This window comes from Serinus canaria, chromosome 2 (genome assembly GCF_022539315.1).
Source record: "Serinus canaria isolate serCan28SL12 chromosome 2, serCan2020, whole genome shotgun sequence".
NCBI classification, from domain to species: Eukaryota; Metazoa; Chordata; class Aves; order Passeriformes; family Fringillidae; genus Serinus; species Serinus canaria.
In genome coordinates, this window is record NC_066315.1 from 16,375,108 (window position 1) to 16,439,270 (window position 64,163).

Sequence of the window (64,163 nt, forward strand, 5' to 3'; positions counted from 1 at the left end):
AGAAAGAGACAACTGTCTCAATATTTCCATTAACAATAGAGTAGAAGAACTCTTTATTTTCAGGAACAAGATTGAGCAAAGGACTTTTACCCTCTATTTATGTTTTCCTAGCAACTTAGGAAATATTTATTTACCCCAAATCAGGTACCCCCAGTGGCTTTTTCTGTAATGGCGTTTTAGGGGTCTTTTCACCATGGGCTACAATTAACAGAAAGAAAAACAGAAAGAGCAGGAGCTTAAGGGATGTTCTGGGACCTGCTTCCTTCAAGCAACAGCAGTGCCAGGCAGGGCTGCCTGGGCTGGCTTTCCAGTGGGGCAGCACATGGAGCAGCCAAGAGCCAGCCTGCATGCTGCCCTGGCACTGGGCTCCTGCAGCCTGCCAGCAGAGCAACACTTGTCACCTCACCCAGGGAGCAGGAGCACTGGGAGGACAGAGGGGAGCAGGCTCAGCTTCTCATGGCTGCTCCACTGCAGCTGGAAACTGTGGTACAAGGCCTCCACTGAAGGGTAAAGCAGTTCCTCAGAGGGAAGCTGCAGGGGCCTGAAGTTCCTTCAGCCCTCTACTTCATCTTCTTCACCTGCAGTCCCAGACACAGCACACTGAAGCATGTGGTTCTTCACAGTATGGCAACAACTCTGACATTTCTGTACCTGGCTGTGTTGAAATCCCTGGAGGCAGCTGAGAGAGGATGTGGGCTACTTCACCACACTTGGCACTTGTCACAGGATCCCTCCATTTCCCTCTCAGTGACAGCTGGCATCTGGTACCTACTGTAGTGCCCTACTAGTCATGGCCCTTGGTGTGCACAGTCTTCAGCTTCTGTGAAGGACAGTGAATACTGTAACAAGATCCTTGTAGACTTATCAATTTATCTCCTAGGTCTGTTCAAATGCCCTAAATTATAAAGGCTGACTGACAGCCAGCGGATCAGTGGTATCTTCTGTGCTGCTGCTACGAAACCACTTTCTTCTTCTACCTAGTCACCATGAAATCTGCTGACATTTGCTGAAGGTGTGTTTAGGTACTAAAATATACTTCCTTTTTTTTAAGTGTTTGGGTATTTTTTCACCAAAACTTATCTAAAGCTGTGGTGGATTCTTTATGACTTTATTATTTTAAAATCTAAAGCCAAGGAAGATTTAAATAGTTAAGTCTAAAACTGATTATCTTGAAAATGGTCCCTTATTAAAGAGACCCTCATTGTGCCTAAGTCTCCTCTTCAGCCCCAGTTTTGGTCTTTTTGGTACCCTAAGGAAATAACTTAAGTCAGTCCTGACTTACACCTAAAACTATTTGGGACCCTGGGCTTGACTGTCTTCTTTTTCTTAGTCCCCAGAGGATTCTATTTGCTCTCCTATATGCATACCAGATAATGCCTCAGCACAAAATCATGGGAATGTCTTTCCTTAAAACACATCCAGCAATATGACTCCTGATACTTCCACCTAGTCCAGTGGTTAGAACATTTTGCTGGGAACTGGAGGACCAGGTTTCAGGGCTGGTGCATTCCCTCCTGTGAGTATACAGGACCACCACGAGCACTGTGTGGTCACCCTGCTGGAATGTGCTCACCCAGATTTCCTTCTGCTGAAATGCAGCATTTCTTGTGAGAGGAAGGTACAGAGGGTGTCTGTGAAGGAGAGATGCAGAAAGGTAGAAGGGAATGGGAGCACAAGACAGTGAGCAGCTCTGGGACTAGAAAGGTCAGGTCCAGTCCCTGGAAGTTCCTTTAAGGGAAGCCCATGTGCCCTTCTCCCATCAAAATGTCCCAACCAGTGTTGGCAGCTTGCACCTTCCCTGTGGGACAACAAATGCCTCAAAGACTATGTGCCAGATGCAGAGCTCCATGCCTGGAGTGTCTGACAGCCTCTTCAGAGCTCCCCACACCAATGGGAAGCTGCTTACTGCAGCTGCCTTATGCAGTTATTCACTTTATCATTCATGCCTTGTGTACATTCCTTGTGTTTTAACTATGGAAGCAGAACAAATTGAGCATGCCAACATTCCCTCCAACCTGTCATCCAGTTTGCTTCTACAGGTTTGCTCCCCACTCCTGAAGGCTGCTATAGCATGTTAACAGATTTGGCTTCAAGTGTTTCCATTTACATCTCCTTTTTCCCCAGTTACACACTCAGCAATCCATAGGGGAAGCATCCAGCATGCCCCAAAGCATGTGGACAGTATTGCTTCTGTGACCAGCTCGTGTGCAGGCACAGATCTGCTTGGTCTGAAATCATCAACACTGACTGCACCCAGCACACACAAGTGACCCCACACCTCTGCTGCCTATGCCTGCAAAAATCCAGGGGTATCCGTCTCAGACTTGGTGTTGCTCTCCTGCGCCTCCTGTCTCCCTTTGCTCTGCTCTGGAGAGTCCCTCAGCATGAACTAATGGACTTTCCTTTCTTGGTATGTTCCTTTTTTCCATCTGCCAATGCCACATTTTGAGATTACAATTTCTGAAAAGCTTTCAAGAGCCTGAAACTGAGCAGATCAAATGGAGAACACTGAACTCTAATGTGCCTATCAGATCAAAGAGCACCTTTTTTTCACCAGTCTCTTATCTCTCCTAAAATATGTTTTTACAAATGAGCCCCTACAAGCATGTGTGGGTGCAAAGGCAGCAATGCAGTCTGAGAACAAACAGCTCCTCTGGTCCCCAGCTTGGCTGCCCCTTCCTTTGGTTGCCCTTGCACTGCCTCGTTGTGATCCTGTTAGGCTCAGGCAGGTCTGAAAATGCTGTCCTTTTTTTTTTTTTTTTTTTTTTTTTTTCACCAAATCCACTGCTAAAGTCCAGCAATCACTGACATCCAGCGGCAGCAGAGGATAATTACAAATGTTTATTTTCTGAGAGGCTTGTTTGCTACCTGGGGAAGACCCAGTTACACTAAAGGTTTCTTTTTGAGCTCTACAAATCTACTGAAGTAAAATGCTATTTTTGTTAGGCAGGAGAGGGCAGGTACATGAAAACCAGTATTGAAAATCATCTTTATGCTTCCCACATGAAGGGTCTCCAAGTCTAAATCTGCTGCTTGGGAGTAACCCCAGATGGCAAATTCAGTCCTGCCTTTTGCAAAGTGCAGTGAGACCAGGCCTGAAGTTTCCCGCCCCAAGCAATTTTGTGTGGAATAAAATTAAGCCTTGAGCAACAGTGACACCACTATGTTGGTCTAATAAAAAAACCTGTGGAGCAGGGTGCCCTTCAGCCTCTACCCCAGTAAGGCTCAAATATCAATTAAATCCTCTGGTGGGTGATCCTGCCTGAAGAAAACAACATCAAAATTACAGGTTTTACTTAATTTCGTTTAACACAGATAATTAACCATTTCTTCATGCTTGAAGTGGGGTGGGAGGGCATCATGTATGGTTTTTATTACAATGCAAACACAACTTGCCCCTAAATGCTTGTTTACTCAGATTTCTTTTTTTGTATAAAACTGTGTGGGCTATGAGACAACTGCTGAGAGAGTTACCTAGCTCTTTGTTTTGGGTTTTTTTTTCCTTTGCAGACACTCTCTGCAGTGTCTGACAGCATTTAGGGAATGCTTAGAAGTCACTGTAAGGAAAAAAGGTCAGATTGCCATAGAAAGCATGGAGGTAAATCTTTGAATGGCACAGCAAGGCTAATTACTACAGGAAAAGTAGTTTCATCAGTGAAAGCATAATTGTGAGACTGACTTCTGTGCAGGACCTCTTTGTTGCTTTTTTCTCGTTTTTTTGGTGGTGGTGGGGAGTAGGGTATTAAAATGAAAAGAATAAAGTAATCTCACTTTTATTTTTATGCCTATAAATCTTTCAAGTATATTAGAGCAGAAGGTAAATTTTGACAGGCATAAAATACTTCCAGTGCAGCAAACTTTAATGGTTGCTGACATCACTATAACTTGAACTTTAGGCCTTTGTAAACAGTTTGCACAGAATGCCTTGTAAGCAATCTGAGCTCATTGCAAAGGCTCCAGCACTTTCTGAATGCACAATTCATCTGTCTCTTCCCCTTCAGCATTCAGTCCTTTTTTTTACTGTTTCCAGCAATTCTAATACCTCTTGCAGAGAGAATATCCTTACAAGTTTTTTGGCAGCCACCACAGACCCCTTCTCACTGGCGTGCTACAGCAGTATCTCTTGGAGCTTTGGCCACAAACAAAACACCATCGCAGGGCAATGGCCACGTAACAGATGCTCCCTGCAGCAAGGGGGTCAGAGGTGGAGGATGCACACAAACAGGGGACCCATAGCCCATTGCTGGGACTTGAGGCCACTTTCCCTTGTGTGTCCTGCTCCAGGTGAGAGGCTGCCCTGAGGGGCAGCAGGGAAAGCAGGGAGAGGGCAGGAAGAAGCAGCAGCTCGTCTAAAGCGGCAGGTTTGAACGTAACGAAAAAGAGGAATTTCACTTTCTTCCCTTGCGTCTGATAGATTTGCTTTTATGTCCTCTGCCCATGTGGGTAGGGAAAGTTTTCTGTTTTGCTCTGTATGGAGGGCCAAAGTGAAGAGCCATGGCTGAAAAAGTGGGAAAAAGGAGTGACAACACCTTCCTTGCAATGAGCCCACCCTCCTTGGACCATCTCGACTGACAGCGCTGGGATGAGAGCAAGGCCACTCCTCTCCCTCTGTCTCACCAACAGTGAGGGCCATGACATGCTCATGGAGAGCATGAAGAGAAAGCTGCAATGATCAGGGATGTGCTCAAGGAGCTGAAGGAGCTGAGTTTGCTCCGAGGCTGGTACAAATCTCCACACAGCGTCACTGATGAAGGATCGCTCTGCCCGTGTTTGGGGAGAAAGCCAGAATCTCTTTTCTGATACTGAAATAAAGCAGTCCCCTTTCAGACAAGTCAGGAAAGGAATTGTTCATTCCTCAGGTTGAGCTGCACATATGTGATCTCTTTGTTAAGTAGCTCTCTCAGTTTTTGCTCCTTGGCTCCTGTGGCTGCAGCCTGTGCGTGATTGCCAGTCCCGAGCGCCGGCCAGGAAAGCCCAGCCCCAGCGCAGGAGGGGTGAAGGCAGCACAGCTCTCCCAGCACAGACACAGCTATAAATGGGCTGCTGCTCACTGCCACTGGAGAGGTGGGGGGGAAACCCACACTTCCCAAATACAGCTTCTAAAATTCAGTACAGGTCCTCTGCTTATAAAGCATGTAGAGACCTTACTTCTAAGAGAAGAGCATTGTGTGGAAAAGGAAGGGAAGCCTTGGTGGCTACTGCTGGCAAAAGCAAAGGTGAGAGGGACAAGCAGAAAACCACTTTTTCCTGCAAAATAACTATCAGCCTCAATGTCATCACACTTTAGGTAAATATGCAGGAGGTCCATCAGTGCAAAAGAACAGGGTAACTAGTGCAGATAGAAGGGAATTAAATTTGTGGCAGACCCAAACCAAAGCCAGATCTGTTTGCGGTATTGAGATAACTTTGCTACTGCCTCGACCACCCTTCAGAGTGGAGGGGTGGGAATGTGATGTGGGGGAGACTGGATAACAGATGTCTTACAGATACCTGTCCCTCTCCTGCATGGTCAGGTCTGCAAAGTGGCAGTCTGTTTGTAGGATCTGGAAGTGTTGTTTAGGTAACCAAAACTCTCATTCCCATCTAACTTACACCTTGCAAAGTCACCATATATCTGTGTAGTTTTGGTATAAAACACCACCATGACAGCAAAATAATATTTTATACTGGTTTGTACAGGCATGAAGGCCTCATGGACAGACTGAGAAGAAATGAAGGGTGAGAAGCCCTTCTCCCATATCATTATCTGTGCATTGAGAGCTCTGGACTGGAGGAAAGAAACAGCATTGCTCAATTCATTTCCATTAGAAATTGAATGGGCTTCCACATTCCTGGACAGCACATGACAGGAGGTATTGGCTCATAAGGAGCTATTTTGCAATTTAACCATGACTGGCTGAAGGACTTGGAAATAAGAAGTGTTTTTCCGCATGGACGCTATTGAAACGTGAGCCTGAAAGCTTGTCCAGCCAACAGCTGGGACTCACGCCTCTCTTTCTGTACCTTTATTTCTTGGTCTTGCCAAGGGTGGGTATTATCTGTCTGTTTGATAGGTTTAAGACTGGAGAAGGCCTTGGATGAGCTGAGGAAATCTGAAAGCAAATCATAATATCAGGGTTAAGAAACAGGCAACTTTTGTTGCTGGCGCTGTGTTCCGCAAAGTGTCTCTCTGTTGTGTGCTGAGCACCCCAGGCCAGTGGCTTAGGTACCAGGCTGCTACACATCACATCAAGGTGTGGCAGAAGGGGCCAAAAATACATTTTTTGCATGACTCTTCTTCTTATATAAAGTGTGACTGCTTCCAGTTTTCTGTGACCACAAAAAGTCCTGCTCAGGTTCCCAGCATCTGTTACTGTAGGGAGATCTAAAAATGTCTTTCTCTGGAGGAATAGATGGTTATTTCACATTTTCTGTAGAAACAGAAAAAATGAGCCTGCAAGATCTCTCATCCAGAGCACCAGTTTTGAGGCTGTTTACCTACTTTGAAGAAGAGACATATTGAAGTCCCTGTTCTTTGTCAAATGAAGGGTTTGGAAGTCTTTGCCTCTGTCTACTGAGCTAGAGAATAGTTGTTTGCTGGCTAGTGCCTCTTGTGAACAGCTCCACAGACAGACACTCAGCTTGCAGCTTAGCAGCTCAGTTTTAATCTTTACTCTGGCTAATCCTTACACAGACCAGAACAGCTTAAATTGCAGATGATGAGCACGTGAGAGAGAGAGCGAACCCCAGCATTTCTGGCAGCCAAGTTTGGGATTTGCCACACAGATGAGCAATTTGAATTTTCCTCCTCCATATGTTTAACGACTATTATGGTCTGCTGGGCTTTTCTGTAATAGAGCTGCCTGCCTCTGATCAGAAATTCTGTCATGGCTCTGAGAAGATACCCCATGCAGTCAATATTTTCCTCTTGCTTTGTCCCAGGGCTGCTGCTCTGGGTGAGCGCTGTTATCACATCAGGACTCGGTAGTGGAGAACATTCCATTCCTGCTGTGCTCATCAGGACCACAAAACTGGACTGTTAATTTAAAAAAATTGCTTTGGCTTAGACCTGGAACCTCAATAATTCTTGAATTTTCAGCAAACAAGAACCCTGCACTGATTGAATAGGTCACCTTGTTTCCGTGTGTGTTTTTAAAACAGCGCCACTGAGCCCTAGCAATAGCAATGGCAATGCAGATCCATGCACCCTTCACAGCAGGTGGGATGGCCTCTCCCCTGCACCAGCCTCCAGAGTTGAAGCCAGGAGATTTGTGCGGGGAGGGGAGGTGGGATTTTGCATCAGGATGCCTAAGGCAGAACAATGTTTCCAACCAAAGCAGGTCTGTGTGCAGCACACCCTAGCCATGTCCCACAGGATCCACAGGGGTAGAGCACTTCCAGAATCCCCTCTCCCTGCATTTGACATATCATTACTTACCTGTTGGAGGAGGAAGAAGTTGGCTTTGCCATTCCCATGCTCTTCAGTTGCTGTTTGGTGGGACAAAGCAGCACAGCAGCTGACACACCTCTGATGTTCTCAGTTCCCTCTGCATGAAATTTACATCGGAAAGGTTCACAACTATCTCACCACTTCATATTGCTAATTCTTTTGGTTGACAAAAATTGCTGTGCTGCTATTTCTCTCTGGATTTTTTCCTCTTTTGGGTAAATAAATGAGATGTGGAATGGGAAATCTCTCAGCCTGCTACTTATAACTCTACATGCAAGGCCGGGGTAAAATTTGGAGGACAAACAATGGGAAAGACCATCTCCAGTGACACACATTAATGGAAGAATGGATACATGGGACAGGAGGCAGGTTTTCTGTTTGGTTATTTCCTTTCTGAGCCTTCTCAGTGCAACTATACTTCTGAGGCTTATACTAAGCCATGCTTGAGGAGCTGGAAATAAAACCAAAGGATCCTCCATCTCCTCAAGGTTGGGAGGAAGCTTGGGTTTTCTGTAGGGTGACTGGGGCAGCATTCTAAAGGTCTTGTGGGCTTTGCATGCTCAACTTGTTCAGCATACTAACTTGCATCCACTGGCTAGTCTTTATGAAGCATTTAATTCTGTCGTTTTAGAGCTGTTGAAAAAGCAAAGGGAAGATTTATAACAACATTTGCTAACTCTAGGCCAACTGGTTTGGCACAGGAAAGAACTATGTTTTTCAGAACAGCTTTTCAACATTCCACTGTTAGCTAAAATGTATGAAAATTACAGTTTTTAAATGACCAGATGTTTTTGCTGAGAAAGAAATAGATTGCCTGAAAGGGGAAGATGGGGCCTGAACTCAGGCTTCTATGCTACTACTGTCAGCTTTTCAGCTAATGGATGACCTACTACCATCTAAAACTACTAAATTTGTGTGATTAATGCTGCTAAATTGCAGCCACAGTATATTTATAATTTTCTCTGTCAGCTTGATACCATTTGTGCTGCATCACTATAAAAGGTGAAGGAGAGAAAAGGCGATTAATCTGTTGTCCTTGTACAGAACAATATGGCATAGCTCTCCTCAAAGCAGAAGCTTTCAAGTGAATTAAATTAATGGTTTCATCTGTTTCATTTCCAGCTCTATTTTTTTTTACATCGAGAGCAGCAGATCCTTTCCATGTTGTCTGCTTCTCTAGACAGAAACTGAGACTAGAAATGTTCTTGCTTTTGGCTTCAAATTGCTCAGCACAGCATGATCATCCAGTACTTTATTCATGTGACTTATCAAGAGCATGGGGATCTTATTTTGGCCACCCATAATAGACTAATTGGACTGGCCTGTGTTAAAAATCTGTGCTGGATTGATGGGATTCTTCAAATGCTTTTCTTATTGCTCTGTTGAGCAGTTACCAGTCATACAAGATTAAGAACAAAGAGATGTGATGATCTTGGGTTGCAATCCTCCTCCTTACTTTACAGCCATTGTTTAAGGTGTCCAAAAGAAATCCCATAATAGAAAAGCTCTTTTTGCATCTTTTCCTTCAAAGCAGACACTTGTTAAGGGGGGAATTAAATGAAGCTGAAGATGGTGGAGGAATTACTGGAACTACAGTTACAGCTGTGCAGTGTCATTCTCCCGTGAAAAGGTGCCAGATCCTTTGCAAGGCCCAGCTGGCTGCCTCCATGCCCAAATACCAGGAGTTCTTGTGTTGCCACCATTGCCCTATAGGTGCAGGAGCACCCCAAAGCTCCCTTACCAACCCCACAAGTGCAGCTTAGCCCATGGCAGCAGAAGCCAGGGGCAGTCAGCACCATGGGGATCAGAAAGCCCCTGCTCCTGCTCCCAAAAAGGCATTATCATCTGGCTCTGCTTCTCTTCTAACAGAGTTGACAAAAAAGATACTTAAAAATCTGTTTAAAATTACGTAGTCTCTGCTTGAGGGTTTGCTAAGCTCATTATAGAAGTGGAATGAAATTCCACAGCACGTTTAGCATTTTTCTTGTTCTTATTTTCTGAGCTTTTCCAACCTAATAGAGAATGACTGATCCTACTGATGATCTGAGAAGGACACAGTGGAGGAATCGCAGCAGGCTGAGCACCATAGCAATACTGTGACTACCAGTTTGGCTACTTCATTGTGCAGGCTGATCCAAGGAGGGATTAAGAGGATTTTGTTTTCCATTTTTTAAGTTGAATGGGCTGGGATGAAAGCCTTTTACTGCATTTCTGAACAAGTCAGGATATTCAGAAAAGCAGTAACAATGGACTGCACCAGACTTGGATCTTGAGCAATATAAAATAATTTTCCATAGGAGACTGACTGTGTGAAACCACCCAGCTTCCCCATCTTTGATCCTTTAGTGGTCACTGATGACCTCTTGTCTTTCTTTGTTCCTTAAAGCCTTCTGCAAGGAGCCACCCTGCCGCTGTCTGGCAAGTAATGGGAAAAACGCAGCCCTGGAACGAATACATTCCTGATTGCCAGGATGTATTAGAGTCTGAGGGATGTGTGGTGGTTCAAATCAAACACAAATCAACCATAAGCCATGGCTTAAATTTAGGTTGACCTTCACCTTCTGACAGGTTTGAAAATGATTGATTGTTTTTCATTTGTTCCTCAGCACCCACCCCCCACCCTCCCCATGCCTGATTTCTAATTAAGGACAGAAGCCAATGGAACAACTAATTGTTATCACCAGTTTGGATTTCCAGACTAAGAAACGTCAGTTCAGGGAAATGTTGTCCAAATGTTTTGCTAAACTGACCCACAGCCAGGAATTTTCAACACTGCACTCATTGCTAATCTGTATGCACCAAATGATGCACATTTTTCTCTTTTAGCACCTACCATTTGTGCCTGAGGACTGTTCAGGTCTTGACCAAAGCTTCTGCCATAGAGGCAGGATTTATTTTTTTCCACTAGCAAAGAGAGTGCAGGCGGGGAGGGAGTAAGTCTCATGTTTAATCACCAATACCACATTGTGGATTACTGACTTTCGGTCCCTGCCACCACTGCCAGCTGCAGACTTTGTTGACACTTTTGCAAAACCAAGGCCACAGTACCTCAAATATATTAGCTTTTGTGACCCTTTGAAGGCTACTGCTATTTAGATAACTTCACCCATATATCTGCTGCTTGATATGTACTTGTTCTGTGCAATTAAGGGCTTTGCAGTTACCTCGTCTTAACTGGGCACAGTTTTATAAAAACTGTTACCAAGGCTGTACAAATGGCTAAGCAAGTGCTCAGTTCAGCAGATTGCAAAGGAAAAAAAGGGCCCCTTGATTTGAAGCAGGCAAAACAGTACAAAATTTGTGATTAAACATCTACTGCAGCTCCTGCAAATTTGCACAGTAGCATGGGCACATATGGAAGCAAAGGTTCATCAACTGGCTCTCAGAGGGGAGGAGAAGGTGGGTTTGTCTTCTTTCCCTTCCTCCCTCCCCCCCTCCCCCTGTCTGTATCCCAGCAGTTATCTCAGCTGGCTTATGTTGTAAATGACCCAACTTCAAATCTTGCCTGTCTGATTTGGAGGGCTCCAGAGGCTTACCCCAACTTTTAGCTTCTTTCACAAGGAATACCAGACATCTACACCAAGCAATTATTTTATATAGTTTCCCTTTAGGTCATCTTGCAGCAGGAGGCCCACCCTGGGAATCACTCCAGTCCTAGCACATGAGGACTCTCAACAGGCCAACACACTGAAGGACTGTTTCTGCTTTAAGCACTAGCAGCAGCAACCTGGGCCAATAAATCTTCTATCCTTCACAAATGAAAAATCAAGCAGAAAAACCTGTACAAAATCTTATCTCAAAGTAGGTCACCACTAGATTATCAGGTGTACTAAAGTCTATTTTTGTGCTTAGTTGTGCTCATCAGAAATCTACCAGATTAGAAAATAAGGGAAAGTTCTTTTTTAATACGTAGGTGGGAAAGGTGTCAGAAAGACAACAGATACTGCCAGCAATCACATGTAATAATTTGGAAGCACATTACACCTCTAAATGAAGCATGTCTGTTAGCGTTCACACACATCACAGTGTCTGAGTTTATGTTTAAAGACCATAAATAATTATGCAGCCAAATTAATAAAGCACATGCAAGCTACTAACATAGAGACTGCATGACTACATCAGTCCAAACTGTCAGGTATAGTTTACAACTTCACAAAATTTTGGAAACAACAACTGTGAAAACTGGCTATCCACATGTAGCAGAAATTTCTTCTGCTGGCTGAGATCAAGCACAGAGCTGAATCCCATATGTGTATTTTTGTAAGTATCCACACTATAGGTATATATGCACAAATACTAAGACCACCAAAGATTTTTTTTTGTTTTGACAATTTCTAAAGCTTTTTTAGATTTTTCTCTAACAGATGTAATGGATAACAAATAAAGCAATTAAAATCATTATGAGGATAATCCACTAATATTCAAAGATTTTAATAATATCCACAGTTTTAAGACACAAAGCAAAGTATGACTGATACAATTAAATTCAGCCTATTGATCAATATACCTGGAAGATAACTTTTATTTATGCTGATACCATGCAAATGAATTACAAAGGAAGACAGTGTAGTCAGATTACTCTGTGTGAATGACATTATATTTATGAAAATGCTTATATATATATATATATATATACACACATATATTTAAAATATTATGTACAAATAAATATCAACAAATTCTGTCAAAATCTTAATATTTTAAAATTTATTATTTGGAACAATACATGCAAACTTAAGCTGTGATCTTGATCTCAGCCAGTGGAAGAGATTTGTTGGTACTCTCAAGTAGACGTTTCTCACAGATCTCATTTCCAAACTTCTGCAAAGTAACAAATCATATCTGAAAATTACTACTCATTTTTTATTTACTGTATTTCAAAATTGCTTTGTTCCAAAATAAAATTAGGCTTGTGAAATGGCAGAAACTATACTTTCTAATTAGTTCAGATTGCAATTTTTGTGTAGGGCATTTCTATTTGAGTGGTTTGAGTTATCACTTGTTTTTAATTGCACATGTGATAAGTTAAATCAACCAGGTTCACAACTGACTGAGAAAGAACTGACTGTGGAAAGTTCAGGATATATCTGAGCAGACAGTGTAATGTTAATTATAAACTTAGAAGTAATTCCCTAAATTTTATTGGCTTGGTTCTGTAAAATATGCAAAAATTATGCCCATTCTCAGTATCAATTTTACCACTTTAGAATATTTCCAAATACATGTATTTCAGTTTGTTGGTATCAGTTTCCCTCATTTAGTACCTGAAGTCCTTGGCTGAGATTTTGAGGCAAAAGAGTCAATTCCCATCAGTTAGTGTGTTCTTTTTTCTAACTGAAGGACAAAATCCCCATCCTCCTCAAACCACTGAAGGTTCAGGTTCTAGGCCAGAACCTGACAAGCAATGTGTTTGATGTCAGTCACTGTCTCTTGGGTCTCCCTGTTGGTCTGTTTCTGTGGGAGACAAGGGGCCCATCACGGATCAGTTCCCAGCCTGGTGCTGTCCAAGGTGACGGTCCTGCCCCCCTCGGCTGCCCCGGGGCTGCTCCATGGCACACAGCTCAGCACAGCCAGGGACAGCATGGCATCAGCAGCACTGCTTCCATGCTCTTGGGACTCGAGTGTCAAAGTCATGGCTGGAACCTCTTCCTCACTTCTAAAGGCAAGACATCATGTACAGATCCAAGTACCAGCTTCCCAACTTCTCTGAATCTCAACAGGCCCCCTCAAAACAACTCAAACAAGCAAAGGTTAATATCTGTGCTTAAAGATCCTGTGAAATTTTGGCAAACATCTAATCACAGTAATTCAAAATGCATCACACATTATTTTAAGCTTCCTTAAACTTCCCAGAGGCATGCCTATTTGGTGTCTCAGTAATCTGGTAAAGTCAAAATTGCAAGGACACAAAAGTTGCATTTTAAACAGAGACTGCATGCAACCACAGAGATCTACTTGGCAGGAAGGGAGAAAGAGAGATCTGTCTGCATGCTTGCATTCACCTTCACTGTTTCAGGCAATGTATAATAATTTCCTTTGTGAATAGCTATAAAGTTATTGTAGCATTAAAGCTGGATAGACCTACAGTAATGGTATTTCCTGACTTTTCCAAATGTTAAAAGGTCAACAAAAACAGTACGTATGGAAACAATCTCTTGTCATTACATTCTATAGCATGAATTAAATAAACATTTCCTCTTTTTTCTCCCTTCTCCTGTCATTCAGTGTAAAAATCTGAACTATGCTATGCCACCAAAACAGCGTGAAGGCAGTAAAAGCTTTAATTAAAGAAGAATTCAATAAAAACAATCTATTCAGTTTCAGTCAGATCCACTTTTTCTTCACTTTCTAAGAGGTAATAAAATAACAGCTGTAACCACTGACTTAAACATGAATCTGTCCAGAGAAACTCCTCCTCAAAAGGAAACTTCTAGTAGGAAGAGCCACCCCTGCCTAACCAGTACAGACTGTTAACACACTGTGTTAACTGCCCTTGCTTCACACATTGTGTGAGAGCACAGGTCCCAGTGAAGCATTAATGTTCAGACACTGCCTTGTACACCCTGGCAAGCCCATCAACAGTAACTTTTTAACTGCTTTTGAAATCAGAGTAGGATCCAGCTGCTCTAGCATCAGCCTTAATCTCGATAGGTCACACATTAATAGACAGCTCAGCATTGGGATGCCAGCATAGATGGGCAATGCTCATAAAATCCTAGAATCATTTAGATGGGAAAGGACCTCCAGGATCATCAAGTCCAACCTGTCATCGAACAACATGTCAACAAAACCAAACTGCTGAGTGCCACGCCCATATTTCTTGAATACCTCTGAGAATGGTGACTCCAGCACTCCCCTGGGCAGCCCATTCCAATGCTTAACCATCCTTCCAGAGAAGAAATTCTTCCTGAAGTTTAACGTGAACTTTCCCTGGGACAACATGAAGTCGTGTTCTCTTGTCCTGTCACTGGTTGCCTGGGGGAAGAGGCTGACCCTCCCTTGGCTACACCCTCCTTTCAGGCACTTGTAGAGAGTGACAAGGTCTTCCCTGAACCTTGTTTTCTCCAGGCTAAACAACCCCAGCTCCCTCACTCTTCCTCAAATTATTCACTCTCCAGAGCCTTCACCAGCTCTGTTGCCCTTCTCTGGACATGCTCCAGCAGCCCAGTGCCTTTCTTGCAGTGAGGGGCCCAGAACAAGAGACAGGACTCAAGCTGAGGCCTCACCAGAGCTGAGCACAGAGGGAGCAATGTCACAGCCTGACTGTCTGGTCCAGGAGAGAAATGCAGCTATTTTTGCATGGTGGATCTGAGACACTAGCTCTGCACAGAGAGCAGAGGTTGCCCTTTCTTAATAGCTTCTTATATTGCCAGACAGCATGGATAATGTCTTCAGTGTGTTAAGCTGTAAATATTATTTCATGTAAAATCTTGGTGGACAAAATGATGATCTGCCAGAGCATGACTGGGCTAAAACAGCAAAACTGTGACTTATCTGACCTGATATTTTTACCAGATGACCTCAGTCATCTCTCAGTCATCTGGTAGACTGGGACAAGAACAACTAACACGACAGGTTCCATGGAGAGCTGTCAATAAACCTTGAACCAGACTGTTGGCAGCAATGCTTACTATAAAAGCCATAGCACTGTGAAGTTCCCTTAAGCTGGGTATAAACAGAACCCTGTTCCATGATGAGACTGGACTGAAAGGCCCTGAACAGAAGACCAGCACTGCATTGCAAGAGGAGTGGAGATGTGTATTGACCAGTGAGAATGAGAGACTGACTGCTGTAACACCCTGGGGGCTCTGCTGTGCTCAGAAGCATATGGCTCTAATGTACAGCAGGTGTGAAGAGCTACAATAGCAGGAAAGGGTGAGATAGAAAATACTTTCATTAAAGCCCCTCACTTTGGGCCACTGAAATAATTATTTCTTAGGTTTGCTAAAGTTCAGGGTGAAAGAGCCAGTTTTCCTCTGGATAAACTACAGAAGTCACTTAGCTTTTTAATGGACCCATGTAAAGAACTCATGTCCACCACTTCTCTGTTGTTATGGACTTCCATCACCAACCATTTAATACCCTGTTTTGGTTGTCTCTATCCCAGTTTTCCATTTCTCACTCTTGAGCGACCTCCCTTCATCTGAAAATGATGACAATATTCGGGGAAATACATCATGAACTCTTGCATTAAGTACAGATAATAAGTGCCCTGGATGAGGAATTCAGACTGGTGATTTGTGCTGCCAACAGTGGGTCAAGGCCCTGGGACCATCAATCCCATGTGTTACAATGGCACCTGATGATAACAAGCACCCAGAGACAAGGAGGCAATAATAAGTCAAAGTTCTGGCCAATGAATGTGTGCTATGAGAGCCCTGACAAAGTGTGTCTGAAGGAGCAGGCAGCTCTGTCAAAGTCAGTAAGAGAGACTTGCAAATGTCTTTTGCTGCCAATTTGTTTCATTGCTGCAGATGAGTTTCCTGTGCTTTCTCTGCATCTAAATACATAAACAAATAGATAAATAAGTTGGTCTGTACCAAGGATGTTTCTCACTTCATCACCAGTTTCTTTCTTCTGCAGAAAATAACCTGGTAAAGTACAAGTAAAAAGGAAGATTTCTAAAATGGCACCACCGTCTCTATGCTGTCCAAAATGCACCCCCTGAGGCAGTACAACCACACCAAGTTCTATTCCCCCCCAAAATAACCAGCTGTGTCTGTTGGGAAATACCAACAAAGCTGTTACTCAGCTTTGATTCTGTTGCAAGGCCAGTTTACTCTAGGCATCCTCAATGCTTTTGTTACAGCTCACCAACAGCATCTGGAGAACAGCCTGACATAGTGAAAATCTGCTTTGCTGTCATGTTTTGTGTGGGTGTGAAAATAACTTGTCTTGAGGCCCTCTGTTTTCATAATTGGTGCTGCTTCTCTTGTCCCACATCTGAAACAGGGCCTGAAAACTGTATCCCTCCTAAAGAGAAGCTATTTGCCACCCTGGCTTTGGCACTTCTTGGCCTTCTAGACCTCTGTTATCTTCAAATGATTTTCCACAGATGGAAAATGCATGAACCCATACAGTGGTTGCACTGTGCATTGTTACTTCTGTCACCCTCTCTATCCTAGGGTAAATTTTTCTTCTGGAGGAAAAATTACTTCTGCAAACATCTGGAATAAGGCATTCTTACCACTTGGACCCACTGCTTTCAGCTGCACAGGAGCACACACCTAATCTATGTGCAGAGGATGACACTTCACCTTTCACCAGACTTGTAGCCTCACATACGAAATGGAAAAAGGAGAGGGTCTGGTAAAGTAACAGTTCAGGCATAAACTGCAGGTCAGATCTTCAAACACACCCCACACCCCTCAGCTCAGAGGAAGACTCATGAGGCTCTGAGGACAGATTAGGGTCAACTTCAGGAAGTTCCATCCCAAGTTTTCTTTCCAGGACCTGGACCCAGAATGAATACGGTAGGAAAAGCCTTCCTAATAAGTCAAACTCTTTCTTCTTTCACTAAATAAACCAAACATTTTTCTAACCTGTATTGTTTCTGGCTCCACTCACTGCTCAGCCCCTTATTACAGCTTACTCCAAAATTCCTTGCTGGGTGTTTGGCAGAGTGAGTATGATCTATAGCGTGACCTTGCAATTCAGTGCTCTGCTGTCATTCTGCATAATGCACTGTAAAGTGTAGCTTTTATTGGAAATGAAGCTGCATAAATAAACACTCTTACATTAATGTGAAGTAAAACATTTTGTATTACCAATGTGCAGATATATTTTGGGAGAAATTAGTTACTAGGGAGCCAAAAAAACCAAGCAGTGATGTGCTTATATTATTTTGATCCTTTAAAAATGTAGCCAGTGTCTAATTTGTTTCAGTTTTGTAGTCTTTCATTAGGGGGAAGATTTGTCTGCATACAATGGAAAGTTGAAGGGGATTAAATCCTTCCCAGGAGCTCTTTTTGTCCATGTGAACTTCAACCCTCTGCTCCACTACAATGTCTATAGATGGACACAAATTGCATGAAGTAAGGAAAGAGCAAAGTGAATCCAGTTTTGCAAACCTGATCAAAGATGAGCTCTGCTTTAGTCACCTAAGTGCAACCTCTTTGTCTCTACCATAGTAGCTTTACTTTTCTTACTTATACTGTCTGACAGCTTGTTGAAAAACCATCTTGCTAATGTATGCACTCTAACATGCTTTAATTTTGTGTTTTTTCAGTCTATTATTAATTGACCCATCACTATTTGTTCAGAATTCAAGGCTGACTGCTTGCAGTGCACTTAAAAAACATATGGGCAAAATTCATAGGCATCAGCTTTGCATACCATAGAGCATGAGAGGTGACAGTCCCAATTATGTGTCTGGAAGGAGACGCTCCAGCCGGGCTACAGACAGTTAGCTAATATTATTCCAATGTGTCATTTTGAGAGGGAATAAACCTGCCGTGATCATCAGCTATGTAAAGTGCTGGGATCATTAGGCTAACTCTGGCAGCATCATGCTGGTTGGGTTGGTTTTTCAGTAACAATGCTCACAGTCATTCAGTCAAATACTTGTGCCAGAATTTTCACCCCCAGAAAATGCTGCTCCTCCTTTACGAGCACCTTGGTGCTTTGCTTAACAGGTTGCAGTCTCACATCTGGCCCCTGTTGGAGAGCCAGCAATAGACATTCAACCTGGTCTCTGCATCAGACCATTCTCAGAAAGGTTGTTTGCTCCAGAAAATAAACCCCAAAACAAAAATAAGCCAGAACATAATGAATAACACAGATCCAGAGGATAGGAACTACATCTGCTTTCTCCTGCCTCCATTACTTCAAGGCCATCCCTGCAATATGGGTTTCATTAATGGCTCAGAGACAACACTGCAGAATTACAAGTTCAAGATGTTATTGGAAAAGCCACCCCATGACATTTTAAATGGTTTGGGACGGGGGTGGGGAAGAGGACTTTTTAATTTTTTTTCTTTACTTTTATTAATAAAATTATTATTAGGTGCATTGCAACACTGGCAACAATTGGGCTGGAAGTAAAAATACGCCTATACACTTAACCAACAGCAAAAACTTTCTTCAGCTTTGCCCAAAATATAAAAATAAAAGGCACAAATATGAGACACAAGCTGGATTTGAGCAGCTGAGTACAACATTTGAATTTGCTCAGCTGAAAGGCCTTTGGATCAGGGTCAGTTACTTCATCTGTGCTTAGACACAGATTGATGGAGCTCCCTTCCCCTGTTCATAGTTTTCTACTAACTCACATGAACAGTTACTTCACAGTGTCATCATATTTGAAAATCAAGTAGTATAACAATAAAGCATTATGATATCAGACAGCAGGATGTTAGTGAACTATTAAAACACAGTCTTTACATTGAGAAATATCTGGATTTCACCTTAAATTTTGGGTTTCAACATGGCCAATTACCAAAGAATCAGATCTATAAAATGACTGTATGAAATCAGAGTGGAAATAAGACAGTAAAGTTCTAAAACTACTTCTAAGACACTAATTAGCATTTGAGGCTGCTGTGCAGCCAGCCCCAGCACTGGCCTTGCAGCCCAAATTAATGCTACACCCACTGCAGCCGAGCCTGGCTGTGGTGGCAGCAGGGCACAAGTGCCAGGCTCAACCCTTTGATCACCCAGCCTCAGTTGTGACTGTGTCACACCACACCCCCCATGCTCCAGGACATCCAGATCTCCACCACTCAAACAAGTGTTTTATTCATGGTTGGCAAAATAGAATAATTTTCCAAATCCTGAATTTGCTAGTCAAGAAGAACCCTTCCCAGTGTGCAGCAGGACACCATGGCCTCAGCTGGACAGAGCCTGACAAAGGCCAGCCGCTCTCAGCCTCGCTGAGGTCACCCTGCTTCTCTCACCACGTGGGAGAGCACAGTGGGGCTGCCTGCACCTAACAGCTTCCAAAAAGCTGGTCATAAAGCAATCCTACTGGATACATTCACTGTAAATGGAGAACAACATGAAATGCTTCAACTGAAGACCGTCTGCTGCAACTGACAACGCACATTCCACCTGCTGAGAGAGGAAAGGGCCTGTCCAATGAATGCAGGCTGTCTAGTCTCTTGCATGGCATCTACAAAGCTAAAAAAGCCAATTAGGAGGCCTCCATTCTAGAGTATATTTATGCATAAATATTCTTGACTAGGCAGACTTTCTATATACACTCCATATATCCTCTCTGTATACCTGCCCTAACAGGTTTCCTTGGGCATTTGTGGTGAGCTGTCCTGGTACTACTTGTTAGAGAAAACACTGGATTACTGATCTCCTTAGGTCTTCTCAAATACTACTGGTGTAAGAATATTAAACTCAACCCTCCATTCTTGCATTATGTATTCTATGCATGATTACTTTTTAATTGGTTTTGTGTGTGTGTGTGTGCACAAATCCCAAGGCAAATGTGCAAATTAGGATTTCTGTCCCATGCCAGTATGGGCACATTATTTGTTTACATGCTCGTTTAAAAATGCAAGTCTTGTCATTTCAATCTGCTACAGTAATTTAGCTCTAATGTGGAACTGGTGCCAGGAGTTTGAAGGGTTATTTTCCCCTCTGTGGACAAACTGCTGTATTGTGGTTACATTCTTACTTAGTAGCACAAAGCCACTTAAAAGAACTAACCTGCTCTATGCAAATGTTAACAATAACAATTTTCTGGTAATACCATTCTATTTAAAATAGAAAATCAACTGCTGCTCTTACAGAAATATACAGGTACTCTGGCATAATGGCAGAGAGTACTTCTTTGCTTGCATCTCTGTCACAGAAAAAAGCTTGACATGAACTCTGAAATGACTAGTTTGCTCTGGATATGTTTGCAAATAAAATGAGTGTACTGTTAGCTCAATCTAATTGTCTCTCACAGCATATCCCATTCTTTTCCATGGTGTGACAGAGAGCAACACAAGAATCCAGGGCTGTGCACCATGGTTCAAAGAGCATCAGCAGCAGACTTGGAGACAGGTAGACAGATCTGAGGCCAAAGCAGGGGCCCAAAGCAAACCAAAGGGTAAGAAAAGTGCTGGCAACTGGATGCCCTGTCTGGAAGATGTATAACTTCATCTTGCAGATGCTGAGCTGAGTGGCCAGAGCAGTTGTCTTCAATTATGGTGAAAGCCAAAGGGCGGAGAGAAACAAAGAGGGTAATGAGAACTACTGGCTGCTCTGCCAGTTCCTGAAAGACTATATGTTTGTTCATTTAGTTAGTTACCAAAACACCAAGTGTTTTCAAGAGAAATCTAAACTTTGTATATGTCTGGGTGCAATACAAGTGCAGAAAGCAATCTGCGTGCAAGACGGTAGTTAGCTACAGTGGATGGCAATGTTACTGATGTTTATTATTTGTAACATCCTCTTGGTCAAAATCCAGGATTCTGGCATATGTACTGGCATTATGAAATCCCCCAAAATTATCATCACAAGTAACTCAGAGATTATTATCTGCAGAACACCAAGAATGTGCTTTGTAGGACATGCTGTCCTTGTCTTAAATGCTTATATTCCTGTTTGAACTGTCACTTGTCAGGAGGGAGGACATTTGTCCAGGGAAAGTTTAAGGTCAGTAATGGCATGATTTATTGCAGAAACATCACTACTTTGCTCAGGAGACATTGGCAACTCTTCAGGAAATGTTGATTAAATAGTGAAAAGCTTAGCTTTCATCTTCATGGAACACTACTGTCTAACTGGGTTTTTGTACTGAAACATATTGTATGTGAAGCAAATGACAGGCAGAGAACATTGACTCAAAGAAGAGACTTAACTCATGTCCTCAGCACCTCCTGCTTTCAGCATTGCCTTAAGCCATGCAAAACATCTCTCTGAGGCACAGGCAGTACAGCCACAAATAAAAAATCAAGCCATTTTTAGCTCTGGGCCTGCCAGTCTCCACAGCTGATGTCATTCACAGCTCCCCTTTCTGCACTGCCTCGGGTTTAAGTGTAACTTACTCCCAAGGCTGTTCCTGTTCCCAGTGTTAGACCTGCTGTCCCAGGGCATCATCCCTCCCTTCCTGCTGTCCATCACTGGTTTGGGTCTGGGCACCACTGTCCACCCCCTTTCCCAGTGCAGCAGGTCCAGAAGGCTGATTGCTGCTCAAGGCACCCCGAGGAGTCTGACCAAAACCAAGCCCTACCAGCCTGCAGGATCCATCTTACCATGCAAGGGCAAGTTTCACTGCTGGCACACTGGCATCTTGTGATTAATGTTTTTCCCTTTACTGCATCAGGTCCTGTTTAAGTTGTAGATGTTAATAGTTAACACTCCCCTTTTACTTAATCTAAGCCACCTTGAAAACTCTGGGTGGCATTAAATAACAAAGTATGTGCAATAAAATAAATGGATTGTATATACTAGTAGGATAACATTCTTTAAATGGTTGGAATCTCAAATGAAGCATGAATAAGAAGCAGTCTAACACCTTTGCAGTTAGACAAATCTGAACCAGCCAGACTATGGGTACTTGGCTTTTCAGATGTAAGAAATCGGTAATTTTATTTGTCAGAACTTACAGTAGGCTTTGAGTGTTTTTCTTATTCCTTGACTAAAATAATAAATCAAAGAAATACATGGTGTCATATGCAAATGGAGACACTACCAGTTCAAAACAGAAGGAATAAAGCTTAAAGCCTGGCCCTCTGAAATCTTAACCTTTTAAATGTAAAAAAAAAAGAAAAAAGGAAGAAAAAGGACTGATATGATTAATTTTGCTACGAGTTCCAACAAAATGTGGACATTATAAATTACAGCAAAGACTGAACTATGATTCTTGTATCTGGATATCCACCCAATGCTTCAGGCAGCAGCACTACAAACTGTGCCTGTAAGACTCATTCTTCTGGTGGATTGAGTGTCTTTTGTTAAGCCTTCAAGGTTTCAAAACATGCTGTTCTGAAGTCCACAGCCTTTTGAGTCAGTGGTTTGTGAAAATAACACAACACACAATGGTTTGAGTGCCATGGTATATAACACAGTGTACTGCTGTGTCAGTCTAGCCTTAGTGTTGAGGACACTGTGAGTTCAATACAAATTGTTTGCCAAAGGAGAACATCACCTGGAAAGAAGAGAGGTTACTCAAAGTTTTTCTTCCAGATCAATGAATGCCTTACTTTTGAAGATTACTTTTACCACCAAGTTGTTCACATGTGCAGGGCTATAAAAAATTCCACCATTGGAGTTCAAGAGATATTTAAAAAATAAGAAGCAGAATCCTAGCCAAGGAAGTATTTTATCTTTGTAGACAGAACTTGTTAAACTAAGTTTCATATTTTTCAAAATCAATTTCTGCTCCTGATGGAATATGTAGATGATAAACACATCATGCTGTTCAAAAGATGGCTGTCAAAGATTCTTACTTCAAATCCAAATATATCCCCTGATTTAGCAAATAAACACATCATCTTATGTTTTTGTGGTTAATTTTTTTAACTCAAACCACAATGAAAACCTTGAACAACCAATTCATAATTTATACCTGTGCCAATGACCAATTTGATAAAACTAGAATGTTAACTAGCAAAAATATTTCTCTCTCTAGCTCCATCTTATCCTATTTACAATCTGATAATCTGGTTTAAAATAGTTTATAGATTCATAGGAGTCATATGTGGTCAAACAAAGAACACGCCCTTCAAAATATACATTTGAAGTATTGTCTCAAAATAATAAATATTGTTTATTTACCTAGAATCTGTCTACACATGCCAAGTATCAAGAGTCATTTCAAACTTAAAGATCCATAATAAAATTCTGAACAAGAAAAATAACTGCTATGAACATATGCTTACAACCACTCTATAATTATAAACAAGGCTTTCTTTATGAGCCCCTGTTTCTCTTAGTTGCTGCTTTATTTAAAACCACACAGGACCACAGAAAGGGAAACATTTCAGTTCCTGTGTAAAGTACAATCTTTTCCCTCGATGGTAAGAGGAAAATCATGCTGCATAAGAATTCTTTAATATATTTGCCTTTAGAGTTTATTGACTTTACTTTTACTGGTATTCTACCATATAGGAATAACATTTCATTACCAAAACTGAATCCTAGTGGATTTAAAAGCCCATCCATTCAACAACAGTTTTGAATGAGTTGTATTAATTTAAGCAGTATGAAGCTAGCTGGACAGAGAGCACTAGGTCAACTAACTATATTTTAAATGTTCCTTTCTTAAAAAGTGGGGGGAAATCAAGCCTAAAAACATGGACCATAAATCAGGATTCAGTGACTGAAAGGCGGAGCAAACATCCTTCTGGGAAAATAAATCAAGTTAGTACTTGAATTTGTATCATCTTAGAACATCTTTCAACTTTATTTATTAGGTAGCTGAATGATTTTATCTTATCCATGTGTAGTCATGTAGTTCTGCCTGTATCAAGCTGTTCCAGACAGCATCTCTCAGAGCAGTAGCCTATACTCTTTTGGAAAGAGGCTACCATTGATGAATATGGTTTTGATTTTGGAAAAGTGAGCTGTCTGTCTTTATCATGGATTAAGGTATCATTCGAAGGCACACAGTACACTTGGCTCAGAGTGGGGCAAGGTAGTCTCCATCCCCAGCAGCCCTCCAGCCAGGCTTCCCATCTGGTTCTCATAAGGCTCCCCAGCTACATTTCATCCTCTGAGCTGAAGAGACGATGCTAGATTAAAAGCAGGCCCAGCAGCGATAGGTTTCAGCAGTTGGGGCAGGTATTCTAATTATGTAACACATGTAGTCATTTCTGGTACATAAATTGGCTTCTCACTGGTACATATTTTATTGGTACCAGTTTCTCCAACAACAGGCACACTAAGGTAAATGGTATCAACCTGCACCAACCCATCAAGGTAAGGAAAAATCTCTGTTTGCTTTGCCTCTTTAGTCCTCTTCTATCTTTTAATTAAATACTAGAAGACTAGGAAATACAACCTGCTTAAACCCTTGCAGCCCCAAAGATGTCATTTCCCTGGGCAGGAGATGCTACAAGAGGACTCCTATTTTCTCAACCCCATGTCATCACTCCATTTTCAACACTGCAGCCTCCACTTTGCAGCAAAGTTCACCCTGGCACAGATCCTCAAGCACACACAAAGCCCCCCAGAGCTCAGTGGGATTCAAGGGCTACAGGCTTCCTAACAGGCAGATCCTATTGCAGCACTGGGGACAATTGTACCAGAGAAATGTGATTTAGAGTTGCCATAGGTACTATTTCAAGAGCAGCATACAAAGCCATGTAGCAAGCATTTACACTTGCTCAGCAATATCCTTCTGTGTATTGAGTGAAGTTACTTCCATTGTTTTTGAAATATAAATGATTTATTTAGGCCCATCTTCAGGAATGCATTCAAGTGTAATTTTAAGTATAATAACCTAGAAATAGAATAAAATAAATCATCTAAAGTACATTGAAATATCTGGCATGGAATTTTTCTGAAACCTTTTTAGTAGGTTTCTGACATAGTAAAAACAGAGCAGAATTAATGAACGTCCTAATGCAAGGAATCACATGGTTTGTCTGGCAAATAAAAGGTAAATAGCCCCTCTCAGTTGAATAGTGACACTTTAAAGCACAACCTCTCCAAAAATCAAAACAAAGTCAGTTTGCTGGAAATGGTGCAAGCCAGAGGTAATTGTGTATGCTATATCTTTGCTTTAATGGAACAAGCATCAACTCCTTATGTGTTTCCCAGATAATTGGGCTTATCAAGCAAAACACTGAATTGCAATCAGTTTTTCTGTAACAGAAACCAACACCTAGTGCTAGTGTCACGTCAGGATCTGCTCAGAGGAACAGGTATATTTGCAACAATTGTCAGCTCTGCTGTATAGCACTGCAGGCCAAGGTTTTAAACCTATTGAGCAGCTCCATGACTCTTTTGGCCACCCAGCCCATGAGCAGACAGTGAACTAGCAAACTGCTTTGATTTACAGCAGACTTGAAAACTCCCCAAAAGCTTCCTCTATCTAGTAGAGACATTTGAACAGATTTATTGGATTTCTCACTCTTACTTAAACTCTTGTGCCAATAAACAGAATACCTTCATGCTTGGTATGAACTGCACTGGAATCTTGAACATCCACCTGTCTGACATGAGAGAACCATTTCACAGAATTTACTGTTTACAGGCATTGGCATTTACTCTACTGGGTTCCCTTTTTTTCTCTTATTCCATAGGAGGTTAAGGCTTTAAGACAGTTGAAAAAGTTCAGCAGTATACACACTCTGCGTGCATTGCAGGCCTATATTTAAGAACACATTTAGTTACAATTTATCTCCATGGCCTGCTTTCTTTTTCAGCAGCCTGTGTGAATTCTTTTAGGATGACATTAAATCAATCAGCTGCACCCATTGTGTTGGATTCAATATAGAGTGGACCAAAGAACACATAAGCCCAACGCTAACCTGTCTCTTAGGAATTACATGCTTGCTTAAGGTAAATTATGGTGTATTATAATGCAAAAACTGTCATGAGTTATTTGTGGCTGAACACCAAAACCAAGTAATATGTGACAACATCTGATACTCAATTGACTTCAAGATATTTGTTCCAAGGAATTAGTTACTAACCAAAATTATTGCCATTAACTTGTTCTGTAAAAAGACTTTGCAGGAAAGAAAAGCAAAGGCACTGTACATGGCCACAAAAGCCCCATCCTTAAGCTAACACTGAACTACGTGCTGGGCCAGCCCACTGAGCCTCATTCACTCCACCTAAACTGAAGAAACCAGGCATTTTACTTTGAACTTGGTCTTCCCCATCCAGGTTCCAGCTCTGTGCTGATCTGTTCCTGTGCTCAGTGCCACAAGCCAACTCCAGACTGCTCTCATTACTTTTCATTTCACCCATTTTGTTTCCCCAAGCCCTCTGGAGTCATCCTGACCAGAGTCTCTGGATGTTATCACAAGGCAAATAATCTGAGGTGTAAAAGACCCCATTCCAAAAGTGGAAGAAAGTGGACTCTTGAAAAGAATGTGAACTTGTCTAGAATAAATACATATCAAATATTACTCAAATACTTGCTTTCATCTCTCCTTTTATTTCTTTAAAGTTAATTGGAAAGAAAGAAGTAAAGAAGTCACCAGAACACACATTCCAGGAGTCTCCTTGGTATAAATCAGGCAGCACACGTACTGTACACCAGTAACAATGAAATGACCCCTAAAAATACTGCCTTTCTTGCCAAGCATAACTTCTTTGAAGACTTTAAACTTCACTGGCCAAAATTTTTGAGTTCGAAGTCCTTCTTTTCCTAGTTCAACCTGGGGCACAGTTCAGAGAAAGGAAGAAAGGACTAAAGCAATTCATCTCAGCTGAGATTTCCAGTAGAAAAGCAGGTCCAACAGTTAGGAGAGGGATGCTCTTGGCCTCTAAACACCCAAATTCTCCTGGGACTAAAACTATCAGACTCCTGTCATTAGTACTTTGGGCACAACCCTTTCCCAGCACCTCTTTGGAAACCTCTCACACTTGCTGTGCTTGGCCCACTCAGTTCCAGACAAGATCCAGCCCTGGGGCCCTCACCAAGCCAAAGCACAAACTTGAGGACAGGGAGCATTGTTAGAACTGACTCAGCGTGGATCCCATTTGGGCTCTACTGCAACAGTACATCCACACCAGAAATCAGAATCACAGATTCTTAAATTAAAATTAATCCATTTAATTTAATATTTAACAGAAGGCAAATACCACAGTCTTGTTCCTTGAGTCTTCAAGTTTACCACTTTGCTACTGTGGCTCCTGCGCACTTGATGGATTGGATACTAATGGGCCAGAGGAAACCAAAACAGATGACTAACATTAGCCAGTAAGTGTAAGCACCAGGGAAGCAAAAACAGGCTGCTTTTCACTCCTCCCATGTTATCCAGCTACTCAGAATAAATACAAACACTGAGAAGATTATTCATAAATTGTACTTAAATAAAATCTTTTAGTGAGAAGATCACAGCAGTTTATGACTGTTAAGTACTTGGTACTAACAGGATAAGTGTCTGACGCTCCTCTGTAGAGAAAAAGTGAATGAAAGAATGGGAGACAGTCAAACTGCACAAATGTATTGCACACACCACTGTAGGTGTCACTGAAAATGTGGAAAACCTCTAGAAGGGAAAGTGAAATAGCTGAGATAGAAAATCCTTTATGTCATAAGACTTTAGAAAATAGTTCTTCCCATATGTTTTTCCTTCCACTATTTTCTGTTGGGGGGGAGGGGAAATCCCCTCTTTCCACAGTCTCCCTCTTTGAAAGAAAACGAGTGTCTTGATTCCACTGAAAACAGTTGTGTCATGAAACTGAACTCCAATTATTTGAGGAGAGAAAAATCCTGACAGTTTTTCTACCTCTTCTGTTCACAGAATTCAAGTTGTTTTGGGCAATTATTAACAAAATACTCACACAAAGAGAAACACTTATAAAATATCAATGTAGGCCAAACAACCCTGTCAATATCCCCACATCTCGCACACTGAACTCTTACAAATGCAAAAGCATCTGTGCTTGAATTCAGAAAAAAATAAAATAAAATTACCTTTGTACCAAACAACAGAAAACAGTTTTGCACATAAAATAAGGTTCACAACTGATCTATACTGGGACAATTATAAGAGATGTGTACCAAGAAAACAGAATTAAAGCCTGACTGAAAGCCTATTCTGTAGAGCTTCCAGCAGATCAGTCTCCCAGTCCAGTTGACAAAATAAACTGCTGCCATCTTATGGAAGAGAACTTGAAAAGCACTTGATGCAAAACCCATTCTGCTCTTCCTTCTTCCCTGTGCTTCTCCACCTTCCTTGGTCTACTCTGTAATAGCTTTTTTTTTTTTTTAAAGAATTTCCTTGCCTTGCAAAAATATGCTTATTGTGATGAGGTATTCTTTGGGGAAGTAACTTTTTCACCTCTGATTTTACAGTGACTTTCACAGCATCTAGGAAGTCAAACGGAGTAGTTTTCCAAGGAAGGGAACAAACCAGCCAGGCTGTTAATCCTGACACTGCCTCAGACAGAGGTTTCTTGTAAGATAAAACAAAAGCCAGCTGGAGCCATTCAGCCACTACAGGATAGAGTCATCAATTTTGCCCAGTTTTCAGGCAGTCATTTAGTATGTTCCATCTGTGGACTTCTCTACACAGCCAGCTTGAACCAGTTTAACTAAAGGTGTGACTTATAAAATGCTACAATAAATAAAAATAAGCCAGTTTAAACCTGAAGCCAGCACAAAGGTTCAATTTCTCCATCTGTAAGTCACAAAGAGATGCATTTGTTGAACACCAGAGAGATTGTTGAGAGATTTTGCTTTTGTTCTAAAAGGAAATTCTTTCCACAAGTTTCCATATTATCCTTTATAGGAAACCAAGTTTTCAGATGAAGACTTTTTGTGAGAGTGTTCAGCAAGGCCAAAATACTGCATTTGTATGAACATGGCTCATGCAAGTTCAGCTCTCATCATGACCTAGGACACAATATTCAGCTTGAACATCTAAATCATTAGATTCCAAAAATCATAAATATTTTTGGAAGGAGTATGGCCAGTATGAGAGGAGCCAAGCGTCCTCCTTGCCCCACCCCCAACCAGCTAACACTGACACTCTACCAGCAAACCTGAGCTTCCCCAGCTCTTCTGGATCTTGCACCAAGCTGTAAAATTACAGTCACTGGTCAAACACTTTATTCATTTTATCTGACCTGAGCTCTTCTTTTTCCTCTTCCTCCTCATGAAAGAGTTTTTAACCTACTAGTAACCACAAAAGATGTTAAAAAAATCTTACTGAGAATTAACAGCTACAATGCAACAATCCTACATTATTAAGCTGTACTAGTGAAATTTGGGTAGCATGCAGCCAGGGCTCCTACAACATAATAGCCATAATCCTCATTTCTTCATATGCACCTAGATGAAGTTTATATAGAGCACCTGTGAATTATTACAGGAAAGCTACAACTACTGAACTAGGGGTAGTAAGTGGTTGGCATTAAGTGGGAACCCAGGTGTGTTAGTTCAGGTTAGTGCAGGTTTCTGTGTCCGTGTAAGATTTTACACAAATAATTTGTGCCCAAATACTCAAAGGGAGTTTGCCACCTAAATGCTTCTACAGGAATCAAGACCATCTTGCACTGCCTTTGCCAGCCCCTCTCTGTGCACTGCAGAGGACTAATGATTATGGAGAGCTCAGGCTTTGGAGAGGGCCAGCTGCAGGTGCCCAAGACAAATATCTTCTCTCTCTTGTATCAGTTTGGCAAATCTCATTTAGCAGCATTTCAGTTATGTCTGAAAAGATCTTCTAATGTTCACATTGGCCTTTAAATAAAAATTCCAGCACTTTCATGACCACTTATTAACTGAGAGACATAAAATTTCAATAAGGAAAGAGACTGTGGTTTCAAGGGTCCACTTACTCTCTAATCAGAGCATAAAAGATTTTTTTAAACATATTCTATAAAAAACACACTGCCTTTTTTTCTTATACTTTTTTTACTTTTGTAACAGATTCCTCCAAACACCTTCATTTAAAACAGTCTTCCTATAGAGCCCAGTGTTTTCTTTGGCAAATTTGGAGAGCTGTGTTTTGGGATAAAAGTAAATTGCACCGTAAGACGAAAACAGATTGGGAGATTTAACAGGACTTGATAGAAATCCGCTGTGCAAAGGCAAAGGGAGAGCTTTTCAGGAGGTCATTTAAAAGAGAAAAGCTCTGGCAAAAGAGTTCTGCTTGGTGGCAAACTCATCTAACCTTGCAAAGCCTACAGTAGAGGCTGCAAGGGAGGCAGAAGTTACAGAGCATGAGAACACACACAAACTCTCTCACATCTGAAAGTTATTTTATACATGATTAGGTATCATTTTTCATACAATGCACACATGGACTTGAGTAATGGCATAGTCCAGAAAAGGGACATTTATGTACATCTGACTTGCAAGCAGTTGTGGGGTGGGAAAGGCAAAAAGGAGCAGATTCACTCTTCAACATTTAACACAGGCCATCCCAGGACCATTCAGCCCAGCTTCCTTCCAAATCCAGCTCAGGATGAAACCTGGATTTTCAACCTTGCCTTATATAAGGGATCTTGGCAAGTAACCCAGTGTGCAGGGCAGGCAGGAGCCAAGTACCACCACTTTAGCTCCTGAGGGGAGCAGCTGGAGCAGCTGGAGCAGTAAGACCCCAGTGCACACTGTAGGGCAGACCTGCCCCACAGCTTCGAGGCACATGGTGTAGACTGCCTTACAGTACAGCTTTAAACACCAGAAGGAGGGAAAAAGGAAAAAGAGCAGCTTGTTGTCATACTCCCTGCTAAGAAAGGCTATCTACTGCTGCTATTGAGTATGTTTTTCTCCTCCAAACAGCTCCTATCTCTCAGAGAGAAAGTTGCTCCAATCCCTTCTACAGTTTACACATCTTCCTATGCTTCTGCAGCTCAGTGACAGGAGAACTTCACCAGCAATGCTTTCAGCAGCACTCCAAAGCACAGCCCTGCAGAGATTAAATTTCCTAATTTTCAAAAGCAATTCAACCATTTTCAAGACAACTTTTTGCTGTATTTCTTTCATGACATGGACAACAACAAAAGGCTGGGGTACTAAAATAGTTTTGTTCTGGCAGAAAACTAGACAAACCAGGTACAGATCCACTAGCTGAACAGACCTCAGCTCCTGTCATGTACCTCAATAGTTCATACCCTTTTTTTTCCAGCAATACACAAGGGCACACAGAGCAGGAGGCTCTACCTTTTATTAGCTGACAACTGACAGTAAAAAATACATATGCCCACTAGCATTGATAACATCTTATTTCTTTGAGGTATGAAGCTTAAAAATGCAGGTTTCATCATGAAGTCATCCCTGTTCATTAAGACCTGCCCAACAGCTCTCTCACCTCTAATCCCCAGCTGCCAGCTGCACTGAGATTTCTGCAGTGTTTGATGTCTCACAATCCATGTTGTGAAGCATACCCATGTTTTGCTAAAATTGCATTAACATACAATTAATGAGCCACATAGGTTTTCAGACGTTAAAGCTAAATTTCCAGAAGCACGAAAAGCACAGTGCTGTTAACTTGGAACCACTAGCAAATTGCCTGGCATGACACAACCCCAAGACCTCCTCTCCTGAGAGGGGTAAGCAGTGAGGAACAGCTACTTCAAAAAAATCTCATCTTTGATTCCCCCCAGGGAGGTAACAGCATTTCTTGTCCCCATGTTCTGACACAGCAGCATGTCAGGTTTGCTGCAGCAGTGTGCCTGCAGTACTGCTCTACTGTTGCTCAGCTCACACAGGCACCACCAGCAGCACTCAGTGAACACAGTCAGGAATTCAGCTCCTCTGAAACTGCAGCACATTGGTCTCTGTGGCGCAATTGGAGAGCGCGTTCGGCTGTTAACTGAAAGGTTGGTGGTTCAAGCCCACCCAGGGACGGGGGAGATCTCTTTTAAGGGCCAAAAAGAACCTCGTGAAGCCCAGTAAGGGGAGGTGCCAAGTCCTGCCCAGGGAAGAAATGACCACAAGCATCAGTATATGCTGTGGCCACCCCACTTGACAGCAGTTTCACACAACTGTACCTGTCACAATGGCACTTTGCTGGCTTGGGTTTACTCGTGTCTGCCAGAACCCCCAGGTCCCTTTCCAGGGAAAGCTCAACACCTCAAATATTCTGAGTTGGAAGGCACCCAAAATGTTAATCAAAGTCCAATTCCTGCCCTGTACAGGCCCAGCCCCAAGAGTCACACCATGTACCTGAGAGTATTGTCCAAACACTTTTTGAACACCGTCAGGATTGGTGCTGTGACCACTGCCCTGGGGGCCTGTTCCAGTGTCCAGCCACACTCTGGGTGAAGATTCTTTTTCTAATGTCCAACCTAAACCTCTCCAGACAACTTTATATCAGTCCCTCAGGTTCCATCCATCTTGGTTCCATAAGCATTCTTACTCCTGTTCTTCTGGATGACACCTGCCCACAGGCTTAGCATGCATCCATCCATCTATCCATCTTCCTCATAGCTACTCTGAACTAAAGTAATTATGTCTAAAGCTGAATTTCTAATTTGCAGTAATTATATCTAATGCTGTCATCTAAAGAGATGACAGATAATCCCTGATATAAAAAGTTTATACATTTATTTATTTTATTAAATTGCATTAATAGTGCCAGCTATATTAAATACGCTTACTATACCATGAATTGTAATAGTTTCCGGTTTGTGTACAAAACATATTACACATTACTAAAACTGTCTTCACAGTTGGGGGGGCTGCTACTGCTCTTCCCTGAACCCCAGTTCACAGCATTGCTCCTAATCCTAAGTAGCTACATCTGGACCTTCTCATTACTGTTAAAGAACAAGTTCTGTGCTGTCAACAACATCTGGATAGCCACATTCCTCAGAAAGTCCAGCCTGACAAGCATTAAGAACTGGGAGCCAAGCACTCCTGTCAAAAGGATCCATGCAGACATTACCAGATGCTAGTAAACCCAGAGCTGATGATACACAGAAAACACTAGAAGGGTTTCCTTCCAATCATGATTTGACACTTCTATATTAACACTTTTCTGTTGTTTTAAGCTTCTAAAATAAAGAACTAGAGCCCAGAAGTTGACTGGGAATTTTGCTATCACCGTACATAAAGTGTGCATAGATGTTACAGAAACTGGGAGCATGAGAAAAAGAAATATTTACTCACTGTGACCATTTTAACTCTAACAGAAAGGACCAGATGTTACTCAGGCAAAAGGATAAGGACAGAACTTCCATTGCATTAAATCAATCACAGAACATATGCATACAGTAGTTTGAAAACACATCTTCACTTTGCCCATTTAACACCTCATAAATTTTTAATTAAGGTGCCACAGGTACTCGAAAACAAAGGGTATAGAAATAAAAAAAAATAAAAAATAAAAAAAAAAAAAACCAAAACCCACCAAAAAAAAACTTGGAAGTTTTAATGGAGAGCTTCTCTCTTTTTTTCTCCCACTGCTGGGCAGTGGCCAGGAAAAACACTTTATATTTTGCCCTTCAAGGCTTAACTAGGTCTGAAATGTATGTAGTGATTTGTCTGGCAACATGAAAAAGTCCTGCTCATGCTAATGTTGCTTAATGATGCTTTCATCAATAAGGCATTACTAAGGCATCAGTAAGGCATGCAGAAGGACAGCGAGACACAAACCTACCACAGGGGCTTTGGAGAGGATGGTGGCAGCACCATGACCACTTACAACAGTCCTCCAACAGCTAAAGAGCAGTAACTTGTATTAATCACAACACAGGCTGCTCAAGTATTATAAGTACTTGAAAAAATTTATCAAGCCTCAAAACATAGAATTGTTGCACCAAACTACAGGGCAAAATTAGAGGGGTTATTGTAGCTCACTATAAATCAGGTTACTGGCAAACAATGATACACAACAGAAGACCACTGTGTCCTGAAGTTCTGCCACGGCTGATGAGGCAGTCACTGTTATTGTCTGGGGACAGACTGAACTCTCATTTTCATTTAGCTAAGACTTACTTTGAGCCAGCTGTTGATCTCATTATTGCAGCAGGAGAACAGGAAAAGTGATGCTGTATTGCTAGTGGGACAAAAGCCCCACTAGCAATAAAAATCCCAGCATCTTGAAATCTCCATCAGAAGCCTGCCCCATCTCTCTTTTTAAAACAGCAGCAGAAGAAATACAAGACAAAACCATAACACTTAGCAGTATTCTCAAGTGTAAATTTAAGAAGATGCAAGTGCTGTGCCATATTCTTCCAGGCTGGAGTAAAGCCTACAAAAAGCACCTGCCAGGCCTGAGTACTAAACTGCTAATCAGCACTTTATTGACTAGAGTAAATGACCTGGAAGTAACTTTAATTTTAACTGCCTTTCACAATCACAAATGATTTTAGTTACCTCATTGTGGTTTAGTGCTTTAGTGTATAAGACTCCCTGCCATGGACATGGACTCATTCTCGTTACTTGATGAAGAGCAAACAGCTCTCTCCATTATCCTCTGCTGCCTACTGAGGTAGGCTGAAGGACCTCTTGCACATACTCCTCTGGATGCAATAGACCCACTTTTCCACAAATAGACCCACATCAGTTTGGAGCAGAGCTGATGGTACAGCTCACAGTACTTTCAGATCCACTGTTGTTGTTGTAATACAAGTGTATGTGCACTTAGAGATAACCTGACCTACAAAGGGAGAAAAACTTGGGAAGCATGGGAACAGATTTATTTGAAAGATGGCAGCTCCACAACCCACACCCACATTAAAAAAAAGGCAAGAGAAAGAATTAAAATATGTAGCACAGTAACTGTTGCTAAATTTTCTTTAACAAATACTGGAAGTGCAAGAACCCAGCCTTCCAGTGTAGGGCTTCTTGACAGAGAAAATATGAAAAGAAGTGACACTCTAGGAAAAACATTCCTCAGAGACATAACTAAACATGCTTAAAAGATGAAGACAGAAAAGCTAGTTGCAAGTCAATTAGAAAACATATACTTAAAGAAAATCACCCCTCTAACTGCTTTCAGTCTCACTAATTATGCTGTTTCAGAATACTTCTCTCCCAGAAATATTTTGCAGTTCAGTAAGGAATAAATGACTTAATTCTTTCACAGGACAATATCCACTATTCAGAGCGCCCTGCCATTCCCTCTCTTTAACAAAAGCTGTCAGATCTGGCAAAGGCAGAATAAAAGATGAATCCAGGTCCTGTGATAAAAGGACCTACTGTGAGAAACCAAAAGTTAAGTCTCTTCTAAGCATAGGGATGCACCCAAACTAGGGGGGAAACAAATATGGAAATAAATTACAAGCATCTGCCAGCATTATGATACTTGCCAACTACTGCTGACAAAATTAAGTTGTTCAGTTTTAATTCACCTACAACTTTCCTCTACTGTGAGGCTACAAAAGCCAAAATCCCATGACCTCAATGCTAACAAATAAGATTTGCTCAGCCCACATACTCTGCATGCAACAGTAATGCAAATCTAAGATTTTAATATAATGTTTATGCATGTTTAATATTAATTACATTTACATATTTAAATTATCCTACTACATTAACAATATTAGACACAATATTTAGAAAATACAACTAGCATGGTTAAGCCTTCAAATTTTGGTAGTTTTCTACCAAGTATAAAACAGAATAGAAAACAAAGTTTCCATGTGAAGAAGAAAACATATTTTAACAGAAGCAGCCAAGACCTGTTGCAAAATGCAGATCATATGCTGACATATAGGCACAACCTTGCAGTAATAAAAGATGCTGTCATTCACTATATTTAGAAGAAACTTCCTAATAGTTCATTTACTGACTGCACTATAGTGATTATGTAAAAATCCTGCACAGCATCTTTGTCTTGTCCTTTAGAAACAATTTGTACGTACGAAATGACCTTGTTTAACCACCTATGCTAGAAAATATAGAACTCTGCAATAGTAAGAAGTTAAAAAAAGTTGAATACTGTGGAAAAAAATTTATTTAAGTCTATACAAGTCTTCTGAAACAAACCATTGGCTTTGATACAGTAAATTCAAGTGAATACTCATTGCAATAGTATTTTTTCATACAGAGATCAAGAAGCCCTATAGCTTCCCATTTAGTGTCTGTGACAGAGGTTTTATTTCTGAATAAGTAGCTGCACAAAGCAGACGTGATAAGAGATCTCACAGTCACAGTGAGCTACAGTTGAGATAAACTTATATTACAAACATTTCAGAAAATTAGGAATCCATACTGAAGTGTGGCAAAATGATTCACAATGAAAGAACAATGACATCACTCAGACCCCTTGCCAATAATGAAGACTTTCTGCAGCAAGTCTAAGAGTAGACCATCATAAAAACCTAGAGTGCAAGAGTACCACAAATTTAGTATATAAATATCACAGGATTAAAACTCCAGTTAAGCCATCAACTGAAGTGATGATTAAAAGGAAAACATGGCGTCTCCCAGCTTTGCAAAGGAAGCTTTCAAAGCATCTCTTCAAGAAAGTGCTGATGCCAACTAGGGCCTGTGCCAATTTGTGTTTTAGACCGCACTGCTGAAAGACAAAATTTTAGCAGATTTGTCTAAGAACTGTATAATCCTGCTGCTTTTAATACCTTAAAAAAAAAAAAAAGCATTTACTAGAAGAGATGAAATGTAACATTTATAGCTCATACTGTTTCCAAGATCTGTGCTCACTATATAGTTGTATAATTTCAACAGAATTTAAAAATAAGACAAAGAGCAGACAATGCAGTATTTGTTAGATGGATTTGTTTAGAATAGTTACACAATTAATGTATACAGTTGTAAAATTTTTAGTGCATTTGTTCTTGCACATTATTAATGCTACTTATAAAAACCTGAAGATTGCAAATTGGGCATGCTTACCATAACATTTTCAGACTGGGAAAGCTGCAGAACATTTTTTTTCTACAAGTGTTCACGGCCATGATACAAAACAAATATGTGCAAACTGCAAGGTCCCTAAAAATAGCATTTAATGACTTTATGTACAGAAAGATGTAACTATCTGTTTAAATATGCAAAGAATAAGCTTCCCAAAGTTTATAACATAGAACAATATCCACCACAAGCTCCTCCTCCTCCATATCCTTCTTCCTTGTTTGATAACTTTACACCTCTGTTTTGGCTTTCACTTTCCCACAGTCCAGGAGTCTGAATGATTTTTTCAACAAGTTCTTCAAAGGCACACTGCACACCATCACATGTTTTTGCACTAGCCTCTGGAAAAGGGACACAAAAAGTCAAGTGTTAGCATAACTTATGGTAACTTGTTTAATATTTCTTTTTCAAATAAGTTTCAACCTACAACAGACTTAAAACATCTACAACCTATTCCTAAAAACATAGCAGTGCCAAAATTGGCAGCTATGGGGATTTGTCACCACACAGGTAACACCTCAAAATATTTTTAATAGAAGAGCTTTCAAATCAAACTTCACCAGAACATACAGAGACAGCTACAGCTTAGCTTTATTTTCCTGTGGAAAGCACTCCAGTAGGAAAAATTTGGATTCTTGTCTGAAAAACCTGTTAGCTGTTCTGTATTTCAGTTCTGTACATTAATCATAATTGCAGTACCACAGACCATATGAATCTAGGATCCGTACTGCAGGATTCTGGGGCAGTCTCCATGATAAAACTCATCTGATAAAAGCAATAACAAATCTCATTCCTTTGCAATTTGCAGAATTCTAGGTAATTTCACTTGGGATCCTTACTTTAACCAAGACTAAGAAATCTACCCACAGGTTATGTTATGAGAACAACAGACACCATCAGAAATTGTTCAAGCCCCACAAGGACTTGCCCTGTTCATCAACACAGCCATGCAGATACTTAGCATTTGTAGCATATATATATATATATATATATATATATACACACACACACACATATATGCACACTTATAGTCTAATTTTCATTTTTGTTTTCATCTGCCATGCACTTAGTAACTTGTGCCTCAATGCTGAACTTTTATTTCCATATCTGACACTGTGGCTAAAAAGACACATAGCAGGACACTAAAAAAATTTTAATCTTCAGTCAGAGAAGAAGAATGTAAGTCTAAGTACAAGAATGAATGAGTACAAATCAATGAACTGCTTTGCTACTGGAAAAATCCTGTAAAATAATCCCTTCTGATCCTTAGGTGAAACACATAATAAACATATGCATAAAGAGTCACTTCAACACCCATTTTTTAATTTAGCATTACATGGCTTTGCCTACAAGACCCATTTCATTCTGCAGCAAGATGAAACCAATATATTTGCTCCAGTCATAATTATGTCATTATTCAATCCCACCCAGCATTCATAAGTTAATTATATACCTACCTGTTTTTACATCCCAGTTCTAATACCGATCTCTCTCAGGTACCAGCCATTTTGCTATACTGAAGGCTGGCCACTAGCACCAGTTTTCCCTCTTTCATTTTGCTTCTGTTATTAATTTAGCAAGTCAGCTGGGGAAAGAAATTCCCAGCTGAGGAAAGACAAAACCTCAAACACAAAAGAGGTTTCATCACACTATGGAGAACCTGTACTCTGCCCTTCATCCTTATGAATTTCTAGATCATCAACCACAGCTAGAACAGGATTCTAGACAGGCACTATTAAAAAACAGGAATACCCATTATCTTTGTGCCCAGCGCATGTGAGAAATATCATTAATTGGACTGTACACATAAAGACTCTCAATCCTACAGAAGTGGTCCTTTTCCTTATGTAACAAAAACCAAGAAAGATCTCTGCAAGTGTCTATAACATACCTATGAACAACATGGAATGTTTTCTTGCAAATTTGAGGCCTTCGTTTCTGTCAACTTCACGGTTTTCCTATAATAAAACAAAGCATTAATATTCCTTATTAACAAAATACACCAGCAGATTACTTGCTGCAGTTGAATTTGGTTTACCTTATCAATCTTGTTTCCAACTAACATTTGCACTATGTCATTCCTTGTGCAGTAAGTTTCCAATTCATTTAACCAGTTATCCAGCTTGACAAAAGTATCTCTTCTTGTGACATCATAAACTGAAAGATATTAGTGATATTATTTCACAATATTTTTCCAAGAATTACAGCTTACATTACAAAAGTAGCAAAAATGATGGCTGTTTGAATCAGAAAACTGAAGGAGTTCTAAGGATTCAAATTTACCTTCTGTAGGAACAACTGGAAAGAAAGCAGGACATCTCACAGCTCAAATCACTGATGCAGAACAACTCCAAGCTTCAGTCACCTACAGTTCTCAGACTAATATTCCCTGATATATCCTAGCTTACAGACTAAAGACTATCATTCTCCAAGGAATTCTACACTAGTTGATCCCTCATGTGATATCTAAAATCACTACACAACAGCTATGCAAACATGATGGCACAACCTTCAGTACTGAAGCTATGAAAGTGGTTTTCTCCTTTGGTTTCACATCCCATATAGGGATGTGCAGATAGGCATAAACAGCTTCTTTCAATCAAATCTGTAACTTGGCTTGCATGAACAACCTTATGTTTTGGAAGACAGGTAACAAAGAAATAGTCGGGAGATATTGAACAAAAGGGGAGAGCAAATCTCAACAGAACCTTCTATCTCCCCAACAGTGCTTGTTTACAGCTTTCAACAGTAACTAAGTGGCAGGTTCAGTGCAATTAAGTGACTTGATACAACATGTTTTGACAGCACCCTCCTGTAACAGGAAGATAATGCAACTCACAACTTGGGAAACCTACCAGGAGGTCACATGACAGATGTTATTCCACATTAAACAATTTAACTAGACACAATAGCTTAGCAAGATTCTCTTAAGTCAGAAACAACTTCAAGAATATTAAATGGATATCCCTGCCCTTGCTTTAGTCAGCTCCTCACTCCTAGCAGTGGAGAAGCAGAACGTCAGAGCTCAGTGCCTAGCAAACATGCTTCCATACATAAAAAAAAAAAAAAAAAAAACCCACAAATGAGACTTCACCATGAAGCTGAAATATGGGTTTTGCCTGGGTTTCTCAAACACAGATTGGTGCTTTCTACGTGTCCAGCTGGTCTTTTCTAAGTGATTCTGACTGTGTAACATTCCATCAGTTGGGAAACAAATAGCAAAAAACCTCAGCCAGATTCCACATGGTTTATATTATTAATTTCATTAGGAAAAAAACAATGGGGAGAAGAAAAAGCTGTATCATACTGAGAGACTACATACAGAGAAACTACACTGAGAATTTTTTCTCTGCACTTAGTAAGCACAGGCAAAAATAAAAAGCAATAAATAAAAGACAAATTCATGACACAAGGACAACAGTTCCAAGCTATCCTTTCAGATAGCAGTAGCTTTTATTCTCCTGCAAAAATCAGAGGTTCTCAAGCTGGTCAGATTGACTACATGAGAAAGAAGTTGAATCACCAAGATGCTTTTATACGAGTTGTTCAACACAGATACAGAGATTTTAAATATCACTTCGAAACTATATAAAGGCTATATGAGTTTGTGTAACTCCATGGCATGAGAAAACCACAAACATTTGAACTAGCATGCAAAGATATACTTACCTAGGATAACACCTTGTGCACCTCTGTAGTAACTGGGGGTTAGTGTTCTGAACCGCTCCTGACCTGCAGTATCCTAATAAGCCATTCAAAAAGTTCCATTATTCAGAATTTGAGCAGAATGCAGTTTAGCTTTCCGGAATTCTACTTCTGATGAACATACAGAGTAAGATTTAAACTATATTCAAATAGCAGATTAGCTGAGTTTATTCCATCCCCTGCTGTTTTACTACACATTAACTTTGAGATTTTATGTAGTCTGTCCCAGGAAGCACCTTTGAACTACTAGATGTATATGTAACTGGATTATATAACAGTAAGATGGCCATTTCTGCAAAGGCACTTAATCTGCAGCTAGTATTGCAGCAACCAGCAAGAAAGCAGCATAGCTGCAGTACTAACATTTTCTAACAAGCATCACAGCCCATGACAACAAAACCAGTTCCTTCACTTCAATCACTTGGTCCAAATAAATTTAATTGAGTATCTGGATAAATGGACTAACATGCTATAACACAGCAGAAGCAGGAATAAGTCAGAGGTTTCTCTGGTTTTAAGCAAAGTTGGGCTTACATCCTAAAATTTAAAGGGTCAATAGCTCTGAAAAAAGCCCCAAAACCCAACAAAATTAGAACATTGTTTTCTTGCCAGAGATTAAGTTATAGTGCACACTCATTGAAGGCTTTATGCACAGAATATTTAAACAACTTTATTAATTTACCCAGGTTAGAAGTGACACATGAAACACTGTGGAATCCCTGACAAAGAACCTGGATAAGCAAACTAATCTTCAACATTCTACAAGCCACTCACAGTCAACGTGACACATCTAAAACTGGTTTTGTGTCATGATGCACTTTCACAAGCTTTTATTTTCCAGTTTACCTCAGGATTATTTCTTTCTGCTTATCAAAATGAAAGAAAAAAACCCTAACTTATCATTCCTTGTTTTGCTATCACTCTGGTTTTTCTCCTGTATGCATTCTTTATTTTCTGTCAAGCTATTGCATTTTGTCAAACCCGTTTATTTCACTGATGACTACTATTGTAACTAAGACATAAGTCCTGTTTCTTAGTGAGGTATGAAGCACCCTCCAAGCTACAGAAACACTGCAATACACATTTCATGTTCTACTACTACTTCCCAAGGAAACAAAGGTCTGATATCTTACTTATATGAGAAACAGTTTTAATCTTGCTTGGTACGAGAAGACACAACTGGGTCTGACTATTCAAAAATGTGCTTCAAGTCACAGAAGTGTGGAGGCTGGTTTACACAATGGAGAATATTTTTTAAAAGCTTGGAAGTACTGTTTCTTTACTTGCTGTAATGGAAGCTCAACTTTTAACTACAGCAGAAGTTGAACACACTAAAGCTTTGATTACATACACTGCCTCTCTCTTTGAAATGCATCTGCTACAAATAATTCTGATGTTGAGCCTGTAAAAGCCTCTGTATGATGGCTATGAAGTTTAGACAAAAAATGGGTCTAAAGAAATAACAGATGAGCACACAACTGTAATTCTTAACCTATTAATACACAACCTCAGCGTTAGAGGAAAAATTTAATAAAGAAGTACACCCTTCTACTGATTTAATACCATTTAGTTCCTCCTTTTCTCTACTTCTTTCCCAACCAGATCTTCAACTAGTACTGCAGAAGCTCACAGGCAGCAGAACTACCCCCTCAGCCAGTTGTCCCACAGTTCACTGCTGCAGTATTAACCTCCCACTTCTCCAAATCACCTTCATACTAACAGAAAAGGATTCTATACAAACTATACATTATAGAAACCTTAGCTATTCCTAAAACAAAGCAACACATGAAGAACTTAGGAGAGACTTACCCATATTGCCAGTTTAGCTTTGTTTCCATCAACTGAAATAGTTTTCACCTTGAAGTCCACACCTAGAGGAAGAAAAATATTTGAGTTCTTCAAACATATTACAGTTATCTTTGAAAAAGACAATAAAGAGAAATGGAAAAAATAAGTCAAACTCAAAAAAAACCCCAAGTTTTGACACGAGCAGGAAGAATAAGTTCCATTAGCTATTTTTGAACCTTGCTCAAAATCTAAGGTTTTCTTGCTGACATGCTTTTGCAAAAGCCTAAGGGCCTTTTAAGCCATTGACTCAAAATATTTTATGGAAGTAAGTCAAATACTGCATCTCTTGTATTAAAGCATGTATTCAAGGACAAATTTTCAAGTCTATAATTCAAATGGATTAACTTTCTATTCATTACTCACAAACACTCTCCAAACAGACAACAAAATAATGGTTCTGCTGGTCAGTCATCTACTCCAACACACAACAATTCTCCCCCCTTCATGTGCCCTCCAGCCCCAGGAACTAGCAGCCTATCAACTGCCCAAGAACAAGATGCACAAAACTCAGGCCAAGAGAACATGTTAGTGACTGTAAATTTAAAGGATATACTGACACACATCTATTTGAGAGGCTTATCAGAGTTATGATGCATTATGCTTTAATTTAATCCTTAGGTTACTAATAGCAAGTAACTACCTAGAAATACATTTCAAGTATTTTGGAGTGACTTTCACTTCTCACCATGCAGCAGCTCTAAAATGAAGGAGCAGTATGGAAAGTTGATATTTCTACAAGAACAACTTTCAAGTGCAACAGCAACCTTTTTGTACTTGGAATTACAATGTCAATCATCAGACTCCCTACCAGAAAAAGAATTAAACCATTCTGATACAAAAGGAGTAGAGCCTTGGGATGAGTGCACTGCACTTATATTCCCAAATTCATGCAGATTACAAACAAATACAAACAGCTGCCAAAATACATTCAACTTGAGGTCACAGAGGATATATAGGATGATTAAGAAACTGCATATTATAAGTAGGTGAAAACTTCAGTTGCACTGAACTTTAAAAGAGCTTTGTTTCAAAAAAGGTAAATACAATTTATAATCCACTGTTTCACAGCTTCAGCTCACTGAAGTGTTCCCTGAAGTGTCAGGCGTTTTTCAGACAACATTCTGCATTGGAAGAAGCCCATACTCTCTTTCAAGCAAAGTTTTCCCAAAGTACATCAACTTTTGTAGTAACTGAACAGAACTTAAGTTTTTCAGGTACTAGGACTCTTAGTCCCTAGCTTAGCAGTAATACAATACTCAATACCATGCACAAGAATGGTATTTTATTCTACAGTTATGTTCACAGAAAAGAACAGTTGTTATAAACTTAATTTTAAACACCAGTTCTTAGAACGCTACCTAGTTCACAGAAGACTGCTATGCTAGCAATTTGACTCAATTTAATCCTAGAGAACATTCTGTTCTGTCCTCTTTTCAGCACTCAGCAGTAACTTTCAGACTAAGAGAATCTCTTTCTTCCACTGTAATTGCATGTTTCTTCCCCTGAACTCCAAAAATCCCCATCTGCAGTTAGGTCAGCATGTCCAACAGTTCACAGTGCATTCTTTTATCCATTAGTCTGGCACCAAAACCTGTAACTGCAGATATTACAAGTCTATTGGATACTTAACATGACAAAATATATCATCATAATTTCAAGAAAGAAAGTTTCTTCCTTAAGACAAACATATTTTATGTATTCTGAAGCTACAGTATCCTTCTTCCATTCAGTAAACAGATTCAGTATCTTGTGCCTGCATAGTTCAGCAGTTTTCATTTAATGGAAATATACACCTTTATGTTTGCCCTCCTGGTGATTTAAAATTCACTTTAAATTTTGCAAGACCAATGCAAGTAAAATAAGAAACTAAAATAGTAACTAAACCCCAAGCATTAAACTGACTGTTGAAAAGCAAAAGTATGAAAATGTTTTAATAACACACCAAAATCCATCCTTTAAAGTGATTAAAAGGAGTTGAATACATATAAAAGCCAATTAACAAAAAGAAAACTTTTAAATACTTAGGTTTTTGGTTGCCTATCTGCTATAAGGAAAGACAAGTAGAAAAAACTTAGTGTTCAAGAAAATCTTGTCGAATTGAGCAAATAGGGTGCTTATATTTCCTAAAACCAACAGTGAAATACAGACATGTTTGTGTGACAGGTATCAGTTCTGACCTTGCAAGAGTGATGTGTCTACCCCTGACAGCAGAAAGCTGACAGAGCTTTCTACCATGCCTTGGATGGCAGCCAGAAACAAGACGGCACTACTAGAGTGTACTCCTGTGTGTTAACACCTCCTGCCTCAGCACTACACACTAACATACTACAGACTTACAATCTGTAAGAAGCAGCTCTGATACTGCTCTCACATTCAGGCCAGTAATGCTATGCTGTATTAATAGGAAGTGCACAATTAGCTACAGTGTAGTATTTGTGTTGTAGGGAAGTGACAAGTTGGACAGCTTAAGAGTTTGAGGACTCCAAATGCAAAGAAAGCTATAAAGTTAAGAGACATCAGATCTGTGCAATACATCACTTCATTTGCAAAATACGGATTGTACTGAACACTTATCTAGAATCTCTCATACGAAGAGCAAGCAAGTGAGGACAAGCATGAGCAGTAAGGACAACAGAAAGTACTGGGGTACAAGTAGTCTGGTAAGACCCATGTGATGAAGCCCAACAAACAAGCCAGCCTCAAGAGAATACAAGGACAGGTAATCTGCCAGGGTAAATGCAACATGTTTAATCCAATTGAAGCTACTAAAGCTGAAGTATTTGCCAAAAGCAGCTTATTCTTTGAAGAATATCACAGGATTTTTACTAAGTTCTGAAAAATAACCCACATGAAAAAATCATTTCAGGTTTCTTTTAAATTGCACCCAAGAGGTCTGAGCAATCTATGAAGGTTAAGATGTCTCAAGAGGTCATCACAAGGGACCAGTTGTACTAATGTCAGGGCTTTCCCCAGTATTGTGGGTTTGTGTGCAGTTCTTGCTGTATCTTAAAGAAAACCAAACCAAGCAAAGTTCTCCTCACTTTCTAATCCAAATTAAAAAAATATATAGCCACATTAGCCAGTTCAGTAGTCAGTATGCAGATGACATTGAAAGAAGACATTATTTATAGTCCATTCATTTTGAAAAAGCCCCATACTCTTCAGTTTCAACAGGAAAGGCTTTAAAACCTCTTCTGTCCCCCAACTCTCAAAACAAAATAGTAAGTTTAATTAGCACAAAAAGAACTCCAAGCCAAGACTCACAAAGTGTTTTGACATTTCACCAACTTGTAAGTACCTGAAATTGGCATCTAGGGTCTGTCCTCATGCAGAAGAATGAACTCTAGGAATGAACTCACTCCAACTGCTTTATCTATATGAACAACAAATCATGCCCTGAATTTAAAGCCAACTTCTTGCTTCTTAGAAATACATTCACCAGAAAAGTGGCAATGGCACTGGATAGTAGTTTAAAAAGAAAAACAAGAAAACAAATAAGAACCCAGACTCTGTCATCTTCCAGTTAAGCTGACAAAAAAAGGAATCTGCTAACCCCTAGGACCCCCACACACCATGCTGTAGGACTTGCACAGCTGGGGTCACAGTAGCTCTCCTGCACAGCACTACCTCAAACATCAACTGCTTGGGCCTAACAGGGTGATCTACACCAGCATTTGCTCAGTCTCTAGAAACTGACTTTTCCTGCAAAATGATCACATTCATTCCAGATTAGTATATTTGTTTCAGAACTCAAACTCTATCTGAAGTAATGCTTACATTGAGCACTCTTCCTCCTTTTCCACACCAGGAATGCAACAGAGTAGGTAGGACCTGCCAGGAACACACCTTGAACTGTTGCTATTTAACAATCAGTGATTAGCTACCACACATGCTGGTTTGCATGTTGTTCTTCTTCCTGAAGAAGAATTACTTCAGGAAATATTTCCTTAGTTTCAAAAATGATGCCAGTTTTTGACAGATACAAACAGCAGAATGGAAAGAAAAAGAAACCCCACCATTAAAAACAAACAAAAAACCTCCAAACAATAAAGATCCCCACTCAGAGACTGAGCTACTCTTTTATCCAAAACATCATGAAAGCCAAAGTAGCTATCCTGCACTAACTGCTGGCTCGCATGGTTGGCATATCAAGAAAGTAACAGGACCTGAAGTATATACAGTGCCAAAACTATTACATTAGAATCCAAGATTGCCATTTTCACCACCTGATCTATTTCATTCCTGATTCCTTCCACGCTATCCTCCCTCATGAACTGAGGTGTGGCTACTTGCACAACTTCATTTTTTATAAGCAATGGAATGAACAAAAATAGGCCACATTCCTCCCCTTGGCTTCTCAGTGCTTTATAAGAAATAGTACTCCTGAATTTTATTAATATTAATGAAAAAAAAAGTTCAATGTATTTAATTCTTAATAAATTAGAGCTGGTTTTGCTTACCAACAGCTGAACTCAAAAGAAAAAATTCTATATAAGCTCTCAGACAGAAATCTTCCTACAGAGAAAGTAAAAAATGCAACTAAAATGATGCTGTGAAAAAGTATCTCTATTTTACATAATTTCAGTTATTACTTTGGCACAGAGTTGCATCACACTCCTAAAACTTCCATTCTGCATCCTTTGAGAACCAATCCGCTTAGCGTATCCTGCATTCTGGGTCACTCTCCTGCAGCACAACTGACCCATGCTGGTAGGTATAATACCAGCACAGCAATGACACGTCACTGCCTATTTCCCCAGCAGCTCTAGATTCTTGGCTCTCTTCCACTTTTCTCAGGAGTCTAGCTGCCAAGGAACTGATTGCTAAACAGAAGGAAAAAAAAGCCACATTGTAATTTTCTCTCTACAGAGGAAAAGCAGATGCCAGCAGAGCCCAGGGCACTCTAGTTTTGTTAGAAGTTGGAAGAGTTAACACTACCTGCTACAGAGTCTGAAGATAGCTACCAAGAATCATATTACATAGCCACAAGGCCTGGACACCAATATTACTAGTCAAAAACCTGCCAGTTACTTTGCAGAGATAAATCAGTAGGCTAGCAGTAGTACTTACAGAACTGTATGTTAGACAAGTCTGAACAAACCACAATTTTACACAGAAAATGTTTTCAAATTTTCTAAGGCAGTATCAGCACATACTTACCAATTGTTGCTGCAAGTTCTGGGTCAAATGTATCATCTGTGAACCGCAGCAGAAGGCTGATAAGGAAAAAAGAGAAAAAGGAGATGCTATTATTGCAGCATATCCATATCTTGCTAAAAGCCTATAAATTACAAGTCTGAAAGGAACAGCAGATCACATAGCTAAATAAACTCACATCTGATTTTTTTTTTTTTAATTTTTTTTTTTTTTTTGTAGGAGAGACTATATAGAAAAAATAAAAGATCATGGAAAGAATAGAGCAGACGCTCTGCTACCTGACCCCTTACCTCTGCATGTACTACCAAGAATGTCTCTTTCAAAACAAAGTAGCATGCAAGTTGTCAAATCAGTTGCCTGAACAGTCATGTGATCTGCTTTGCAAAGCATTTTACTTCAACCTTATTCTATTTTTCTCCTCCCAGAATTCAGTACAAAAAGTAGTATTTTTTGTTTTGTTTCAATATTGCTTCACACAGTATTTCTGAAGCTTGAGAAATACATTCCAAGTCAGCTTTTCATCCCAGAAATAAGGCACACAGGGGAACAGCAAGGACAACACCCATGAAAAATAAAGACAAAGAAGCTGAAGAGTAGAAATAGCTCCCCAACATTTTATGATTTTGCATTTCTTTTTATTAACAACTCGTGCACACAACATTTCCCCCATCCTGATAAATGTGTTTGCTACCAATAGAAAAAGTTACAACTAAGATTAAACAGCACATCACACCATAGCAACGCAGAGTCCCTTAAAAAGTGCCCATAATGCCACTGGTGTCAAATGTAGGTATTTCTGTGAAAGAGAAAGATTCTGAACATGCAGTCCCTAAAATCAACAGTCTTATGCCACTGTGGCAAGTACATGTAGCAGGCAGCTATTTGCTATGACCACGCTTCTACTCATTTCCATGATGGAGAAACAAAACTAAGCCTTATTTACTTTTTGGTCTTCTCCTCCACCCTGTTCTTTTCTCCTCTTTTTGCATGTGAATTTAGAAGTCAAGTGCTTTTTAGCATTTGGACACAGTCCTGCACAGACAAAAACAGTGACCACTGAAATTCCTTTATTTCAATTAGAATGAGTGACAACTCCAAGTCAATCACAGACCAACTTTTTTTCTCTCCTTACTCCAGAACCTCAAAACCAAAAGGTAGCTTTACTTATTAAAGAATAATTAAAATAATAATAATTTTTCTTAAAATCACAGCACACAGGTTTTTACCAGTACCTTCAGATAGTTCTATAAGGAGGCTATTTAAGAGCAGCTATTTTTAGTTACAACCAATACTAGTTTCATTCAGAAGAGAGAAATTAAGGAACCCTTATACTGCTACTAGAATAAAACCATCATCTCACCAGTCTTGCATGCCTAGTCGAGACAACTTCTACCTTTATTTCATATGTAGCTATCATCTTCTACAAAGCATAGCACCCTCATAGGGACCATGTTTAAGACAGCATTTGTTCAGAAGTCCAGACTCCAAACACTTACTCCACCTTGCTAATACCTGCTTAGTCAACCAAATGAGTAAGAGACATAAATTTAGGAATAATTCAGTATGAAGTTCCTGTACCTGAACAACTCCACTGTTATCGTTTAAAGTATTTTTATTTTCTCCACATAATGCCTCTTTTAGCAAGCCTTCTGAAGTAAAGAAACATATATATAAATAGGTATATAAAACCACTGTGTGTTTTATCTGCCCCAGGAGAAATTCTTCCATATTGCCACTCATATGTGAGGTGACATCAACTAAAAGAAATTTGCTCAGGTCATGTCTGTCACCAGGGGACTATTGTACTAATTATCAATTCAGTGGCTAACTCAAACGAGTAACTAACAGACTTTTAACAAATATAGGTGTCTTTTTTTCCTCTAATTAGCAACTTGTATGTAATTTGGGATCACGACAGGGGACATATATTATTGCCACAAAAATATAAAATTACCGGTGTGGTATATTCCCAGACGCCCTCCCGCATTTATATCCCATACCCTTTAGCAAGAACTATGTTACTATAAAAAAAAAGGTTAAAAAAAACCCCCACAAAAATAAAATCCCAACTCTTCAGCGTTGCTATCTACAGCTTCGCCAAAGCCATGAATACAGCAGGGAGGAAGAAATCAACTTTATTGTACTTGATAAAGCCTAAAATTAGCAAAAAAACCTGTGTTAGAACAACTATGCTGAGTCCCCGTGCTCCCCCTCACACACCCAATGCTGGATCACTTGTGACTCTGCATATACGAATTATGGACTAGACGTTAACCCCAAAGCGCTGTGGAACTGCACAAGGGCACCTATCTCCCCACGACGCAACGCTGCCCAGGGCACAGGGCGGCCCGGTGACCCTGGGCAGCCCGACAGAAGGCCCGCTCCATCGGCTGGCAGCTGAGCCTGGCAGACACCAGCTCGGGGCCGGCGGCTGCGGGAGCGCGGAGGACGAGAAGGAAAAGGAGAAAGAGGAGGACGAGGAGAGGGTGGGGGGGAACCTCTCGCCCGCCGGAGAGCTGGCCGGGAAGGGAGCTCCCCCAGCGGGCCCGGCCCTGCGGGGCGGAGGCCGCGCCCAGACGGTATTGTCCGACAAGAGGCCTAGGCCAGAGCCGGCCGGCCAGGAGAGGCTGTGGAAGGCTGGCGGGCGCCCCCTCACCTGGACTTGCCGACGCCGCTCTCGCCGATGATGAGGATCTTCAGGGTGGTCAGCACGTCCTCGTCCATCCCGGCAGCGCCCCCGGACCGGCCCCGACCGCCCGACGCTCCGTGCGCAGCTGCGGCGGCGGAGCTGCGCCTGCGCGGGGCCGCCCGCGGTTTGTTTACAGCGGGCGGGCTGGGCCGGGCGGTGCGCGCATGCGTGGGGGGAGATACGCGGCCGGGCCGTGACCTGAGGGGAGCAGGGCGGGGGTGTGGGGAGGGAGGATGCTGTGGGGGCTCGGCGGGGTTTGCAGCTGCTGACGGTGTCAGAATCCGGGGCCGTGGGGAGAAAAGAGACCAAATAAAATGGCAGCGGGTTATTAGACATTGGAATGGGCTGCCCGGGGAAGTAGTAGAATCACCGCCCCTGAAGTGTTAAAGGAAGGACTGGACGTGGCATGCGGCGCTGCGGTGTGGTTGACGAGGTTGTGACCGGTCACCGGCTGGACTCGATGAGCTCAGAGGTCTTTTCCAGCCTCCCTGATTCTGCCATTGCTTGCGCTGCACGAAGGCAGGTGGCCAGAGCCCGCTGCGGGAGCAGGGCCAGCTGCCGCCCCCCGCGGGGAGCAGCTGGTCTGGAGCCTGCCACCAAAACATGGGCTCGTTTGGGGACAAACCAGCACTGGAGGCCGGCTGGTACGTGACACCACGTGCTTTTCTACTCGCATCTTACATTCTCCCTTGAAAGCCAAGAATGTTGTTTGGTTGGTTTTTTTCCGATTCCTATGAGAAAATCTTTTTATAACCAATTCAGCTAAGCTGCTATTATGGCTTGAAATCTACCTCAGGCCATGTGTAAACAAGTGCAACTCTTCTAAAATTAACAGAGTACATGTCAGATGTGAGATTCCTTGACCAGTGCTGTAGTCCTTGGCCCAGCTGGGCAGCCTCTGGGCAGGCCAGAGGCTGACTCCATCAAATATAAACAAGTTCAACTCCTCCATAATCACATCAATCAGTCACACAACCAATCACTTTAAAGGAAGAAATCAGGCCTTGTCAGCAGTTTGCACAAGGCAGGTGCACTCCTGAGGCCATCGTGGTTTCTGTCAGAGCGATGGCTGCAGAGGGCACAGCTCTTCTGCTGAGCTTTTGCCTCCACCTGAGTTCCAGGGTCAACACAGAAACCGTTCTCTTGTGATTTTGTGGTAAACCTCTCTGTTCCTTGGCTTCTTCCACTTTCAGGATCTGTATCCTGACTCTTTTACCTCAGAAAAATAACTCCCAGAATGAGTACAATAACAGTAATTATCCTATTAAACTATGGAAACATATTCTATAATTAAATGTGCAAATGTCTGGCTGTGTTTACAACAGCACTGTTCCTGTTTGTAATGAATAATCTAAACTTTGTTGAAGGTATGACAGTTTTTTTAGTCTGGATTGTGCTTTGCAGTCGTGCAAGAAAGCAGAATGTCTATACTCTCTAGTTTTTGAAGTGTACAGGAATTCTTGGGTCGTAGCATGGATCAGGATGAGGATTTGAATTTTGAAGGCATATCCAACGAGCAAAGTATTCCTCTAAAGCTACTGAATCTTGAAGTCAGAGAGTATTTGTATTCTGGAATTTGTTTTTTTTCCACTGCAGCCATAAAATTAAACTATTCAATGTGGATATTAGTCCTGTTTCAGGTCATAATGCTATACCTCACTCAGAATGAAGGATTGGTCAGGATGGCATTCAGATCTTTAACAATGAGCATATGCAAGAAAAAAAGTGAAAACCTTCCCTAAATGAACAATCCTGTAACTCATACTTATGGATGTGATGTTCTAGATCTTCTTAGGCATGCCCTTTGGGAATGGGTATTTCTCCAGGTTGTCCTTCAGGTGGAATTATGTTGTCTCTCACTTTGAGATTGGATCTGAGTGCTGCAGTCAGCCTGTTTGCTGTCTACATACGTATTTTAATTCTGGAAAGCCAGGCCTATTGCAGGAACCAGCTATTGGATAATTAAGGCCTCTCAGTCCTTCGAAACAAGAATATTATTTATTCATTGAAAGATGTACAATGTTTAGAACATCTTTCAACAAATTTTTGTATAGTTTCTTCATTGAAGTCATCTCTGAACTGGGAGAGACATCTAACCTGCTGTAATTCATGGGTGCCTGTCTTTTTCCTCGCCTGCTTTTCAGTACTCTTCAGGAGTCATTGTGCTGTTTCCTCTTTATTTCTTCTCAGTGATCTCTGCATTTCTCACAGAATAGCACAGATCAGATCAATTTGTCTGGAGATAATATTTATAAATAATTATGCATATATATATATAGATATATATATATATATATATATATATATATATATATATATATATATACTTTCCTTTTTCTAGATACACCACTAAGGGAAGCAGCCTGATGGTGGAAAACTGGCATAACTTATTCCAAGGCAGATCACTGCTATGGGGAGACAGAGACACAGACAGACACCAGCTTTGCACTTTAGAGCTTCCCTTCACACTTTACAGTCTTGCATGAAGCCTGCCTGGTTCCTGGTTTGATACAGGAATCAGACTAGAGAAATGTCAGGTCCATCTCAGCTTGTGCAAATGTCTGTGATCCGTGTTCCTGAGCTTTTGATTACTTCAGGGATGTGACAAAGGAAGGACATCTTGACGATGATACAGTGTACTCTCACCATTAAAATTCCCTGTCCACTGTATTACAGGCTTGGCTGGATCATTGACCATGAAAACAGATGGGAAACTATTTATAGTCACTCCCTCAGGGCTGGGATCAGTAATGAAAGGACCATTGCACATCTTGTACCCTCAAGGGACTGTAGAGCAGTTGCATAGTGCAGTGCCCTTATGCAGGCACTGAGAGCAGGTAAAGGTGAGAAGGACCTGCATCCAGTTTGTTCCTGCTGAATCAGCTGCAGAGTAACCTTGGCAACAGAGACAAGTGTGTCAGTAATAATCAGCCATTACCGTGAGAGACAACCTGAATAAACAACAAAGAGCTCCCTCAGTCTCTTTCTGTGTCTGAAAGACACCAGTGGGAGCCTTTGGTAAGTTCATGGTGTTTGCTATTAGAAGACTGCAGAAACAGCAATGGGTCAAGGGAGCTAAGCTGCCAGCACTGCTTTGTTTAGCATGAGCTCTGAAATTCATGATGGGAGAGTGTCCCCTTAACTACATGGCTGTCATCCTGTCTCTATGCCATCACAAGTGAAAACAGGCCTTGAATTGTATAGGTTCTGTTTAGGCCGTCTAGGTACACACAAGTCTCAGGCACATGCACCTCTTGAGGTGACAAAGTCCTTAATTCATTGACACTCTCAAAGATTTTCTCAGGCCAGTCATGCACAAGCAAAGCAAAAGCTGAGAAGCTCAACCACTTCAGAGAGAAGTTGACAGCAGTCTACTGCTGCAAAGACTAATCCTACTGTCCCATTTCCACATTGTGAGGCTGACCCATATGTTGTTGTGGCAGTGAGTCAGGAGTTATGATTCACAGTGAAACAAGCATGATTGCTAAACTCACGAGTCCCACCCAGCAGATATGACACACATACACATGCTCATTCCTTTTTTGCTGCTTCATGAAGTAATTTGCAAGGTTTGTAAAACCTTGGCACTGTATGTGTCATATTAAGGAAGGTTCCTTCTCTACGTGACATCTTTTAACATACTCAGCACATCTATATGATTCACATTAAATGAATAAAAGCAAGGAGTGAAAGTGCTGCAGCAGTCCCAGAGCTCTGGCCAGGATTCCTCTTGAGACCACACTGCAATATAAATGACTCTGCTATGTCTGGCCACTCCTTTTCTAAAGAATCCAGCCTATTTTTATAAAGAAACTACATAACTGTCTTTCTCTCTCCCCTTCCAACAGCAGCCAGAGCTGAGCACTCCCATCTGTTGATCTTCTCAGTGTCTGCCTGGTTTCTCTGAACAGTAAGGGGGATTTAAGGCTATAAGCGCATTAGCTCTGGGCAATTAAAATACACTGCTTGTAAGCAACACAGTTTAAAAAAGCACTGGGGCTGTGACAGAAATCGGCTATTGGGGAAAAGCAAGAAAAATATTGTTTAAGCCACTCAAAGAGCCATGGTTGTATATGAGAATCATATGCCAGTATTTTTCAGAGGAAACCAATATTTATTCTGAAGAGCATTAACAGACATTTTAATAATGCCCGTGAGTAGATTGCTGATTTTGTGCTAGAATATTGCAATTGCTGAAAATAATATGAAAAACTTGATTGCATGCTTTGCAGTTTTATTTTGCTAGATACAAGTTGTATCTTATGAGACAGCACATCTCTGCTGGAAATGATGACAAAGGCTAGCCACCTCCTACTTACATAAAATTTTGTTCAGATAAATTGGCTAATCATTTAATCCCAAGTAATGCAAGCAGTAATCTTAAAACCAACATTTTATCTTTCCGCATTGTGTAATGAACCTTATACTAAGGACAACTTTTAGTACTGGAAGACCTAAATACAATTTTTAAATGTCTCTAAAGCAACCATTGCAATTGTAAACAATGAGAGAGTAGATTACTGTTTAGAAACGTTAGATCCTTACAAAACATTGATTACGCTTCACACAATAAGAAAATAGCTTTGCTGTTGGAAGTAAATCTATCATCTGCATCAACAATGAAGAAGGTGAGACAACAGATTTCAAAGGACACAGTAAGAGCAACAAAGTTTGGATGTTAGAGTTTTCCCACAGTTGCTCTTCATGTCCACTTCATGAATATACTGAATTGTGAGTGCTGTGAATTAATCTTTTTTCATAGCAAGTGTAGTTGTTTCCAGTGGAGCACAATAGATAATCTATTAACCACTCAGATCACAGGGTTGCTTACAGTGGAAAAGACCTCTGAGATCAGTGAGCCCAACCTTTGAGTGATTACCACCTCGTAAAGTAGACCATGGCACTGAGTGCTACATCCAGTCTTCCTTAAATACCTTCAGGGACAGGGACTCTACCACCTCCCTGGGCAGCCCCTTTCACTGTTTAACAACTCTTTCTCAGAAAAAATTCCTCATTATGTCCAACCTAAACATTCTCTGGCACAGCTTGAGGCCATGTCATAGCCTGTCCAGATCTCCCAACACAGACTTCCTGCCCTCTACCACAACAACACTCCCACCCAGCTTGGTGTCATCTGTGAACAAATCAATCTCCTCAACTGGAAATCAGAGGTTACCTGACAGACCAAGTTGATGGAAGTGCTTCCTCTCAGTCTTAATGAAATAAAAACAACTAATACATGTCCAAATCTTACTATTTCCACATTGGTGCCTCAATTTTTCAAAAGGCACTCTAGGATTTTCTTTGGATTTCCTGTGCTGGAGGACAGCTAAAGATAGATTTTATGAATATAGTAAGCCTGCTAAAGGAGACAAAGTAGCCATGCATCTGTGTGCAGTACCTTCCTGCTTAAGCAAGGTCTGTATTTCTCACAAGCAAAACAACTCGGGTTCCTTCTCAGAGAGCAGATGTTCTGAAAGAACTCTTTCAAAGAGGGTATACTTCAAACTATCATTTCATGGGGGGAAAGTATGGAATGAAGTGAGTTTGCATTTAATAAAAAATTTATTTCTCCTTCTCCAGTTGCTTTCAGTACTTACTATGGTTAATGTTAAGGGGGAAGGGAAGGAATAACCCCTTCCCTGCTGTGAGCCTCCATAATCCCTTCTGAAGGGATAACATACCTCATCCAGCATTAGATCGTGTGTGCCTGCAGGATTAGCTGTGAGAATGGGACAGGGTGGATTGACTAACCCCTGCCATCAGTATCCTGCTCTTTGCACAACACTGTGTGAAGCAATTCTGGTAAATCAGAGAATCTGGTAGGCAAAGGACAGAGACATAATGTCAAGGCAGGGACTGCCAAGTAAGCCAAAAACCTATTTGTGTTAAATCTATGATGATCATTGAAAGAACTGCACACAGAAATGTAAATTCATATGGGGGCAAATCAGGGCCTACTATGAAAACAGTTTTATCAGGTCAGAACAAAGTCCATCTGTCACCAGTGATAGTAGCTTTGCTTAGGCAACAGCATACAGACAGGCCAAGCATGAAAAAGCACTTGCCAAGAATGTTACTGCAGACTGGAACAGCTTGTGACCCAGGCCTTTTTGAGCCCATTGTTTTGGTGTCTTCATATGTAATAGCTGTATTTCTCTTAAAGAATAGCAGTATTTCTCTTCATAGAAGGTAATTTCTCATCCAGGTATTTTTAACCCAAAAGAACACATAGAGCCTTCTGTGGCACAGTTGCCCAAATTAACTACATAAAAATCTTAATTTTTATTTTATTCTTTCTGCCTGTTGCCTTCATTTGATTTCCCTTCTCAGATTAGGCACAACTGTATTTGCCTAGTCTACACCACGCATTATTTTGTAGCTCTCTACATACCCTCCCATTGTTCTAATTTTTTTAGCCAGAAGGACCATGATCTGTTCAATTGTTCCTCATATGGAAGCCATTAAAACTTTAATTATCATCTTTTCACTTTGCTGTACAGTTACTTTCCTAATGTATCATTTTTCAGATGAGAAGACTAAACTAGAGAAAGTACAGAAAATATTACTACCCTTAGGGCTGAAAGTATGATGTTTCTGGTTTATTCTATGAGAGTTTTTTTAATATTTTCTAACAGTCTGGGTTTTTTTTAATTGTTACCAATTAACCCTGAACTAACATTTTTGTAGATCTGTACATTATAATGTTTTCTAAATCCTTCCTTTGCCTATTTATTCCTGTCCATTTACTCCTACATTTTAAATAGTATTTGTTTGTTTGAAGTCCTGCCCTCCCAGTAATTCTGGGCTGGTAACAGCCAGGTCAGTGCTCTTCATCACAAATGCACTTTTAGGATATTTTTAAAAGAGAAGGAGAGAATGTCTTGCATTTTAATTTGTGCTCATTGCCTCTTGGATACTGCTGAGGGGGGGTCTGGCTCTATCTTCTTTACTCCACTCCCATCAGGTGTCAATCCATATTGACAAGATTCACTGTGAGCTATCTGTTCTGTAGGCTAAACAGCCACAAGAAATGCCATGAGGGATTCAAAACTCTCCTTTATCTTGCTCTTTACTCATGTTGGCCTTTTCAATAATTCAAAAACTGCTACTGTCAGGTGGCTTACAGATTCTCTGAACTTCAAGTATAATGTCCTTAATATAATTTGCATTTCACCTCCATTCTACTCGACAGTCATCTTTAAAGTGCTCTTCATTGGAGTTTTTTAGGGATTTTTTTGGATGCAGGATTTTCCTCCATTTATTATTTTTGCATGACTACTGAATAAAAGTATTATTCTAAGACTTTTTCATAGTTACATTTCAACTGTGGGTCCCTTCCAACTCAGGCCATTTTATGATTTTATGATTCTATTCCCATCATCCAGGCCAATATCAATAGTTGTACTTCCCCTCGTGCTGAGCTATCTGTTTAGAGATGTGATGGTGCATTCCCTTTCTCCCTCCTTGGGGCCACTCAATGATCTCAGGAATTCTCATTAGGCCTCAGATTTTGTAAAATGAGTTGTGAGAAGTGTCCATTGATCACAGCAGGAACTATTACAGGGCTAAGGTTGGGATAGCACTGATCATACCAGGTACTCCTGTTGCCTGACCATAGTGGGGAAAAAGAGATAATCCATCACCCCATGATAGCCTTGGGTCGTTCCAATTTGTACCCAATTTGTAGCCTGAGTGGAATGGTACCATTGTGACTGGACTTTTGAATATTACAGTAATTATTGACCTGTATTGAGGCCAGGATGGAATTTTACTGATAACTAAAGCAAATTTTTTTTGCGAAGCCTATAAAGAGTGGTTCTAGGGGACACCCTTTGAGTTTTTCTACCAGCATCTGCCTTGGAGTGGGACACATCTCTGAGCTCACCAACTCTCACATTTACGAAACTCAGAGGACTGCCACTGAAAGCCAAGGACAGGTCCTGGGTTGATAGTCCCAACTGTTCCTCAAGGCTCATCCCTTGCCCATTGAGAAATAACAATGTATTTGATCTGAGTATTTCAAAAGGAATTTTTAACAGGTATATCCTTATATAGTTATGTATATATATTTTTGTGCCTGGGTGCATATGCGTGTGACTTGATTTAAATCCTATAGCAAGTATAGTATGAATATTGCCATCTCAGATCTGTAATGAAGTCACTGTTGTGGTTGTAGTAAATCCTACTGAGTCACTTGGTAAACATTCAATTAATCCTTGATTAAGTGCTGCTAAAGCCTTTAAATATAAACCACTTACCCAATCTGAGACTAAGATTGGACCTAGCTGTACTTAGACTGCATCAGGAGTTTTGGAAGTAAGGGGTCCCTGCTTAAACCTCATGATTCAGTGGGAAGGTCTCCTTTATCCTTTTGTATCTCTGGTCTCCATGTAAACCATTCTAAATTGATTATAATCTAATTTTCCGTTGTATGTTCTAGCCCTGTAGCAAGTAATAAACTGAACCTTGCAACTGAACTCCATAAAGTCGTGCTTTCATTTAACATATTAAACCTGCTTTTTCTAATTCCTTTGATGTCCATTCTTTAAGTGATCTAAACCAGTCATTCCCAAAAAGTGAAGAAATTATTTTTTTAAATCCAAACCTTTATTCCGAGGACCATGTCCAGATATTATATTTTAGAGCTAACAGAAGTTTTCATTATTATTTGAATTTCTTGTCCTCTCCATATGGCTGGGAAGCTCTTCACTTCATTGTCCCTGTGGTCACCTTGGTCAGGCAATCCATTGCACACTCCTAATCCTACATGGTTGTTGTCTGCCTGTTAAATAATCAGTTTCCAATCAGGAAAAGTCTTAATAGTAATATTCATAATAACCATGTGGTTCAAAGGTTGCTCTCACACTCAAGACAGCTGATAAGATAGGAATTTACAAACCTAGGAGAGAATGGGGAATGCGGCAAAGGGAGGCAGTGGGAGTGGTCATTTGGAAGAAGCTGGGCTATCTCTCTCTGAAAATATCTCCAGCAGATGGAATACCTTCTATGTTTGAGCTTCACTGTGAATGCATGGGCATTAGAAAGAAATTCAGCATGAAGTATGTGATGTTCTTTTCTCCTTCATGAGCACTGTTTATTTCATCCACCAACATACTTGGCAGAGGACCCTCGGTTTTTTGTCCAACAGAGGACTTATGGCAAGTTTTGTGTAATTTGACTTGGTTGAAGCATGTTTCTTACTAGGTGGCCATGGCAGCATGATAACAAACACTGCGTCTTTAGGTCTTTCCTTATAAAAACTGCACCATCAGATTTTGGGAAAGATTTGCAGTAGTGTGTTTGAGTAGCTCTTCTGCACTTTCATCAGGTTTCTTTTGCTAATATTATGAAACATTCTGTTGAGACATGCTGATAATCTATTGCACCTCCCTTTCAAGAAGAGATGCAGTAGGCAGTACTTACTGCTATCAAGTCTATAATAAAAAAATTACAGTTAATCTACAATATATTTGTATGATCTCTTTCTCCTAAGGAGCTGGATGTTCCTCTGGCTCTCGTCCAGGGGGTGTTTCAGATGTCTTCTGTCCCACCAGAATTGCCAGAACTGATGTCTTGTAAGGCTGACCTAGACCAGAGGCTAGACTGAGTTAAAGAATAAAGTAGGTATTTATTAGAAGGCCTCAATGGATGCACCTTGGGCAGTGCAAGAGCCCAGCCAGGGCTACACGCCAAGATGAACCCCAAATGGTCACAAAACATTTGACCAGTCATGAGGTCCCTCGCCCCTATAAGTTCTGGTCCACCAGCATACTGGAGTCAATTGTCCAACCACAGCTCCAGGCCATGGAGTCCCATCCTTCCTGTTCTCTCTTCATTCCGCTTTCTTATGCTCTTGGGCCTGACATTTGGATTGGTTGTCCTTGGTCCCCAGCTAGAGAAGGAATTGTTTTGTCTATCTACTCTGTGAAGAGAGCTTACTATCCCTTAATATGAAGCTCAGAACTACACACTAAAGCAGCGCAGAATCTGAGGCATCAGTGTTATCTGAAATTTGTAGGAGGATCTTTGACATGCACTGAAGTAAAGTTCTTTGAGGTGGAAGCCAGAATCTGTGGGACACATCAACCCTGAAGACCAGTTTAGAAGACAAAACAAGGCAAAACAAAGTCTCCATTTGAAGCTGAAGCCAAAATGTATGATGCTAATAGTACCCTTCTACTGTTACAAAAATTGCAATGGGAATCTACAGCTCATGTTCATAATCTTTTTCCTTATTTCTCATCTGATACGAAACGCTGCCAGTAAATGAGTAAATCTCCTTAATATCAAGCTGAGGTACTGATTTCCTGTTATTCCTATATTTCCACTGCATGAATACCTGGAGATTTTCATTAGAACAGAGCCCAACTGTATTCATTTCTGCAAAATCACAGGCTTCTGAAATTGCTGGAAGAGAAAACTATCCCTACTTATTCCGGAAGGAATTTTTCCTATAACATAACAGTTTTTTGTGGTGATATCTGTCTTATGATAGTGATCAGGCCACATGTCCTGCATAACAACATTAAGTATAATCTGCTGTCATCTCCTCATGACAACATGTAAGCTAAAACACTTGCAAATAAACCAAAATATTTTCTTCTGGATCAGGAGTTTGAATTAGATGACTGCATTTTCCTGGCATGACAGTATTATTCCTTGTCTTTCTCCTAATCCTCCTCTGTTATACAATATATATAATTACACATAGGGGTTTTTTTCCCCATGAGTTTGAAAAGATTACTTTTCCACTGGGTTTCCTGCATCACTGTAATACTTCCCCTTGATTCTCTGGTTATGTCTACTTAACTCTGTTTATGGAGCGTCCGGTAACCTGAAGGAAGTTACAGTTTTTAGATCTGTCATTGAGTCTTTGCATAGACTACTAGAGCAGTCTATCCATCATTTGTTCCGTCATCTGCCATCCATTGTGTCCAAGTAGTTTTTCCCACAGACATTTCAATTATAAAGTGATACTTAGTATTTGCTAAGGACTTTAAAGCCTTTGGTTTATATTTGTCATTTGAGCTTTCCACCTCCTAGAAGGGCACTGAACTTTGGAAGAACTTTTGCAGATCTCATGTATATTTGATCCTTTGATCTTAAGAATCCTTTGCATTCACAGTTGTTTTGACAAGATAATACAGGTTTAAATCACCTCCATTACTATTTGAGTTGGTGAGTCACAGTATGTTCACTCCTATTCTGAAGTCCCGTGATAGCAATAATTTCCTATTTGCTGTGGCCTTTGAGTAATCTGTGCACCTTCAAGTAAAATCATTTTTCAAGATGCAGTACCTGTGTCCCTGTCTTGACTAATACTTCACAATGCACAAATACCCATTACTACTGCATTTCAGCAAACATGCTATTTGGCATTTCCATGGGCAGTCAGGGATCTGGACCCCCGTGAACTTTTGAGTTTGTTTGGCTGTAGGCTTTTCCAACAGGAAAGGAGTTTCATGTCCATAGTGTTATTAGTTAATAGTAGACAACTCAGAGGTGCTTTTTCATCTTCATTGCTGACTGTAAACACTTATGATCACTTCAAGTTTCAACTTTTTCTCAGCTCCTGTTTAAAATCAGTGAAATTAATCTCATCTTCACTGAAATGTCAGCACCATAAAGTTCATCAGATTTTTTTTACTTGCAGATAATTTCTGAGCTTTACACTCTGTTTCAATACATTTAAATGCAAGTGTAGTTTGTGATATTAGAGAAATCTCTCAGATGGTACTAAGAAACTATTAGATTTTTTTTCTTTTTCCCTATAGGGGCAAACAACCTTTTATGTTAAATTGCCTTCCAGGAACCTGGCAACTTTTTATAGAGCTATTTAGCTATGAGCTTTTGTTATTTTGAATCAATACATGTCACAATATCTGAATGCAGACACTGAGCATGAGAGGATGTAAACTGCTACCAGTTCAGTACCAGACGTCTTTTTTCGCTCACTTCCCAGTTATAGAGAGTTTGGTCCTGATCCTGCAAATTACAATCTCATGGTAATTTCTGTGTAATCAGAACTAATTCATAATGGTTTCCTTCCTTCACACTCTGCAGTGATTTCTTGTACAGAATTGCTGGGTGGTTTTAGTCTTCTGTTGGTTTTGTCTCTTCCTTATTTTTTAATTTGATCTCAACTGTGATTTCTTTGTGCATCACCTTACCTTGCTTAGTTTTTTAAGACTCACTGAACAAGCAATTGCAAGAATACATTTTCTGTAAGTTTTTATTCATTTCATCTGATTTGGTGTGATGTGTTGAGGGGACAATGTTCAGGGTTATACATTTTTATATAATGTTCTGTATTCAGGATGTGTTAATGGATTTGTGTAGGCAGAAAAGACTAGAGACTAATTTATTAATTAGCATCTTGAGCTATTTGTAATACTCCAATACTTCCCTGTACTCTTCTAGGAAGGATGGTGAAATTTATGAGAAAATGTCAGAATCTTAGTACAAAGAAATATGAACATGGTAAAGAATTAGCGTAGAGCTGTTCTCAGGGACAGAGTTCACCTTGATGAAGGGATCTTGGAAAAAGAGGAGAGCTGTGACCTGAGGTCAGGTTACAAGAGTGACTGTGGAGATTAATTTGTGGGGGATAGACAGAATAGAGGAGGCTAGTCAGGAAACCAGAGGACTTTTTCAGCCACGTAGAAGGGTCTGAATAGATCAGAAATTCCTCCTGCCTTGAAATCTTAGCAATGACCTAATTTTTGACCATTAAAGCACAGGTTCTATACTTGTACCTTTTATTTACATGTACAAGCCAACAGCTCTTAAAATTGCTTAGAGCTTATTATGTTACCCTTTGTGTTCAATATAAACAATCTCTCCCTGGGCATGGCTACAGGAAGTTTCATGATAAATGACTTCCTGTACAAACAACAGGTGTACCACTCTGGCTGAGTAGACACAGCAAAGCTCTTTTATGTAGTTAGATCACACCATGGTGACTTGGTGACCAGAGTGCAATTTTGAAGCAGTTAGTTGGATGACCTATAAAAATTGAATTATATATTATGTTATTGTTACCTTTCTTTCTCCATCTGAAAATTCAGTACAAGAAAATAAGCTCCTTTACAGAACATTTCTAGTGATGGAAAGCATAATGAAAGAGCTAGACATTGCTGTAGAACCATACTGTGAGGCAGAAGCAGTGTGAAACTTTAGCTCTGTGTGCTGCATTGTGTCTTACAAGGACTACAAAAGCAAAGAAAGGTGATATTAGAAAACTTCCTTTTGACCCTAAGATGCCTTAAAAGACAGGGAAAATCTGCAGATTGGATGACATGGGAAGGGCAATTCCATATTACAGACATAAGCACTACTGTCCATAACTTCATAGCTTCCTTTTATTCTAAAGTTGCATTGCCTGCTAAGATCATACTCCAGCCAAATTCAGTCGGGTCGTGCCTCTGCCTTAATCCTTAAAGCTGAAAGCACAGTCCTGCTGTGCTGCCTGTAACATCTAAGGAGCAGCAAAAGGAGCAAAACAGAAAAGCATGGTCTCTATGCTTTGGGAGCAGACAGTGCAGGGGCACACTGCAAGATGGTATTATTACTAGGGAGAGCAAGGCAGCCCCAGTCTGCCAGCCATTCCCTCCCTAAGTCCATGGAGCTGCAAGAGATTACCTGCACAAGCCAATGTAACCCCAAGACTGTACTACCAACATAGAAAAGGTTCATTTTTCCCCCAAAGCTTCCATGAAAAGGCCCTTCCACCAGGATGAGGGATCAGGCTGAATAAAGGTTTCAGGATTTGGTCTTTCAATAAACAAAATCAGAGTTTTTCTTTGTCTCTTAAATATGTGCTAAATTAAGATGTGTGTCTATTAGCAAAAATATCCTATTGATTCAACTGGTATAAATAAAAGGCTGCTTATTTGTCATTCACATATTCATATGTACCATGAAAGGTGCTGGCAGGCTCTGCCAGG

General features: G+C 40.6%; 1 protein-coding gene and 1 non-coding gene across 2 annotated transcripts; one reads left to right on the forward strand and one right to left on the reverse strand.

Moving 5' to 3' along the window:
• The first annotated feature begins 31,773 nt into the window (after window positions 1-31,773).
• TRNAN-GUU (transfer RNA asparagine (anticodon GUU)) lies at window positions 31,774-31,847 on the forward strand. Its single transcript has one exon. It is a non-coding gene; the product is annotated as a tRNA-Asn (tRNA).
• A 4,036-nt stretch (window positions 31,848-35,883) lies between these two features.
• On the reverse strand, window positions 35,884-50,337 carry RAB18 (RAB18, member RAS oncogene family). The gene is made up of 7 exons (XM_009085865.4): window positions 50,182-50,337; window positions 47,529-47,584; window positions 42,330-42,391; window positions 40,485-40,557; window positions 38,854-38,972; window positions 38,707-38,773; window positions 35,884-37,156 (listed from the first exon to the last, which is right to left on the reverse strand). Exons 1-7 carry the CDS (start codon window positions 50,247-50,249, stop codon window positions 36,978-36,980), a joined length of 624 nt encoding a protein of 207 aa, XP_009084113.1. The 5' UTR covers window positions 50,250-50,337; the 3' UTR covers window positions 35,884-36,977.
• Window positions 50,338-64,163: the final 13,826 nt, after the last annotated feature.

What these genes read in the sequence shown, in the direction of transcription:
- RAB18 (XM_009085865.4), bottom strand. Translation starts at nt 50,249, where the DNA reads ATGGACGAGGACGTGCTGACCACCCTGAAGATCCTCATCATCGGCGAG. An exon ending in TGCACAAGGTGTTATCCTAG is followed by an intron (nt 38,973 to 40,484) that starts GTAAGTATATCT and finishes AATATCTTTCAG; the next exon opens with TTTATGATGTCACAAGAAGA. An exon ending in TTGGAAACAAGATTGATAAG is followed by an intron (nt 38,774 to 38,853) that starts GTAAACCAAATT and finishes GTTTTATTATAG; the next exon opens with GAAAACCGTGAAGTTGACAG.